This window comes from Homarus americanus, unplaced genomic scaffold (genome assembly GCF_018991925.1).
Source record: "Homarus americanus isolate GMGI-L3 unplaced genomic scaffold, GMGI_Hamer_2.0 scaffold39155, whole genome shotgun sequence".
Classification (NCBI taxonomy): Eukaryota; Metazoa; Arthropoda; class Malacostraca; order Decapoda; family Nephropidae; genus Homarus; species Homarus americanus.
Window position 1 is genome coordinate 4,152,670 of NW_024737042.1, and position 72,089 is coordinate 4,224,758.

Genomic DNA, 72,089 nt, shown 5'->3' on the forward strand with positions numbered 1-72,089 from the left:
TTTAAGTTCACTAGGTGTAATTCAAGATTATTTTCTTTAAATCAACACTGCACTGCACTATATATTGTCAATATGTAAAATGAATTTCAGAATGACCAATAATTGTACTGTAAAAACGTAAAAATAGTTTATGTTCAAGAGTCTCAAGCAAGATGTTGCCTCTACTGACCAGAGATACAAACTGACGCCTGTTTGGTGAGTTTAGTGGCTGTTTGGCACACTAAAAACTAGTCCCTGTACTTCAATTATGTTAAATAATTGTTAAAATGACTAAAAATTTTAATATAAAACTTGGAAAATTATTGAATAGTACAACCTTCTTGATATTTACTCAAATGGGAACGAATTTAAGCCCTAGAACCGATAACTGTATTGGCGGACTAATATTCCAGCTGGTGAGCAAGCAAAAACATGTTGAGAGGAATTCGTTAACCTAATTTTTTCGTTAACCGAATTGAATATTCTTATGGAAGGTAATTCGTTAACCGAAATTTTGTTAACCGAGGCGTTCGTTAACCAAGGGACCACTGTACTGTACCTCGTTAACCATGCCAGGTATTAAGCAATAAAACTTTTGCCAAAATTGCAACTTATGCTCTAGATGAGATATTTACAATATTTTTTGCATTATTGATCAACTAATCTAAACCTTGCCTGTTCTTAAAATAATTGAAATCATCTTTTCTGGTGATTATTTCATTACTGTGATATCCCTGTTAGCCAAAATAATTGGTGTAGAGCTCTTTTGGGGATGAGACATTTCCTTGTATTTAGACGACTCTCAAACCTGGAATAATCCCACATCCCCGGAAATTTTCTGGGTAATGGGAAAAGTTTTCGAGAATCCAAACCTTATTTCATCCTCAGAATTTGCTTCCAGAACCAGAAAAAAAAAATTGGAGACTTTCTGGTATTATCCAGAATTACTCATTATTTCATTCCTCGAATTTACTCCCAGACCCAGATAAAATTGAGTTTTCAGATTTTTCCACAATTACTGTACACATTATTTCATCCTCGGAATTTGCTCCCAGACCCGGGGGAAAAATATTTGGGAGAGATTTTCTGGTGTTTTCTCATAAAATGTGCCTGATTTTCAACCTCGGAAACTCATTCACAGACCCAAATTAATGGAATTTTTCTGGAAAAATTCAGACCCAATTTCAATTCTGGGTATTGGAGAGTTCCAACTAACAGACATATTATTGTATTTTGTAAAAGTAAGTTGTAAGAAGTGTACAGTATCATCTTTTGTTGTCAGAGTCGGAGAGGAGTGAAGAAGAAGATTAGTTGGCGATACATCTGGAAGACATATTGGCTATGCTATAATGGGGAAAAACTGACTGATGATAATTCCAAGTTGCTAGAATTTGAGATTAGGAACAAATCAGTGTTAACATTTGTAAAGAAATACAGAGAACGACAGCAAATTGGAAAGAGAAACAAGTAATTAAAATTAATTGATTGTTAATAATGTAGCTGTATAATACAGAAATCCCATTTTATAAGTATTAGTAGACAGCTGCTTATCATAATCTGTACATATATTAATTGTGCATACTGTATCTTATTCTGATTTTTGTAATATTAATACATAAAGTTTTCACAGTGTGATTTACTCCAAGGGTAGGTAGACGTCATTAAAAAAATTGAAATTCAGTGTATAGATAAAAACATTTTATTTATTCTGCTCCTTCATATCAACTATAATACACTTGAGCATGCACACTTGGAACGTGGATAAGATAAATCTCGATAAAATCACACAGGAAATGGGAAACACTGGATCATCTTAGCTTTTGTCTTTATTCAAGACATATTCAGAGGCAACTGAATTTACAGGGACAGAGAGGCTTATATGCAATGGGTGACCTACATAACATGGGATCTACTAATCCACATATCACCTCCACTGCACACGAAAGTAGAGCTTATAAAAAATGAGACAAAAAGTAAGGTCAAGCCAGGACAAGAACTTGAGACCCACTAATCATCTACCTCAAATGCTTTCAAGGCATTTTTAACCTTGGGCCAATGACAAATAAATTTATGTAAAATTATCAGTTTTGTACTGACCATCACCAAGGTTTATAGAATTAATTTCCCTAATCAGACTTGTTTCAACCAGAAGTCTTTCTGTGACACATGTTGATTTAAACACTTCTGTACTGTTTTCCCAATCCATGGGATGATTATTGTTCCTTGTATGAACAGAAAGTGCACTGCTTTCAGATGATGTTCCAATATTATACTAATGTTGTTTTATTCTAAGTTGTAATGCTTTCCCAGTCTGACCTACATAATTTCCATTACAATTGCTACATGGAATACAGTAAACACTTCCATTTACATTCAAGGTTGGGCTGTTCTTAATTAACATACAGTACTAGTAATAGTTGAGTCATACTTAAAAACAACATTAATATTTAGTAATTTAAGGGATTGAACTAACAAGACAAATTCATTGTGATAAAGTAGAGTAAAAATATTCTTAAATGTTGGAACTTGTCTAGTATGAGTACAATAAAGGGATTTTTTTATCCCTTTTAAGACAAAGATCATCAAACATGAAGGGGAGCCAAGTTCTTGTGCAATGAACTCAATGCATTGCAGTTCTTCTTCAATAAATAAAGTCACAAATTCACAAACATTTAAAAAACTGACATTTTGGTAGATTCATGGTAACTCGATAAAATATGTATGAAACTGTCTACCTGCATAGGCTTTCTGTACACCTTAAATTTATAATTGTGATCACGTCTCATTAAAAGCATATCAAGAAATGGAAGGGATCCATTTGCTTCTCTTTCATTTTGAAGGTAATACTAGGGACAAGATCTTAAAGGTTGTCCAAAAATTCCAGTGGGTCACTGTTTCTAGGCAATAGACATAGAACATCAACAACATATCTGTACCATGGAGGAATAACATCACCATTGTTATTATAGTAATCTAGCTTAAAAAAATTCCATGTAAATACAGGCTAAAGGACCAGAAAGACAATTACCTATGCTCATTCCAAATATTTGTTTGGAAAACTTTCCATTTGCCCTAAAAACATTGTCAGTAATGCATAACTATCAATTTGAGAAATTTCATGTTCAATAGTCAAATCAAACAGATGCAATTTACCTTTAAGGAATGAAAGTAGGTCATTCACTGGTGCCCTCGTGAAAAGTGAATGTCCATCAAAACTTATTAATTCACATGGTTCATTGCGTTTCTTGAGTTTATCAATTAAATCACTGCTGTTGTGTATATGTGAATTAAATATCTGGCCTGTAAGAGGGGATAGCATCTTAACCAACCACTTGGATAATTTGTAAGTAACAGAGTAGTGGATACTCTCCCCTACAACTGCCGATTGGTTACTTGCCGTCCGCTTACCAGCCAACCGCGGTGAGTTCCACAAATCAGCCCTCGTGTTCGAACTGCGCGGTGATTGGTCAGCTGCCGCCTTCATCTTAGCCAATCATCATCATTTCTCATCTTTACATTTTGATTCTTGATCCGGCAGAATTATATAAATACCCCCCTGCCTCACCGTGAGCACCAGACAACACCACTCTCTTAAGCAGAGAAGACCTCCCCTTAAGAAACTCCTCAACAGCAACTCCTCTACCAAGCAGCAACTTCCCAGCATCAGACTGTTATATATATATATATATATATATATATATATATATATATATATATATATATATATATATATATATATATATATATATATATATATATATATATATATATATATATATATATATATATATAGATATATATATAAATCGCCATTGTGAGTTTCCTTTCTCACCTCCATCCTTAGTGCGAGATCTCCTACATGTATGTATGTGAGCCTAACAAAGAGAAAATAGACAAATGCAAAGAGAAATTGGACAACTGGCCACATACACTACAACATAACCCACAGAAGTCACAATAGGACATAACAGATTGTTAGGCTTAATGTGTTTTGATCAATCCCTACATATAAGGTACTGTATAGTGGGATTGATTTGTGAGAGGTGTTTAATGAAATTTTTTTTCTTCAATAACTCCTTCATTTTAGACTTAGATACTGTATTAACATTTTCCAGGGGATTTTTCTAAGCTCACAGTAAATGCTTTCATCACTTAGTAAGGATTCATCTTATACAGTAATTATAATCGTTTTTATCCAAAATTACAATAGCAATGGATTTATCAGCCTTAGTAATACGGATATTCGCATTACTTTTCAAGTTTTTCAATGCCGTTTCAAATTTGTCAGTGACCCAAGGTTAAAAATGCTCTGAAAGCATTTGGGGTAGATGATTAGTGGGTCTCAAGTTTTTGACTTTACTCGTTACATCGCTCATTTTTTATAAGCTCTTCTTTCTTGAACGGTGGAGGTGATGGGTGGATTAATGGCTCCCATGTTATTGACCAGACCTGATGTTATGTAGGTCACCATTTGTATATAAACCTCTCTCAGTCCCTGGAAATTCAGTTGCTTTGAAAGATGAATAAAGATGAAAGCTAAGGTGCTCCAGTGTCAACCTTTTCCTGTGTGGATATATATATATATATATATATATATATATATATTTCATGTAAATCCACAATGAAAACGTGGATAAGACAAATCTTGATAAAATCACACGGGAAAATGGAAACAACGGAGCACCTTAGCTTTCGTCTTTATTCAAGACATCTTCAGAGGCAACTGGACTACATGGACAGAGAGAGGCTTAAATATACAGGGTGACCTTATTAAACATGAGGTCAGGTCATAATGATGTCATCCACTAATCCCCACACCAACACACACATAGAGGAGCTTAAAAGAAAGGGGGCGACGTGACTAGTCAGGTCAGGTCAAAAATAAGGGACCCACTAAATAACTATCCTACATCTAGCTCCAAGGTTTTCAAAGCATTTTTAACCTTGGGACCACTGACAAATAAATTTATGTAACATAATATCAGTTTTGAACTGACCATCACTAAAGTTTATTGATTTTAATTCCTTAATCAAAATAGCTTCAACCAGAAGTCTTTCTGTGACACAAAATGATTTGAATACTTCTAAGCTTTTTTCCCAAGCAATGGAATGATTATTATTCCTAACATGAACGAACAGGGCACTGCTTTCAGATGCTGTTCTGATATTGTACACATGTTGTTTGATTCTGAGCTGCAATGTTTTTCCTGTCTGTCCTACATAATTACCATTACATTTGCTACATGGAATACAATAAACACTTCCATTTACATTCAAACTTGGGCTATTTTTGATTAACATATTAACATACTTGAAAACAACATTAATATTTAGTAATTTAAGGGACCAAACTAACGGGACAAATTCATTGCAATAGGGCAGTCAAAATATTCTTAAGTGTAGGAATTTGCCTGGTTTGAGTGTTTAGTGTATTCCATGTAGCAATGCTTTTTGTGTCCTGGTGACCCAGAGGTAACGTTCCCCAGTCACAATCATAAGATCGTGGGTTCGAATCCTGGCGGGGTGAGGTGTTGATTATATGTAGAAGTCCATATATATATATATATATATATATATATATATATATATATATATATATATATATATATATATATATATATATATATATATATATACTGTATATATATATCCCTGCCACGCTATAAACTGATGAAATGTATTTTATCATTCTCTCACTTTATGTAACTTTACAAAACGTATGACCCTTCAGGCTTTTATATATCATAAAGGCAAGTATGAACTTTGCATACTTCCCAGATAAACGCTTACCTACAGGATGTAAGGAATAAACTAGCCCCTCTGAATATGTTACGATGCAAAGTGAGTTTTTACCCCGCCCCTCCCATAACCAATTCCTTAACCTGTTTAATAAGGAAAATTACCTTAAAAGTTCAAACTTACTATTTATTTACAAAAGTATAACCAAAGCTGATGAGGGAACTTTATACTAAATATATACAGTACAAAAGAAATCAGAAAACTCACAAGTAATAATAAATGAACATTAAATCCTAACCATCACACTACAGGTTGACAATCCCTTATCCGAAATCCTTTGAGCCAGATGCATTTCGGATTTCAGAATATTTTGGAAATCAGAATGGTTAGGTTAGGTTTTTTTTTTTTTTTACAGGGCTCAGCCCACCCAGGCACAGGTCACTGACCCGTATTGGGACCTGGAGGGCTAAAATATAATAATTATAATAATAGCAATAATAATAATTCATTTGTATAGGTCGTGTTTCTCACTTGATCTTTTTTACATTTTTGTATTTCTTTATTATTATTATTTTTTTTTTTTATTACAGTATTATTGCTATTATTATTAATTTTATTATTATTATAACATTATTATTTTATTTTTGTGTATTTTTCATTATAAATTTTATTTACTATGAATAAGTTATATTATAATTCTTAATTATTATTACATTTTCGCCCCCCAGGCCCCGATGTGAGTCAGTGACCTGTGCCCGGGTGGGCTGATCCCTGTATAATAAAAAAATTGCTCTACGAAAAAACTTTAGATTTTCAGAGGTTTTCTGTTTTCGGAAATGGGGTTGTCAACCTGTATAATATATAATAACTGGAGTCTGGAGCAATAAGAGTACACTAACACTCCATACTTACGGTTTAGGAGACAGAAGACCAAATGTCCACTCCTCTGCCTCTACTCTATAACTGACTCTAGTCTGGAGCCCACCAGATATTCCACCTCCAGACCAGGACCAATCACGGGGCTCCACTTACTATTGCTGTGAGTTGTTTAGACTGACTAATGACCAGCGCCATCTTGTGACCAGAATCTTCCCTAAATAAACTGATGAAGTAGTTCATCAAAACAATATCTATATAGTACTGTATCCTGGATAATATTCATAGTTTTCAAAGGTCATTTACTTTACTGAAATTCTGAAGTAATCTGATCATATATATATATATATATATATATATATATATATATATATATATATATATATATATATATATATATATATATATATATATATATATATATATATATATATATATATATATATATATATATATATATATATATATATATATATATATATATATATATATATATATATATATATATATATATATATATATATATATATATATTATAATGTAGTATCTCCAGAAATTAATATATTTATGGCCACAGTTAATACTGTATACTATACAGTACTGAATTTTGAAAATCATTTTTTTTCCTGAGGCTATATTTGTATGTCACAGTGCAAATTTTATTCCAGAAAATCACAATTATAAAGCAAAAATAAAAGTGCTTTTGATTGGTGCTTGCAGTTCCTCAAACAATAATAAGCCCCATTATAATATGAGACGTGAAGCTTGAAGATGGTAGTTACTCAGATTCTGACCAGGATAAAGCTGAGGCATTGAACAGCTTCTTTTCCTCAGTGTTCACAACAGAGGATGCGATTAACCTTCCTGCATTTGAGGACAGACGGTTCGATACAGCACTGACCCACATTGTGTTAACAGAAGAGGGCATAAGAACTGTCAAAGTTAAAGGTCCATAAGAGTCCAGGCCCTGATATGGTGCATCCTATAGTGCTAAGAGAGCTGTGCAATGAGCTTGCCAAGCCCCTGAAGTTTCTGTTCTGTAAATTGCCTGGAAGAACAAAAGGTCCCCAGAGACTGGAAAATGGCTTATGCGAGTCCCATCTTTAAGAAGGGCGATCGTCACTCCACGAACAGCTATAGACCGGTGAGCCTGACCAGCATAGTACTGTATGCAAAGTACTTGAGAGTATTATCAGAGATGCTGCGATGGAATATCTACTATGAAACAACCTTGTAAAGGATTGCCAACACGGTTTTATGTCGGGGAGCTCCTGCTTAACACAATTGCTCAAGGTATTGGATATTTGGACCCATATTCTGGAATGGGGTGGTAATATCGACAATACATATATACCTAGATTTTGCCAAGGCTTTTGACAGTATACCCCACGAAAGGCTGAAAATCAAACTGTAATGGTACGGAATTCGGGGAAATGTCCTATCGTGGATAAAAGACTTTCTGCATGACCGCAAGCAGTGTGTGGTGGTTAATGGCACGAAATCATCATCAGGATCTGCCCGCTGTTTTGTTTGTTTCATAAACGACATGCCTGACGTTGTACACTCCTCCAAACGAATGTTTGTGGCCAAATTCTTTCGAGAAATCAAGAACCAAGCGGACTGTGAAGAGCTGCAGAAGGATCTCTGTGAGCTTCAAGAATGATCGAGGAAATGGCTGCTAAGATTTAATGTCACGAAGTGTAAGAGGATGCACCTGGGGTGTACCAACGGTAAGGAGGCGTATCATATGTCCCAACGGGATGAAGAAACTGTAATATTTGAGACTGAACATAAGGACCTAGGTGTGTATGTTGACAATGATCTGAAATTCTCGGGCCATTGCGAGAAGAAGGAAAATCAGGCAAATAAATTATTAGGTCTTATAAGAAGGTAGATCAGATATCTAGATAGTCCATCCCTCGTAACGATCTTAAAGAGTGAAGTGTTTCCCCATCTGGAGTACTGTCACCCCATCTGGTCCCCAAGATATGCTAGGGACTGTCAGTTGGTTGAAAATGTTCAAGAGAGGGCCACCAGACTGGTGTTTGCACTTTGGTACCTCAGCTACCCTGAGAGATTGGAGTACCTGAAATTGCCTAGCTTATACTACAGATGGGCAAGGGACGACCTAATTGAGGTGTATCTCAGGGGGCACTACTCAGTCGGGTGTCCTTACCTGGAGCTGGCGGATGCTCGCCCCACAAGGGGTCACAGCTAAAGGCTTTAAAAGCCCGGAGGTCCTGAAAACTGTGAGGGTAAACTTTTTCAGAGTTAAAGTTGTGAACTCTTGGAACAATCTGCCAGAAAAAGTTGTGATGGCACCGAGTGTGAATTCTTTCAAGACCAGACTTGACCAAGACTGGTAGCCGGTGCATACAGTGATATCCCTATTAGCTGGAACAATTGGGGCAGAGCATTTCCGGGAAAGAGAGATTTCCAGGTAACGCGATGACTCTCTCAAAGCCGGAAAAAATCTCTCTTCCCCGGAATTTTCCGGGTAACAGAAAAATTTTCTCGAAAGTTCCAGAAATTGCCCACTACATCATTTCTCGAACCCGGAAAAAAATCCCTCATCCCCGGAATTTTCCGGGTAAGGGAAAAAGTTTCTCTGAATTTTCAGAAAATGCACCAGATTTTCATCAATCAAACCTGGAAAAAAGCTCCTCCATCCTCAGAATTTTCCGGGTATTGGAAAAATTTTGGTGGAATATTCCAGAAAATGTGCCCCTCAGAAAATTTTTCCCAAAACCGGAATTTTCCAGAAAATTAAAGCTTTTGGAACAATTTTCCGAGAAAATTTAAAGTCTGGCTATCGGAGGTGTTCAGGGTTTGAGAGATTCCGGCTAACGGAGATATTACTGTACTTGCCAACAGTGCGTAAAAGAGAGGTTACCGATTGCCCAAGCGGCTAACGAGCCGATCAGCGGTGAAGAGGATAAAAGTAAAAGCAATCATGTACAGTATTGTAATCCAATACTGTACACTCATTTTAATGCATTTTAAAACTCCCAAATATATTTTCAAGTTTCTATTTGGGGAAACAGGTTATGTAATTGTCTTTCATATTATGTTACAAAAGACGTGTGGATTATTTTTTTTGTAATACAGTATATATATATATATATATATATATATATATATATATATATATATATATATATATATATATATATATATATATATATATATATATATATATATATATATATATATATATATATATAATATATATATATAACCCTTTGTAAAATTCCATGAACACACACCCAGCAGTAGCAGGTGATTACAAGTAAATTAATCTTATAGTTTGTGGAAGAAATGAAAAGGTGAATTACATTTTTCCATGCGACAGTTTTTCAGCCAGAAAGTAGAGTAATAATCAGTCATTGAAGCTCATTACAGTAATGTATTATAGTCTGTTCACTCAAACCTTGCAACCGAGGCCCAGAGTCAGTTTGTAGCCAGGCAGCTGATTGTTTGGCCAATGGACACCCAAAGCATCTCTACAATTCTTCAGTACAGTATTTAATATATCATATTTATATTCTGATATTGTAAGGGATAATAACTATTTTGTTGGTATCTGACAGTTTCTGCTGAAGCAATAATTAGCATGTGAGACATTCTGGTAACATGAATACAGTACTATGTATATACCTCATAGGTAAAAACTAATGTTATTCAAGACATTCAGATCATAAAACCCACTAATCCCCCACCCAACATATGGTGACCTGATGTTACATCAGCTCAGGTTAGTAACGTGACCCAATAATCTCCCACCTAACCTTCATCGCAAGTGTTAAGACATGATTAGTTATGTATTACAGTCAGTTGAGTCAAGTGTGTAACAGAGACGTAACCGATTGCCCAAGCGACTAACGAGCCAATCAGTGAAGATAAAAGAAACAGTTTTGTTCAGGCCCGTATCATGTAAAGCCTTTGTTTTTTAAAATATAATTATTTAACCAAACTTTTAGATACAGTATTCAGGATTATTTTTATATAAAAAATGGCGTGTCTAACAAACTTAGAACTGATTCTAGTATCAACATTTCTTACGCCTTTTTTTTTTTAAGAATGGGATTCCCATCACTGTATCATATACGTAGTAGAAATATTTTGTTTAAGGATATCTTATTGGAAATGTTTCGTAGATAATTTATTAAGGATCATTATGGTATCAAATTCATCTCCCTATTACAATTAGCCATGCTTGAGTGGGAAGGGGGGGGAGGGGGTGGTGATCACGTGACACTCCCCCGTCACCTCCCAAAAAGGTTCAACCCCCATACTCTTCAGCCAAACATTACTCACAAACTACTGTAGTATGATCACATACACACTCCAACAACCAGCCACACACCCCAACATCACACCCACACAAACTCCAACACCACTCACTCGGTCTCCAGCCTTCATAGGATGAGGACGTCGGCGCTGCCCATGGTCTCTTGACCAACAGTACAGTGCAAAGATTAACGATCAACTCACAAGTGATATACAAAAGTGACAATTTCAAATCGAAAGAAACAACTGTTAGTGACAATCAGTACTTAGTGGTCAATGTAGACCTGACTGGACCTGGCACACCCAGGGTCCGCCGTACACTCACCACCACCAACACTGGATGAGAAGCCAAGAAAGACTCTAAACTACATCAGGAAAGAAATGAGGACTCCCCACTCCACCCAGGTGAGGAACTATGAATTCCTAACTACATCACATGAGGAACAAGAACCATCTCCAACACCCTGTGTGAACTGAAGGACCTACCCGGACAACGTGGTGCATCTGCAGCTGTAGCGAGGTAACGGATTAGCGGCCAGGTATAACGCAACGGCCAACCAGTGAGGCCACAAGAATGTTTACAAGACCAGCTCCCACAGTACCAGGTCTATAGTTAATCTATATGTTGACTATGTTTCTTATGTGTTTGTATAGAAAGATTTTGTCAATCAGGTGTCCCACTCCCCAATTTCATCATATGTAACTTATCATCTCTGTTCATTGTATAATTTCAGCCTTCGTGCTGCCATGTTATCTTAATAAACAGTTAATTATTATTATTATTATTATTAACAAGGGAATTAAGACAGCAGACATAAGGAGTGAGGGTCTTATTGTGATAAATTTGCGTGTGTGACTGCGAGTTAAATATCAGCTGTTGAGGAGTGCTTGGCAACACTAAATTCCACTCCAACTCTCTAATTACCTACACCTTTCTGCTTTATCACTCCATTTATACTTATAATTATCACAATCTCTCTAAAAATACTTTAGGTCTCGTGTTTATTCAAGACATCTTCAGGTCATGAGACCCACTAATCCCCCGGCCAAGAAAGGGTGACCTGACATTCCATCAGAAGGTCAGCAATATGAGACCACTAATCCCCCATCCTACCTCCACCTGACATTGTATCAGGTCAGGTACACAAGACCCACTAATCCCTCACAGCTCCATGGGAGTGGAAAATACCAGTCTTTGCTGTAACATACAGTTTCATTCATGCCCATATCATATAGATTTTTAATTTTCAAATATATTTATTTTACCAAACTTTTAGATAAACTATTTTGGATATTTATAGTAAAGAAATGGAGTTTCTAACCTAATTAGAACCACATTTATGGACTACAGTAGTTCAGACTCAAGGAAAACATCCCCAACACCCAGAAACATTCTGGGGAAGTGGGCTAGTATCTGTGTGTGCAAGATATCTAGTTTAGACACACTGAAACTTTTCCCAGTAAACGGAAAATATTCCGGGGACAAGGAATTTTTCTGGATTTGAGAGTCGTCTGGTTAGCCGGAAATCTCTCATCCCCGGGAGTGCTCTGCACCAATTGTTCTGGCTAACGGGGATATCACTGTATCTTGAAGAGAATAAAAATAAAAAAGTAAAAAAAAATTCAGTGACATCCTCCAACACGCAGCGTGATGTCATATGGCAAAGAGGAGCTTATATCCCAGAATATGTTCGTCATGTTCGTGTTCTCTTTTTGATACAGTATTCATGTTACCAGTGCATTCCATATGCTATTTTTTGCTTCCCCAACTGCAGATATTACCAGAGATCAATACACTTTAATTATTATCCCTTAAAATATCAGAAGATAAATACTCTAGGTTAAATACTGAAGAACTTTTGTTACTCTTTGGGTGACCGTCCGCCAAACAATCAGCTGTCTTGCTACCTTGCTACACTAACCCTATAGTATAAGGTTCAAGTAAACAGATTACAGTTTGACTATGATGACCGTGATATACTATACACATTTTGTACACTGGTATGTATAATTGGCATCTAAATTGGAAGTTTAATATCAAATTTGGGTTTAGATGTTGTTCATGAAGTGTATTAAACATTAGCCACAAATTTTTGTCTCTACCTATACACTGGCATGCATAGTGTCAAGAAGTACAGCTGGATGCTCAAGATCACACTTAGGTCTTGAATTTGCAAAATATATAAACTTATTATCAATTGAACTTGGTCTTGGTCTGTCAAAATCCAGTTTGGCATTTTGCAGGATTTAACAGGTTGGTTCATGCAGAGTTTTCCATATTAACACAACAAAAAAAAAGGGAAGAAAAAAGTTTGCTCAAATAACAAAATATAATTATTTTTTTGTTTCTTGGTCACTATTTTGAGGTATGTTAATGTTTTGTAACTGGGAAATTATAGGATGTATATTACCAAGTGACCTACCAGTACTGAATATTTTTTGCACTAAACTGAAATTGGATTTTTTGAAAATTAATGGAGTTTTGGAATTATCTGCATATCAATATACATCACCTTAAATGTAAAAAAACAATTAAACAACACTGATCTTGTCCCATATTCACATGAAAAGCAGTTTGTATAACTCAAGATCTTACATCTTTTCCACAGTTTAAAAAATATAAAAAATTATGGTGATATGGCAAAGAGGGTGTACAGTTGTCAGATGAAGGGATTTAAGTGAAGAACAGATTAATGAGAAGATACTGGCACAATTAAAATCTAAATATATTACATGAGCAAATTTTAATGAAATGGACAGTAAAGTAATGAAAGCACAGACTAAAATAATACAGTACGTACATAAAATACACAACTGACCCGCAAAAGTTTGGTAAAACAATTGGTAAAGTTAAAAAAAAAAAATTGTAAAATGCATGAGACTGGTCAGCAAAAAATAATTTAATAGCTTCTCAAAAGAAATTTGAATACATACACACACCAACCTCCTAAATTCATCATGTTTGCTTGATGCTGTTAAAGCTATCTAATGTACAGTAGTGTAGGTGGTTGGTCATTAAAATATTTGAGAAAAGTTTGCATGTGTAATGCTTCCTTGAAAATATTTTACCAATTTGTTATGGCTAGATTTGGTGTCTTACTAATCAACAGACACAAACTAAGAAGCAATATGTAATACTGTACTTCATTATACTGCAACAGCTTTCCTGTTCAACTGAAAATGTATCTACTAAAAAAACTAAATATTAGTAAATATGAAAACTAAGACATACAGTAGTACTTCTCTAGCTCAAACAACATACACCTTGTGACCTCCATTGGCTGCAGTGGAGAAAACACAACTAAATTTTCCAAGCCATGAATAACTTGAACACAATGTAAGTGTACCTGGATACTATTATACAGGGTGTGGGACCAGCTAATACAGGAGCCCTTTTTAAGTTGATCTTGGTTGTTCTTTACCCTAACAACACAGGAGTCTCATCCCATAATGTCACCAATGTTGTTCACATGTAATTAGAGTTGTTAAATGCCTCAATCCATTCATAATTACAGGTATGTAATTAAAAAACAAATAAGATATGGTGAGCTTATTAAATATTTTCTATGTACAGTATATATTGAATATTAAACATATTATGCATGTATACCTGCACTGTATATAAATTGAGCTAACATGCAGAATTAGAATATGAAGTATTACGTACACACACACACACACACACACACACAAAAATATTCCATCTACCTACAGACACCAAATACCTCCCTCCACAACACACATACAGTACTCACCCCACCTCCCCCTTCACACACACACTCCATTTCTCCATTTGCATTCCATCATCGTAACACATACTGTACAACGTTTGGACAGTCATATTCACCCTCCTAACTCCTACAAATGTATACAGTACTGTACAGCATTTGCATTCTGTGGATTTGCTCTTGAGGCAAGATCTGCTCAAGGATTCACAGGCTGGCAAAAAAGAAAATGTCCAGTAGATCCTGCTGAGCATAGTGTTGGTAGGGCATGGAAGAATATGGACACCATTTTCTTTCTGGTTTGAGATCACAGCATACAGCTATAACAAAGAATGCAATGAAACATATAACAGCTATGATAAGTTGCACTAACAAAGATAAATGCAGGTTGAGTCCGCAGAACAGAAGGTCGGGCCAGTCAGATGATTTGGCTGCTTATGTCCACACATTTTATCCCAAATTTACCAAACCTAACCTGTAACACAAACTTCTGTGTTCACATTAATGACAGCAAAGTTTTTAGCTACTATTTTAAAAACATTTCAAGCAAAATCATGTTTACTGTAAAAATGTCCTAAAGTATATAAACACAACAAAACCAGCAACAACTCCAGTATATACGGTGAAAAGCAGAGGTACAGTATTAGTTAGTGAATATCACCGCCTAAAATTTACTCAAAGTTTTATCTATACTGTAGTGCTGCATCACTGGATCAAACCAAACATTATGAAAACCTAAAGTTTAAAGAATACTGAGGCAAAATCATCTTTACTGTAAAAATATCCTAATTTATACTGTACTCAGTACAGTACTTTGAAAATGTAAATTTTTTTAAATGCAAATAAGTCTTATGACATTTTGCATTATCCTAAAAGTTCTTTTATATGTTTTTACTCCTATTGCATTTCATTACATGTAAAGAATGCAAAATAAAATAAATCAATCTATCTACAACAGGCCTAATATAATTACTTTACTCCGAGAAAAAAAAAAAATGTTTAGGGTATAGTTTTGAAGAAATGGGTAACAAGTTTTAAAGTTGAGGTTCCCTACCCTATTCTCCCCATCACCCTAAAGTCTGCACTTTGTAGATTTACGGTTCACAGTGATTTTCATGAACGCAACCCCTACTAACAGCAAGGCACTGGTGCAACTTAATATGCTGGAGTGACCGTGATAAAAATTGTTAGTCATAACTTTATTTCTGTGTGTATCTTCACACATTTGTTTAAGCAGATACTACACACTATGTCAGAATGTGGCACAACTGGATATACATTGGATTCATATGCCCTTGACACCACCTATGCATCCCCAGTTCCCTTCATCAATTGTTCCTATTACTGGGTAAGTGCTTGGTTTAGATTACAGGAGTTGCCTTATTTTCCATTTTTTGAAATCTTGTACACTGTAAATTGAAAAATGTCTTGAGTAGCACTCCATTTTTATTTTATTTTTTATGTATGAAGATTTAGATTTTTGGGGGGTCTGGGGTGGGCTTTCCATCTATGCCTAAAAATCCACTATACAGTACAGTACTGTACCTTCATCTGGTTGTTTCTATAATCAATCTGACAAGAGAGAGAGAGAGACACTACTGTATGTCTGCAATAAAATATTTTCAAATACATGTACAGTAATTATATTACTGATTAAAATTGCTTTAGAATATAAAGTTAGAGTGTAGGTTATTACAATTTAGTCATTATAATAAATGCTACAGCCAACCTATTAAACTATTTCTCACTGAGTGAACCTGCAATCTCCTCGACATGGATCTGTTAGTGAGAATATATAAATCATATTTAAAAATAACCAAAGAAAAATGTATATTCTGAACATACAGGTATGTTTGACGTATTTATGATGACAAATCATATAATTTTGAAATGCATTTACCAGGTATTCATGCCTCTAGTATAAACTAACACTTCTACAGAAAGAAGCTAAGGTAGGTATTATTCTCCAAAGGATAACATTAAATACTTTCTTTGGTTTTACAGTAATACCAATGTTGGTCTTATGTATATTATAAAAAAATCATACAATACAATTCTTACTTTAACTTTTTGGGTCCTGAAATTAATGACTGTACAGCAAAAGGAAGCTTAAAGACACAGTACAGTACAGTAGTTGGCTCCAGGGTGTACCTTAAGAACATGGTCGAAGGGAAGCTTCCCACTCGGTCTTCACTCTTAAAAGCTGTAATAAATCATTCATAAAAGACACTCAAACTTCAGTGTCCTGCCGTCCTTTTATATCATCCATACAAAACAGCAGTACAAGAATCAATTATGTTATTAATGACAAGTCAAATTAAAGCTTTTTTAAACCAAACGTGCTTTGTAAACTCAAATACAAAAACTTGCAGGTCTTACAGTTTCCTAGTTTCCTTCTATACATCTGCCATTTTTATGTATCATACACAGTACAGTATATAAACAGATTAAATGGTCATATAAAAAAACCACATACCCGGGGCCCTAATAAATTTTGCTAGGTGAAACCGAGTTGCATTTAAATATTTTCATTTCATGGCTACAAATACCTGTGGTTCATTTTTAAGTCTCTCCCCTGAAATTTAATTCTGGACCCAAAGAGTTAAAAGATAACTGGAATGAGGCTGGACCATTAGTTACACTAATGGTAATTAAAAAATGACAGAAGAAAGTTTAATACTTTTAGCATTAACTGAAAGCTAAATACCTGTATGCATGCTCAGTTAGTATAAAAATTCATGGGAAAAATCAAAACAGGAATCATTAATCCCTGGTAGACATATCCTAATTTAAAATGTCCATGTTTTATATTTGCTGAGCATTTTAGTGGAGGCTTCTGGCAACTGCTCTAAGGCAGTGTAGGTGTCTTCCCCAATTAGCAATGGATGGACCATGGCCGAGTCAAGACCTACCACACCTGTGTGGCACCCCATGCAAGAATATGCCGGCTGTAGTAAGGCAACTTCCACAAGCCACATGTCTACCCCTGAGGCTCCATGGGATTGGTAATATTTTCCGGAAATTCAGGGAATCATATGTGTATGTATATATATATATATATATATATATATATATATATATATATATATATATATATATATATATATATATATATATATATATATATATATATATATATATATATATATATATATATATACACACACACACACGATTCCCTGAATTTCCGGAAAATGCCTGATTTTCATTTCTCAAACCCGGAATAAAAAATCCCCCATCCCTAGATTTTTCCAGAAAATGTGCCCTTCAGAAAATTTCAGTTCCGGCTATCGGAGAGTTCCGGTTAACGGAGATATTACTTATAGTACTGAATATACAGTCCCTTTATATCATTTCCATCCAATAGGTAATGACCATGACTTGCCATCACTGTCCTCAAAGGGTTTATGATAGAAACCTGGCTTACATATGCATGCAAAAATGCAGTGAAAAAAAAGTAAATGTAACAAAATCATCCAGCCTGCTTCCATTGTCACAATACATGTGACAGTATGGTATATAACATGACAGTACATTTGAAGAAAAAAAATGCACTGAAATTCTGCTGACCTGTTGTTACCAAGAGGTAGTAAATGTTCACTGTTCAAATAATTTTAGATAAACTAAAGTGTTAACGTCAAATGCAAGAACAGTCATGATATAATATAATGTAGAAAAATTAACATGTTCAGTAGAAACTGATGTAAACTCAATAAACCTTACAAGTTATTTAATACAAGATGTTTGAGTAACAGGAAAAATGAAATTGTTGTACAGGTATTATTCCTCATGAATCATATTTACATCAGTCTATAAAAATATAGTGATAGGTTACATTTCCTTCTTTTTACTTTGTAAGATCTATTTTATTAAAAAAAGGCTTCGCAAAACATATGTGACTTTAATATATGACTTACATTGGTATAATATTAATGCCACATTATGTAACCTATTTCAAGTGGTTAGATTAAGTGATTACTAGGGGGTCTAGGTAAAGTTGTATGATGCTGTTCTATCTCAGTACAGTACCCTAAGAATATTTTATAACTAACATCAAAATTGACTGTTTGAGGAACATTCTGGTAACAAACTCCCATGTGAGTTTCCAGAGTTTATGTGAAACACATAAAGTTTCTTTTATACAATCATTACTCACCTCCCACTTTGATACTGGATATTTTTTTAAAGTAACTATACAAGGGGAATCTCAATGAGATTATAATGAAGTGAACTTCTTCTTTTCTAGTAATTTGTATGAACATTCGCAGGATTTTCCGAGGTGTTAGAAATAGCTGAGCTTCATGCAACCTCTTTCAAACCACCCTAATGCCTCCTAACCAAGTGGAACAAGTTAGACTAGATATCACTTATTATTTTTGTTTAGACTGAAGGTGACAAGTTTGTTTCATAATTACACATACTGGTAAATAAGTCTCCAATATTGCATTCCAGAAAAATTAAATAAGTATGAGTAATAAAGGTTTTCTAATACTTTCCAAAACAATTATGATGCTGTTCTTTCATTTACCCCAATATAAAAGAGAGGGCACACCTGGCTATGTTTGTCATTATATGGCCCCTAAAAAGATGTGTTTCCAGCATAGGGTAGCTGACTGAGAAAAGATTTGGTAGGTTGGAATTTTTTGCTGCTATACATATGTGTTTATATTGCATCTTAACTATTCTCTGCTACAATTTGAAGAATATGTACATATAGTGTACGTATATCTATTTATCTTTTATCCTCTTCAGCGTAAGTATTGAGTGAATCAAGGGGCACAGAAGCTTTAAAAAGAATGGGGAAAATATGAGTAGATAGGTGATGCAAGGTAAATACTGTATAGACAGCAACAAGAGAGGACTGGAACAAGTAGAAATGAAGTGTCCCACATCGTAAGGTGCTGCTTTCAGACCATACAGGCAAAACCCGTTTTTTTTTTTTTTGGAAAGCACTATTTTCGACTTGCTCTATGTGATGGGAGTTGATAAGATATCCTTACTACACTGTAAATACGGTTGAAAGCCCTTTGAAAATAAGGTAGAACATTGACTTGTGGCAGACAGGAAATTATGGACTTGGCTTTAGCATCGTAAGGTGCTCTCATCCCGTCGGTGAGTGCGTGAGAGGAGCAGGCAGCCAACCACAGTGGCCAACCTACAGCCTCCTCCCCCGTCTCGGCCAATGACAGTGAGCGTCTGCTATCTATGTCACGGCCCGTCCAGCGGGCGAGATCTACACTCTGATATCGATTAAAGTAAAAAAAAGTCATAAGCGGGTGAGAGTTTTGTTGCTTCAAGTCAACATTGCAACAACCCAGTACACTACTTCATGATGCAATACCTACCATCTGCAAATACAGTCCTTTAGCTTCAAAATGCATAAAAAGTGAATGCAGTATCTCATAAAACAACAAAGTTATGCATGTTTGAAATTGGAAAAACTTTAAACGCAGTTTTGTATGTTTCAAATTTTGGCGTGAATAACCCATACGATGCGGGGCACCTCAAATATACTTGCTCATCTCCTCAGCTTGTATTCATAGAATATAAAGGAATCCCCAAAGTTAAATTTCAAGAATATTGCATGGCTGAAGATACAAACTTCATTGATTACTTTCTCTGGGATTTTGGTAAGGCAATTTTTATTTTATTTTTTAAATAATGTAGTACCTGTACCATTTCAGTAGCCTTAGTGAAAAGTGAATTTGCGTGTATAAAAATTTACTGTACCACATTAACATGGTATGTATGTATGTTAACATCATTTCTCCAAAAAATAAAAAATAAAATAAAATCAATACAATCTGGGTACCCGGTACTATGGGGGAATTTTGCAATACAGGTATAGGACTTACACATTTAAATTTCAAGGAATAAATGAATTGAGTCCATTACTGTACTGTATTATATACAGATAATTATCACATTGCTGAAGATGCAGGTACAGTATACTGAATAACTCTATGATGACTGTACTGTACTTAAAGATGAGAATATAATTTTAAACTGGGAATTCCAAACTCACTATCAGATGAGTATGTTACTAACACTAACCATAGTATGTGTATATTATACATCAGAACACAGGGGTTGGGAGTAAATGTTATAAGAAGATAAGAAGAATGCCATAATAAAATGATTAAAACTACAAAAATATAAATGTAGTTATTTATCTTATGATAGTGAATTGTACCAGTACAGTATATGTATATAATATATGAATGAGACATTTTAAGAAATGCAATTACAGTAACTGCAGTAATTAACATACTGTAAATTTTTAAATACAGTATATTTTGACTTACATTTCTCTTTTAAAGTGGGTAAAATATTTGAGGTTAAAGGACACTCACAAGTTGTCCTACTGGAAACACATATTTTCAGTCTCATAGACAGGTAAGCCCTTTCACAATACAAAAGCTCAATATTCTGTTTATGTCAATGATCTAGAAAATAAATTGCCACAGACCAATATGTACAAGTCAAGAAAATTACCATCAAAAGTGAGTTCTCTTGGCCAATTCATCTACAGAATATTCAACTTAGAATAATAGGGTAATCAAGGAAATATTTGCACTCTTCCAATTTTCAAAATATTTCTGCATAAAAAAAAAATCAATAGCAAGACTTAGTTATAGATAAAGCTCAGATCAAAAGCAAGAAAAATTCTTACTTTTCTAACAAGTAATTCTATTTCTTGTAAAACAGAGACAAATTTTTCTCTCCTTCACTATTTACTTCACGGTTTGTTTTGAAGTAAGACATTGCCAATCCGGCGACGAAGTAAAGCATACTTGTCTTGAATCTGACATCGGTACTCCTCTTCTTCTCTATCCAGGATACGCAGAAAATTACTTAGTTCTGGTAAGCTGAAGGCTTCCCACTGAAAAAAAATTTGATGAATATTAAAAGGAGGCAGATTGTTCCAACATCAGGGTGGAGAGATGGAGAGAATTAGTAAACAGGGACATATAATCTCAGTTTGGAGAGACTTTCTTTTTTTATTAGGCTTTTTCATATTATGAACTGAAGAACAGTAAGTACTGTATTGTTAATGATTTTTTTATTTATTTATACCTCTAATGCTGTATTACAAAAGTGACTACTGTAATTGTTATAGATAGAAAATGAACACTGATAAAGCAGCCAGGGATAATTTTTTAGCTACAGCGACAGCATTACAATACTATTATCTGCCAATTATAAATTATTCTCATAGTTTTGAGAGGCCATCAGTTTAGCAACTGTAGTGATCTTTCAAGCTAATTGATTCTATAAAGGAGGAGAAGCACCTTTCCCCTGTTAATATCAAGGGCCTGTATCCATTTGCAAGAAGGTATTACTCTTGGTTACAACCCTGCACCTGTTGTAATAACAGCCTCCCTAAGCTATACTATGGTGTTTAGGCCTAGTTCTGCCAGGTGCAAATGGTGTAGTGCAACAGTATTCACGTGGAGCTTCAGCTGATGCATTTACAGTATATCCTAAACCTTCAGTTTCAGCAAGGAAAAATTTAGTCACCTACTCCCTGTATATGATTATTCGTAAAAAAATTAAAGTTAATGGTTACCATTTTTTTATTAGATTACCTCCAAACCCTCAACAATAACTATAGCTTCTGATCTCCTCTTTTAAGGTCAATGATTGTGATGGGAGAGTTGTGCTAATTGTTTAGTTAGTGCCAGCTGTAAATATTTTTCCATTTGCCATTCCAAAGCTCTGGGGTTAGCTTTTTTAATCTATCTGCATCATGATATTCTATCTTCAGCATCCTTCATCATTTTCATCCTGATATTCAGCAAGTTTCTTAACAACTAAGATAATGATGGCTGACATACAGTAATCATTTGTTATACTGTACTTGAGGACTTAATTAATTAAATACATGTAAACTTTATTGAGCAAAATACTGAAAATGAAATATGTATCATAAAGTGCAAGTACCTGTACTACATTAATATGTGTAATGTACAGTACCTGTATATCTGCTGTATCATTTTCTTGTAGGACAAGTCGTTTGTTGGTGAGTCCACCTGCACTCCAATTAAGAGCCAAGACTAGGGGGCACTCTGAGTCACCCAGTCGTCGAAGTTTTGCTGTTTATACACAAACAAGAGGTATTAGAAAAATATTATCATACTTTGCAATGTATCAATACACAAACTATAATACAAGTTGGGTATCCCTTATCCGAAATTCCCAAGTCCGAAATACTCTGAAATCCGAAAGTCTATTTCATTATATTTATGGTAGATAATACACTGAACATGGCATATATCATAATTCTTACTAGGGTAAGTATGTATGTGTAATGAATAAAGGTAAGAAACAGGTTGTTTAGCGCCTCAGAGTCAGACATCCTGGCGATGCCAGACAGACGGTAGTGAGTGCTTACCTTACTGGGTCTTTAGTGTACATACCTGTATTATTAGTGTATCTTATACCTAAAATGATTAAATTATATTTCATAAAACTACCTGCAGAATACTGTGTATGCATCCATATGCTGGGTGAGCTACCCCATTATACAGGTTCGGAATACAGGATATGCGTAGGTATTCCAAAATCCGAAATACGAGACCCTTAAGGCCCCAAGCATTTTGGACACAGGATACCCAAACTGTCTACAGTACAGGGTGTGTTGTGATTAAAAAGTTTATAATATACATACAGTAATACCCCGTTTTACGCGATCAATTGAACCCACGGAGTACCGTGTAAAACGAGAAACGCGTAAATGGAATAACAGAACATATGGGATTAATTGAAATAGAGACTGGGCCGACTCCCAAACTCCACTTTTTCAGACACAATACCTACGTTGTAGTAAAAATAACATCTTAATTTTATGATGGTATGCACACATAATTAATAATTAAGAGAAATATCAATAATATTAGGTTTTTTAACACTTACATTAGTTGAAAAGATGGCTGGGCACACGGGGATGGAGGGTTGGTTCCGAGGCAGAGGGCAGATTATTGGCCCTCACCTGTATCAATTGTATCACTATCCACCACAGAGGCTTGCAGGGCCTCTTTGTCAAACCCCTCAAAGTCCATATAAGACCATATCCTCACTATCACTGACTTGGGCTAGCTGTGGTGGGTGGCGGGTGAAGAACTCTGTAATGTTTTGATGACTGGGCGACCTTGTGCGCACCCTGCCCGCGCCGCTTCCCGCGTATATGAGTAGATGCACTGCGTAAAGTGGGAATCCGGTTCTGGCGGGGTACCGCGTAAACGTAGAAACGCGTAAACGAGAACCACGTAAAACGGGGTATTACTGTATACAGTGGTCCCTCGGTTAATGAGCACAATTCGTTCTAGAAGGTTGCACGTTAACCGAAAAACTCGTTAACCGAAACCATTGTTTCAATGGGTTTTTGGGTAATTGGTTCCAGCTCACCGAAAATTGCCTAAGTTCAACAAAAAAGGTAGAAAAGTACACATACTTTGAGGTGTGTATGACGAAGGCTCCTGGATGATGATGATGATGGGAATTAGAATGGGGGTGGAGGAGAAGGGAGAAGAGAAGGCATTGGGGTGGAAGAGAAGTCACCCCATGGTGCCATTTCACCCATAAAATTTTAGTTCACTTGGTGTAATTCAAGATTATTTTCTTTAAATCAACACTGCACTGCATTATATATTGTCAATATGTAAAATATATTTCAAAATGACCAATAATTTGCTTGGAAACACAGAAAAAAAGCGTTTAGTTGAAGAGAGTCTCAAGCAAGATGTTACCTCCAGTGAAAACAGAGAGAGACTAACTCCTGTTTGCTGTGTTAAGATGCTGGATGCCGAGCATTAAACTAGTCACTTTATCTTCAATTATGTTCAATAATTGTTAAAATGGCTAAAAAATTGAATATTAAACTTTTAAAATTATTGAATAGTATAAACTTCTTGATATTTACTAAAATAGTAAGGAATTTAAGCCCTAGAACCGATTAATGTATTGGCGGACTGATACTAAAGCTGGTTGCCCGGTCAATGCAAGCGAAAACATGTTGAGGTCGGTTCGTAAGAACTTCGTTAACCAAATTTTTTTTCGTTAACCGAATTGAAGATCCTTATGGAAGGCAGTTCGTTAATCGAAATTACGTTAACCAAGGTGTTCGTTAAAATATATATATATATATATATATATATATATATATATATATATATATATATATATATATATATATATATATATATATATATATATATATATATATATATATATATATATATATATATATATATATATATATATATATTCTTTGAAAATTTCCTAATGGGTAGTTCTAAATCTGTTCACAAAACAATGACTCCACAGTTGTCTCCTGCAACATCCATGAATACACAAAATTAATATCTTATTATTGAAGACAATAAGACATCAATAGAATGTTAATAAAAATTAAAATTCAGTTCTTTTCATAACTGATAATTCAATGGTCCCTCGGTTAACGAACGGTTCAATTAACGAAATTTCGGTAAACGAATTACCTCCCATAAGGATCTTCAATTCGGTTAACGAACAAAACTTTGATTAACGAAATCCTTACAACAAACACATTTTGTTGTGAGTGGGCAAGTCTGCCATTTCAGTAATCTGTTCTATGTTTACATTCGTTTACAGTGGAGTAAATATCAAGAAAGTTGTGCTCCTTAATATTTGTGCATTTTTTATATTAAAATTAATAGTCATTTTAAAATTTAGTTAACATATTGATAATATATGCAGTACAGGGAACTAGTTTTTCGTGCGCCCATCAGCCGCTTGACTCACCCACCAGGCGTCAGTGTGGTTTTGTTTACAGTGGAGTGAACATCAATTTTGTTGGTGTCTTGAATATTTTTGCATTTTTACATTAAAATTATTGGTCATTCTGAAATTTAGTTAACATATTGATAATATATAGCGCAGTGCAATGTTGATTTAAAGAAAATAATCTTGAATTACACCTAGAGAACTTAAAATTTTATTGGTGAAATTACCCCATCAAGCATGGGTCCCCTGAAAGGTGATTTCTCCTCCACCCTCACTTCCTTCTCTTCTCCCTTCTCCTCCTCCACCCCCCACTTCTAATTAGAATCACCATCAACCAGGAACCTTCTACACACACACCTCAAAGTAAGTGTACTTCACTGCATTTTGTTGATACTTTGCATGTACTTTTCTGTGAGTTGGAACCAATTACCCAATATCCCATTGAAATAATGGATTCGGTTAACGAAATTTTCGGTTAACGAACGAGGGACCACTTTACATACATCCAAAGTATTAAGAACCAATTATTAGATAATGTAGCTATAGAAAAGGATGAAAAGAGAAAAGTCTGGATTTTTTTTTTTTTACACCATATTACAGTATACTGTACTGTGCTATAGTCTCTGCTGATAATCCTTAAGTTGTTATGTTAAGAGAAAAGATGCATTGATTAAACATGTGAAACAATATTAACACATCAGTTACAGGAACATTTACTGTGGCTTTCATTTTAGAAGGGGATAACAGTACTACATCTTAATGTTATCTAACCTCACTATTGCACAACATATGCAAGTAAAATTTCTGGTAATTAGGAGAACAGATTATGAGAATAGTTAAGATTTTTATTACCTTTTACTGACTGTGCTGTATCATACGTCCTCTCATACAAGGCAAACTTTTGTGGGTTGTCAACAACTTTAAATTTTCTGAGCAAGGCAATGATGACCTCTCTTGTGGTTGTTTTGCTGAAATATGAAGAAAATACAAAATATAATCCCTTGTTAGCACAATACTATACAGTAATCCCTTAATTTGGACATACAGTTGTGGTAAAAAGGTTTCATTTAAAACTGAATAATAAATAAGGTATAATAGGGTTAATATTGTGGGATCAGTCTCAAATGTCTGTAAGTTGAATTTACCATGTCACTGAAGCTGGATTGAAGCACGTAACTACAACACTAGTACTACATGTTCACTACAATGCAACACTAGTACTACATGTTCACTACAACACTAGTGCTACATGCTCACTACAACACTAATACGACATGTTCACTACAACACTAGTACTACATGTTCACTACAACTCAACACTAATACTTCATGTTCACTACAACACTAATACTACATGTTTACTACGAAACTAGTACTACATGTTCTCTACAACACTAGTACTTCATGTCCAAATTCCAAGTTAACTTTGAAATTTTCACAAATCTTTCTTTTTGATGTGCAGTCTACCAACATGTTTGTCCAAAAAAAAATCAAAATGGTTAATCAACACGTTGAAGTGTTTGGCGGCAACGTCAGTTTGCCCGAAAATAAACGGCGTCCAACCCACCTTTGGGTTGAATTGTATCAACCCAGAATGTGTGGGTTATACAATAAGAGAAAAATACTTTTGCATTGCCAGATTAAGAAGGATGGTTGGGTGTACATCGGTGACGGGCGGGTGGAAGGTTCGTACATTGTTCCGTCTGTAGCGGTTATCCCTCTGGAGGGCATAAGGACAAACGAATCTTCGGTGTCCTTTAAGTGGCGTAGAGCCAAAAGTACTATTTACAAAAACCGAATGAATATGTCTACTTTCCTTGCCCACGTCTGCACTGAGACTCCTCTTCGGGTTCCGGACAGGGGTAATAAACTCCATTCAACAATTTGTTTTGCTAAGCAAGGGAGCAAATCACTCTCCCTTGTTGTGGAGGAGAAGCAGGCGTTGGAACACAAGGTGGAGGAGAAATAGACGGTAGGACAAATAGATTACACGAGGGAGATCATTTTGTTTGAGGAGGATTACGTGATTTTCGATTTGCTTCGAGAAGACAAGTATGAAAAAATTGGGGGCTAATTTTTGTTCATAACCGCCGCCATGGTAATGATCTACGCCTTTTGGTTCTGGTTGGTGAAAGAGGAGGAGGAAGAGGAGAGGGAAGAGTAGACAAGGTGATGGAGGAGGGGGAGCCACATAAGGTGATGGAGGCCTTTGCGTTGTTATGTTCTACTTGGGTTTGGCTGCTAAAACAGGGTTAAAAGGCTTGGCCCAAAAATGTACAAAAAAATATATAAATAAAAGTTGTAAAATAGCAGTATATTTTATTTTATTACACCTATACAGTACAGTACCGGTATTCATCAGCTTCCACCTGTTCTATACATTTATAGTTATGGGATGTCAGGGCTATACTACAGCTTGTCACCTATGGACTGAGCCGGTGAGATGTCAGGCAATCACATCTACTAGTCACTTTGTACTAGCTGGTGTTCCCTCCAACTGGTACAGTCTCACCCAGAAGTTCGTTAACTCTCCCAGCCAGCTATTGCTGCACTGCCTGCTTCAGATGGATGAACTTGAGTCTGTTACTTCAAACCTTTAGATTCATTCATATCGGTTTCATGTTCTGGTTGGTACTGAGACAGTTTCAAACATCTGAAGCAGGCAGTGCGGTAATAGGTGGCTGGGAGAGTTAACCAACTTTTGGGTGAGACTGTACATCACCTTGTAACTCTTTGTAGTTACTTCGCATTTGTTTAATAGTATTAATGTTCTCATAAACGCTATTTGGCTTTTCTATTATTCTCCCAAAATATAGCCCACTCAATGGTTATTAATAACGAAGTAACCGATAATAGCAATCGTCTATTTACGTTAGAATGTATGAGGTGATTTACAGTGCTCCTTCAGCACGTCTGTTGTGTGTGTGAGCTACAGGGGTTAAGTCCTCTCAGGCACTTGGTGCTCACCTCTTCGTGGAGGACTTAGGAATGTCATCTAACACGTGAGAAGGTTGTGATAAGGTATGCTCAGTTGCTGATTATCTAGTAAATTCGGGAAGTGAACATTATACATTTGATACATGTCCCCCGGAGTGTGTCGAAGGTCCACGAGGTTAAGAAAAATCATACCTGGCGCTCGACTAATGATTACGTTCTGAGAGCTTCTTTGGGTGTAGGTGTGGAGGGGAGTAAGGAGGGTGAGGAAGGGTTTTGTGTTTAGCAGACTCCGTATCAGTTGTATGGAGCTGAAATTTTCTACAAAGTTGCACGTATATCGAGCAGTGGTCATCCCCACCCTGCTATATGACAGCGAGACATGGGTCACATACTGGAGGCACCTCAAGGCACTTGAAAACTTTCACCAATGTAGTCTACGTTCCATCAACTTTCACCAACGTAGTCTACGTTCCATCAACTTTCACCAACTTAGTCTACGTCCCATCCTCTGCCTTCGCTGGGAAGACAAGAGAGGAAATGCCAATATTCTTGCTGACACCAACTGTAGGAGCATCTAGACGATCGTTATCCATGAACAACTACGTTGGCTGGCCATGTTATCCGCATGGACGAGAGTAGACTGCCAAAGCAGCTTCCTTACAGTCACATAACGAATAGTAAACGCAACACTAGCGGGCAACTGAAAAGGTATAAGGATAGCCTTAAGACAAACCTGAATAAGTGCCAAATCGACTCCCTCACCTGGGAGACGATTGCTCCACACCGTAACGCTTGGAGGAGCTCCACACAAGAAGGTGTCAAATACTTTTGAGTCAGCCCTAATGCTTACCGAGGAAGACAAGCGCCAAAGCCAGAAAGATGCTTCCGCCGCTCCTCCTGCACTAAAAGTAGCCCTCCACTCTGCCGGTCCCGTATCGGCCTCTCTAGTCACCTCAGAGCTTACCAACGAAGGTGACATCCTCAATAACTCATATTATTTTATCATAGCTGGATGATTATCATACTCGATTCCGAGTGACAGCAAAGTAAAAGTAATAGTAGTAGCAGTAGTAGTGAGTGTGTGTGTGTGTGTGTGTGTGTGTGTGTGTGTGTGAATATCATTTTAGGTATTTTTTCCGATGGAGTTTCATTTGAGCGGTCAGGATCTTGTATGGCTTAATGACTTATCTCAAAAACCAAAACATTAAAACTCACGACGGCATTGAACTTAAAAAATATATATATATACATACAATATATATATATATATATATATATACATACAATATATATATATATATATATATATATATATATATATATATATATATATATATATATATATATATATATATATATATATATATATATATATATATATATATATATATATATATATATATATATATATATATATATATATATATACACAGTTAACCCTCACTTTACGCGGTTAATGTAACCCGGAGGGTCCCGCGTAAAGTGAGAAACGCGTAAAGTGAATAACATAACATATGGGATTAATTGAAATGGAGTCCGGGCCGATCCCCAAACTCCACTTTTTGACGACACACAACTATGTTGTAGTAAAAATATTATCTTAACTTTATGATGGTATGCACACACAATTAATAATTAAGAGAAATATCAATAATATTAGGTTTTTTAACACTTACATTAGTAGAAAAAATGGCTGGGCACACGGGGATGGGCGGTTGGTTCCGAGGCAGAGGGCAGATTATTGGCCCTCACCTGTATCAATTGTATCACTATCCACCACAGAGGCTTGCAGGGCCTCTTTGTCAAACTCCCCAAAGTCCATATCCTCACCATAATTATCACTATCACTGACTTGGGCCGGCTGTGGTGGGTGGCGGGTGAAGAACTGGTAATGTTTTGATGACTGGGCGACCTTGTGCGCACCATCTTCGCGCAGCTTACACAACATGGCGGATGGCGGGAGGTTTGGATCCAAAAATGGTGCGGCTCGCCAGCCGCTCTCCGCGTAAAGGGGTACACGCCGCAGAATGTGAGCATCCTGGGTTCCGGCAGGGCACCGCGTAAACGTGGAAACGCGGAATGTGGGACCGCGTAAAGTGAGGGTTAACTGTATATATATATATATATTTCACTTTTAGTCCATATAACACGCAGACTCTGAACATATAATCAACGACCTCACCAGCCAGGACTCGAACCCTGGACCTAATGCATGGGACCAGGGAACGCTACCGACCATACAACAAGAGCACTAAAAGCAGTTCTAGACTATGTGATATTGCACACAAAGCCTGTTCATCAAGCTGATGGTGCCGTGAACCTCTCATTGGGAATTGCCCATGCTGCTTATGTGGATGTCAGTTGCATTTTACCGAATCCAGCTGGTATGAAACACGAGGTACCATGTATACTTCATTTTTAGTCCATATAACACGCAAACTTTGAACATATAATCAACGACCTCACCAGCCAGCAAAGTATACTTTTTTAGCATTAAACTGCTATTATTTAATTGTCTAATCATCACTACATAAAACCTCATCCATCATCACTACATATAACACCATCCATCATCACTAAATATAACACCATCCATCATCACTACATATAACACCACCCATCATCACTACATATAACACCATCCATCATCATTACATATTACACCACCCATCATTACTACATATAACAACATCCATCATCACTACATATAACACCATCCATCATCATACATATACACCATCCATCATACACCACCCATCATTACTACATATAACAACATCCATCATCACTACATATAACAACATCCATCGTCACTACATATAACATCATCCATCATCACTACATATAACATCATCCATCATCACTACATATAACACCATCCATCATCACTACATATAACACCATCCATCATCACTACATATAACACCATCCATCATCATCACATACATATAACACCATCCCATCATCACTACATATAACACCATCCATCATCATTACATATTACACCACCCATCATTACTACATATAACACCATCCATCATCACTACATATAACACCATCCATCATCACTAAATATAACACCATCCATCATCACTACATATAACACCATCCATCATCACTACATATAACATCATCCATCATCACTACATATAACACCATCATTACCATATAACAACATCCATCATCACTACATAAACCTCATCCATCATCACTACATATAACACCATCCATCATCACTAAATATAACACCATCCATCATCACTACATATAACACCATACATCATCATTACATATAACATCATCCATCATCACTACATATAACACCATCCATCATCACTACATATAACACCATCCATCATCACTACATATAACACCATATCATCATCATCATCACATACATATCCATCATCACTACATATAACACCATCATCACTAAATCATCATCCATCATCACTACATATAACACCACCCATCATCACTACATATAACACCATCCATCATCATTACATATACACACCCATCATTACTACATAACAACATCCATCATCACCATATAACATCATCCATCATCACTACATATAACACCATCCATCATCACTAAATATAACACCATCCATCATCACTACATATAACACCACCCATCATCACTACATATAACACCATCCATCATCATTACATATTACACCACCCATCATTACTACATATAACAACATCCATCATCACTACATATTACACCATCCATCATCACTACATATAACACCATCCATCATCACTAAATATAACACCATCCATCATCACTACATATAACACCACCCATCATCACTACATATAACACCATCCATCATCATTACATATTACACCACCCATCATCACTACATATAACAACATCCATCATCACTACATATAACATCATCCATCATCACTACATATAACATCATCCATCATCACTACATATAACACCATTCATCATCACTACATATAACACCATCCATCATCACTACATATAACAACATCCATCATCACTACTGTACATATAACAACATCCATCATCACTACATATAACATCATCCATCATCACTACATATAACAACATCCATCATCATTACACATCGGTAAAGTGGTTTCCGAGATTCTCGTGCGGACACACACACAAATATACAAACAGACTTCTTTGTTTTATATATGGAAAATGGCCATAAAGTATATATATAAATATATATATATATATATATATATATATATATATATGTATGTATGTATGTATGTATGTATGTATGTATGTATGTATGTATGTATGTATGTATGTATGTATGTATGTATGTATGTATGTATGTATGTATGTATGTATGTATGTATGTATGTATGTATGTATGTATGTATGTATGTATGTATGTATGTATGTATGTATGTATGTATGTATGTATGTATGTATGTATGTATGTATGTATGTATGTATGTATGTATGTATGTATGTATGTATGTATGTATGTATGTATGTATGTATGTATGTATGTATGTATATGTATGTATGTATGTATGTATGTATGTATGTATGTATGTATATATATGTATATATATATATATATATATATATATATATATATATATATATATATATATATATATATATATATACATATATATGCATGCTTTATGGCCATTTTCCATGCTTGAGTAGGTTAGTAATACAGTAATTAGCTGAAGCCAACAAAAAAATTGAGGTAAGTTACACAGCTGGATGCCCTCCCTATCATCAATCCAATTTTACAGAATGGAAATTGGGTACAGTATAGTATGCAGTATACACGAAATCCAAGCATCCACCTAGATCGCAAGGCAGGGTCACTTTTTCTGAGACAAGGTTATGGTATGCAATTTAAATGTTTGGGGATATAAAGGTAAAAATAAAGGTAAATGATGAATTCTGACTACAAGTATGAACTTTTGGGGACACCCTGTTCAATAGTCAACTAATATTAAACTTCAGGCTACTGTGTATACAGCAAGTAGATAATAACTTAAAATGCCCAAGAATTTTTTTTAATATTTAGTACTGTACTGAATAAATCATAGTACTGTACTGTATTTAAATATTTTACCTTGTTATATGGATAGCTTTCACTGCATCTCTGGGCATATAAAATGATGTTAGGGTTTTCTCCATCGTTCTGTCTTCTTGAAGGATATCATAGATAGAAGGGGGTCTTGTGCCTGCCACAATATTGATAGGACGGGTGAGATTAAGATGGACACGGATACATCCCCGGAAACTGCCATCATCTTCCTGTGAAAAAGAAAAAAGAAAAAAATTAAACACAATACATAAAAAATAAATAAATAAATAAAAAATGCTCAGAGGAAGGTTAAAATTCAGCACAGATTTATCATCAAATACCTTGTAAATAAAGTACTGAAGGACTGCCTGTACTGGAATTTTAAAATTTTGTAGGAAAGACACTGAAGGAATACAGTGCAGTGCAGTACAGTACAGTACAGTACACACACACACACAAACAAATACTGTATATATATCATGTAGATCCACAATGGATATGTGGACAAGATAAATCTTGATAAATCCAAACAGGAAAATGGAAACAATGGAGCACCTTAGCTTTACTGAATTTACAGGGACAGAGAGAGGCTTATATATAAAGGGTGACCTACATTATATCAGGTCAGGTCAATAACATTGGATCCACTAATCAACACATCACCTTCACCGTTCACGAAAGAAGAACTTATAAAAAATGCAACGTAACAAGTAAGGTCAAGTCAAAAACTTGAGACCCACTAATCATCTACCCTATATCTACCTCAAATGCTTTCAAGGCAATTTTAACCTTGGGCCACTTACAAATAAATTTATGAACCATTATCAGTTTTGTACTGACCCTCACTAAAGTTTATAGAATTCATTTCCCTAATCAGACTTGTTTCAACCAGAAGTCTTTCTGTGACACATGTTGATTTAAACACTTCTATACTGTTTTCCCAATCCATGGGATGATTATTGATTCTTATATGAACAGAAAGTGCACAGCTTTCAGATGATGTTCCAATATTATAATAATGTTGTTTTATTCTAAGTTGTAATGCTTTCCCAGTCTGACTGACATGATTTCCATTACAATTGCTACATGGAATATAGTAAACACTTCCATTTACATTCAAGGTTGGGCTGTTCTTAACTAACATACTAGTAATAGTTGAGTCATACTTAAAAACAACATCAATATTTAGTAATTTAAGAGATTGAACTAACGGGACAAATTCATTGTGATAAAGTAGAGTAAAAACATTCTTAAATGTAGGAACTTGTCTAGTATGCGATTAACCTTTCTGTGTTCCATACAGCACTGACCACATTGTGTTCACAGAAGAGGGTATTAGAAATAAACTGTCAAAGCTAAAGGTCCATAAGAGTCCCGGCCCAGACATGGTGCATCCCAGACTGCTAAGAGAGTAGTGCAACGTGCTTGTCAAGCCCCTGAAGAGCCTCTTTTGTAAATGCCTGGATGAACTAAAGGTCCCCAGTGAATGGAAAGTGGCCTATGTGAGTCCTATCTTCAAAAAGAGGTGATCGTCACTCCACGAACAACTATAGACCGGTGAGCCTGACCAGCATAATATGTAAAGTACATGAGAGTGTTATCAGAGATGCCGCGATGGAACATCTACTACGAAACAACCTTGCAAAGGATTGCCAACACTGTTTTATGCCGGGGCGCTCCTGCTTAACACAATTGCTCAAGGTATTGGATATTTGGACCCATATTCTGGAACGGGGTGGTAATATCGACAATATATACCTAGATTTTGCCAAGGCTTTCGACAGTGTACCCCACGAAAAGCTGAAAATCAAACTGGAAGGGTACGGAATTTGGGGAAATGTCCTAGAGTGGATAAAAACCTTTCTACATGACCGCAAGCAGTGTGTGGTGATTAATGGCACGAAATCATCATCCGTACCTGTCACAAGCGGAGTACCACAGGGCAGTGTATTGGGCCTGCTGTTGTTTGTTTGTTTGTTTCATAAATGACATGCCTGACGTTGTACACTCCTCCATACAAATGTTTGCCGATGACGCCAAGTTATTTCAGGAAATCAAGAACCAAGCGGACTGTGAAGAGCTGCAGAAGGACCTCTGTGGGTTCCAAGAATGGTCGAAGAAATGGCTGCCGAGATTCAATGTCACGAAGTGTAAGAGGATGCACCTGGGGCGTACCAACGGTAAGGAGGCGTATCATATGTCCCAACGGGATAAAGAAACTGCACTATTTGAGACTGAATGTGAGAAGGACCTAAGTGTGTATGTTGACAATGAGCTGAAGTTCTCGGGCCATTGCGAGAAGAAGGTAAATCAGGCATATAAATTATTGGGTCTTATAAGAAGGTCGTTCAGATATCTAGACGGTCCATCCCTCATAACAATCTTCAACAGTGAGGTGCTTCCCCATCTGGAGTACTGTCACCCCGTCTAGTCCCCAAGATATGCTAGGGACTGTCAGTTGATTGAAAATGTTCAAAGGAGGGCCACCAGACTGGTGCCTGCACTTCGGTACCTCAACTACCCTGAGAGATTGGTGCGCCTGAACTTGCCTAGCTTATCCTACAGACGGGCAAGGGGCGACCTAATTGAGGTGTATAAGCATCTCAAGGGGCACTACTCAGTTGAGTGTCCTTACTTGGAGCTGGCAGGCGCTCGCTCCAAGAGGGTCACAACTGAAGATTGAAGAAGCCACAGGTCCAGAAAACTGTGTGGGCAAACTATATCGGAGTGAGAGTTGTGAACTCTTGGAACAATCTACCCGAGATTGTTGTGACGGCACCAAGTGTGAGCTCTTTCAAGACCAGACTTGACCAACACTGGAGCAGTTTCAGGTACATTCAGGAGCTGGTGCATGCCCAGTACTTGCCAACAGTGCATAACAGAGACGTGACCGATCGCCCAAGCGGCTAAAGAGCCGATCATTTGGTGAAGAGGATAAAAGAAAAAGAAAAGTGACAGAAACGTGACCAATCGCCCAAGCGGCTAACAAGCTGATCAGTAGTGAAGAGGATAAAACATGAGTACTGTACAATAAAGGGATTTTTTAGCCCTTTTAAGCCAGCAATCAACAAACAATGAAGGGTAGCCAAGTTCTTGTGCAATGAACTGAATATGTTGCAGTTCTTCTTCAATAAATACAGAGTCACAAATTTGCAAACATCTCAAAAACATAGCAAATAAAACTGAGATTTTGGTAGACTCATGGTGACTCGATAAAATATGTATGAAACTGTCTACCTGTGTAGGATTTCTGTACACCTTAAATTTATAATTGTGATCACTTCTCATTAAAAGCATATCAAGAAATGGAAGGGATCCATTTGTTTCTCTTTCATTTTGAAGGTTGTCCAAAAAATTCCAGTGGGTCCCTGTTTCGAGGCAATAGACAAATAACATCAACTACACATCTATACCATGAAGGAATAAAATCACCAATGTTGGGTAGTAATTTAGCTGCAAAAAACTCCATGTACATACAGGCTAAAGGAGCAGAAAGACCTGATGTTATGTAGGTCACTATATATATATATATATATATATATATATATATATATATATATATATATATATATATATATATATATATATATATATATATATATATATATATATATATATATATACATACATACATACATACATACATACATACATACATACATACATACATACATACATACATACATACATACATACATACATACATATATATATATATATATATATATATATATATATATATATATATATATATATATATATATATATATATATATATATATATATATATATATATATATATATATATATATATATATATATATATATATATATATATATATATATATACAGTCAACCCTTGCTTTACGCGGTCCCACATACCACGTTTCCACGTTTACGCGGTACCCTGCCGAAACCGGAATGCTCACATTCCGCAGTGCGTGTACCCCTTTACGCAGAGAGCGGCTGGCGGTCCTCTCACACCGCGCAATTTTTGGATCCAAACCTCCCGCCATCCGCCATGTTGTGTAAGCGGCGCGAGTAGGTTGCGCAGTGTGTGTCTCTGTTGCATTATCAGTGACGTCATATGACGTATCGGACTGTAATTGGGCCATGCATCCTTACCTCCCTCCGCTGCTAGCTGTGATTGGTTTAAAGTAATATGACGTGTCCACCTGCGGGAGGGAGGGAGGAAAGGCGACGCTTGACCTAGCCGCGGCAGTTTCATCCCTCCAGGCCACCGTGTAAACGTGCATCCATTGTTCTGTAAAATGGCTTCCGCCAGACAACCGCCCCCAGAGAGAAACCTTTCCTTACCTTACCAATAGAGACTGGCCTGACCCCCAAACTCCACTTTTTCCGACATAATACCTATGTTGTAGTAAAAATAACATCATAACTTTACGCGTTCCTCACTTTCCGCGGGACCCTGCGGGTTACATTAACCGCGTAAAGTGAGGGTTGACTGTATATGTATATGTATATATATATATATATATATATATATATATATATATATATATATATATATATATATATATATATATATATATATATATATATATATATATATATATATATATATATATATATATATTATAATTGTGTGTGTATATTTTATAAAATTAAAATGGTTGGTTGGTAAAATGTGAATTTGAAACTCTTGGTTTCAAAATTGCTGTTATGTAGAAATTATATAGCTCAAAATTTTCTTTACTGAAAAACTAATTTCCATCAGAGGTATTAAAAATTAAAATTATCCACCATGATTCCTCTAGACATTTAAAAAAAAATCAAAATTTATTCATTTCATAGCCAGTGGAATAGTACAGGTTGTACCTCTCTAGTCCGGCAACCTCGGGACCTGACCGGTGCCGGACCATGGAAATTCACCCTTTTCCTGGATAGATAGTAACTTGTGCTTATGCTTGGAAGCACTAGCACCACTTTCTCTGCATCATGGTCTCTTTGAAGACATATTGAAGGGTTTAATGTCGTATAGTAGCTTCTCAAATTTCGCGAGTTTTTAATTCTTAACGTATTTTATTGGAACACACAAAAAAATAAATAAATAAAAATTTTGACGGCGGAAACTTGAATTTCGACGGGTTTGAACGACCCGCCAACGTGCAGACGACGTGCATAATCGTGTAAACAGCGTCATTTCTCTTATGTACAAAAGATTCATTATCGTTTATTACTACACTGTACAGTACTGTACGTATATTAATGTATCCAAATATAAAATTAATTCAAGGCTTTGTTCCTGAAAAAGCCTTGTGATGTGTGAAACAAATTTTCATAATGAAACAATGTATTCGGGGATGTTTTCCTGGTCATAATTTTGGAGGTACTGTACTTGGGATGAATTTTTCTTACAGAAACATTTATAAATCAATAAAAAACAAAAAACAGGAAATACCGTACTACATACACATACGTATGAAAAACTCTGTATGTACTGCCCAGTATAAAATAAAATATAACTGAGAGGTGTGGGTGTGTGTTCTCCCTCTCACACAGGTTCATCAACTGTGATTCCTTCACCACGCCCCTTTTTAATAACATTCAATTTCACCTCTAAAGTGACTATCTTTTGCTGTTTCTTGAAATAAGATGTGTTTAGTGAAGCACTGGTGGGTCTTGTTGCACTCATTATACAAAATTTGGGGCAAATCCTAGAGAAAATATTGTGTTCATATAAACAACTTTTACTACACACTCCCCCTGTTGACCAATTTTTTTTCTTCCTGGAACATAACCCCTTATAATACATGGGTTAAATCACTTGATACATGGTTCCTTTCATTCTCTGGGTTTTATCATTAGATTAGCTGGTGCATTTTTTCACTTTATAAATGGATTTACAGGAACCTAACCCTTTCATATATTGGGGGATACTGTACTGTATATACAAAAACTCTATTAAAAAACCCATTGGATATTCTGTAATTAGAGGGATGAGGAATCAAAATATATGCTTATACTGTATGTCCATTACAATGACATTATAACAGCTAAAAGCATTATGTACAGCATATAGTGCCAATTCAAGAGTACAGTACAGGAGTGCTTTGATTTACAAAAAGCGATACTTTCCAAAAAAAAACTTTCATAAATCGAAGCCATTTTTCCTATTATGTACAGTATATAAAGGAAGATACTCTCCAAAAAAAAAAAAAGTCCCCAAATGTAAAAATACAGTACTGTAATATACAAATCTTTAAGCAATTATCATTATCATTGGGTGTGACATCACTGTCAGATTCCTCCTCCTGTTGTGTTGACCCTATGAAAAAACAATTACTGTACAGCAATTGGTGGCACACCCATGGTCATAATCAAGATAATTGGGTGCATCTCCTTCATAATCAAATTCCTCCTACTATTGCGTGGAGCTTAACACAAATTAGCGGAGCCTTCTTTGTGCGTATTTACAGCTGATTCGCCAGGCAAGAAGAAGATGGTAGCAATGCGTGTGATGGAAGGTGCGGGAGGGGGTTTTGAGAATTGCAATTAAATGCCAGGTAGCGACGTGTCCTCCTAAAATTACGTACTAAGTAATTATTAGATGTTTTAATTGCCTGTATGTTGGCCTGGCGAGTTATTGCTAGGCATCAACATACCTAGGTATAAAGCTACCGATAGACGTCGCATTCTGGATTGAACAAAAATACTGTAATTTATATTTTTTTTGTAAAAAAGGTGTTTTTGTTGTACACCGAAGCATTGGATTTTTTTTTTGTATTTGTAATTTTTCATAAATCTAAGAACTCCTGTATAATGCCTTACCAACTATGCTGATACAATTTGAGAACTGGACAAAATATTCTCTAATACACTGATATGCCTTTCCTCTCATTTCCAATATATTCCATCAAAACCTAGGGCAATGGTCTATACAGAGACAAGGAAGTTTATACTTTCCAATATCTTAGTACAGTAGTAACTGTCATATTATCTATAAAATTTCTAACATATCAAGATCTTGATAGTTTATCTAGAATTAGAAATTATGACTTGTATAATTAACATTTACTTTTATCCCCTTTGCCACTGGTTGGCTTGTTAGCCACTTGGACAGTCAGTCATGACTCTGTTACGCACTGTTGGCAAATACTGTGCATGAAATGGCTCCTGAATGTATCTGAACCTGCTCCAGTGTTGGTCAAATCTGGCCTTGAAAGAGCTTACACTCGGTGCCATCACAACACTCTCTGGCAGATTGTTCCAAGAATTCACAATTCTCATTCCGAAAAAGTTTGCCCTCACTGTTTTCTGGTTTTGTGGCTTCTTCAACCTTGAGCTGTGACCCCTTGTGGGGTGGATGTCCGACAGCTCCAGGTATGTACTGTACATCTGACCGAGTAGTGTCCTCTGAAATGTCTATACACTTCTATTAGGTCGCCCCTTGCCCTTCCGTAGTATAAGCCAGGCAGTTGCAGGTGTTCTTATCTCTCTGGGTAGCTGAGGTTCCATAGAGCAGACATCTGGGTAGCTGAGGTTTCCTGAGAGCAGACACCAATCTGGTGGCCCTCCTTTGGACATTTTCAATCAATTGGCAGTCTCAGCATATCTCAGGAACCAGATAGGGTGAGAGTACTCCAGACGGAGAAACACCTCACTCCTGAAGATCGTAACGAGGGACAGCCCAAATAGATATCTGAACAACATTCTTATAAGACCTACTAGTTTTGTTGCTTGATTCACCTTCTTCTCACAATGACCCAAGAACTTCAGTTCCTTGTTGACATGCACACCTAGGTCCTTTTCACATTTAGTCTCAATTAATACAGTTTTGTCATCCTGTAGGGACATGTTTATATGCCTCCTTATTGTTGGTGTGATCTTGCACTTCATGACATTGAATTTTAGCAGCCATTTCTTTGGTCATTCTTGAAGTTGACAGTGACCTTTCTGTAGCTCTTCACAGCCTGTTTAGTTTTTAATTTCCCTGAATAACTTGGCATTGTCTGCAAACATTTGTATGGAAAAGTGTATAGCCTCAGGCATGTCATTTATGAAACAACAACAGGCCCAATACACTGCCCAGTGGTACCTCGCTTGTCAGAGGTACATATGACGATTTCGTGCCATTACTCACCACACACTGCTTGTGTTCGTGAAGAAAGTCTCCGATCCAAGCTTGGACATTTCCCTGAATCTCGTATCCCTCCAGTTTAATTCTCAGCCTTTCATGGGGTACGCTGTCAAAAGCCTTGGTAAAATCTAGGTATATATCGTCGATATTACCGCCTTGTTGTAGTATTTGAGTCCAAACATCCAGGACCTTGAGTAATTGTGTTAAGCAGGAAGGGGTAATACTATATATAGGCATCCCCTGCGATATGGAATCCCGGGTTAGGGAAATTCGCCCTTTTGGAATTTTGAAATTACTGTATGACCAAAAAATTCACGATACGGACAAAAAACTTCCCCTTATGAAATTTGGGGAAATTTAAAAATGTTTTCAAACACAATTGCAATATATAGTGCTGTATAACAAAAAAGTTCACCCAAATTATAACAATTCTTTCATGTGGATTCTTGGTGGTAGCTCTTAGATGGTTGGAAGGCAGCTCATTTCCCCAGCAGCCACCACAAAAATACTGCTCCTTAGTTTGAATTCTTTCCCCAGCTTGTGTTCAGGATTGTATTTACCTTTATGGAATTTGGGTAAATTTATTAAGATTTTCAAAACAAAAATATGGCGATACTGTATAGAAAAAAAAAAAAATCACCAAAATTATAAAATTGATTTCGTGTGGATTCTGTGGGTAGCTACAAGACAGTTGGGGGGCTGCTCATCTCCCCAGCTGCTAGCAGCCACCACAACAATAGTGCTGCTCAGTTTGAATTCTTTCCCTAGTTTGTGATCAGTTATGTGTCTGTGTTATTGTGTACTACCCTTATTCAAGATGAGTGAAAAAAGGCCATCAAGTTCAAGTGAATGCAGTGGTGATAAGAGATTCTATAAAGGAATTGTGTTGGACATTAAACATGATGTTTTAAGGGGGTAACTCCCAGTAACTCCGATCGCACCACCTCACCTCACCGCCTCCTGCATCACTCAACATCGTTTGAATCATTCTATGTGTTTAAAACTGTCTACTTTCATTCATATATGTGCTTGTGTATATTTGCTTGTCTGTCATAAGGATGATAGAATGACAAAACCTTTATAAAGAAACAAAAGTCTTACAAAGAAAGGTCCCTTGTACCTTAACTTATATAAATCAGTCCAGTGTAGTTCTTACCTCTTGCACTCTGTCTATTACAATACTATCAGACTCAATAGGCTCAGCTGGCTGTAGAGTCATGGCAATCGTGGCAGTGTACATCTGTTGTGGTTCTAACATGTTGCAGCAATGTTATTTACCACTAAGTAATCTTAAATAATCCAATCTCTTTCTACTCTGTATTTTCAGACAATGAATATCATCAAAATGTAAACAGATTTCAGTTTATATTCTTCAGGATCAACACAACACGTATGTAGAACAGTACCATCCTTCGTCTTAGGAGCGACAACTAGGTGCTGTCCGACTCCAGGTTTCAAGATATAGTATCAGTTGGCACAGGATATGGATTTCCTGTGTTGTAACAGATAATGTATGTTGGAACCCAAAGTTTACATTAAGACAGAAACAAGCTGATGTTTTAATACTAGTTTTGCATTACAATGAAAACAAAGCTATGTTACTGTATTATATAATATATTTTTTCTTTATATTCATTTGATTTTAAGATGCAGCTGTTACTGCATTAGTTACTTAGTAGATAAGTTCCATACAAAATGTCATACAAAGTTCTTAAACATCCGTTTTGAGTTTATATATTACACAGATATGAGAATTATACCTAGATATAATAACAAAAGTGCATTTTATATTTATAGTTGGTTTCTGTACCTTATCACCAGTGATGCACTTGTCAGCTAAATTCTTATTACAGTACATATTCAACTTTAAAAATGCAATTTGTAAAGAATAATCCTTAGCAAACTAATGACGTTAACACATCTCTACATTCACCCACATTTCAGTAAACTCATTACATCTATCTTTATATTTATCTCTTGATTAAAAGCAGTTCGAAACTCCTACTCCTGACTTTTAATTTTCACCCTTGATAATGAAAACAGTCTTTGTACTGTATATCTAAATATGTCTTAGTACCTTTGCTTCTAACTTTCATTTCTGAACTTTATAGCTGTACTATGTACTGTATGTATATTGTACCATCAGTAATGCAAGTTTTGTTGCTATATCCACTTCTTTCCTATAAAATATATACAGTCAACCCTCGCTTTACGCGGTCCCACTTTACGCGGTACCCTGCCGAACACAGAATGCTCACTTTCCGCGGTGCGTGTACCCCTTTACGCGGAGAGCGGCTGGCGGTCCTCTCGCGCCGCGCCATTTTTGGATTCAAACCTCCCGCCATCCGCCATGTTGTGTAAGCGGTGCGAGTAGGTTGCGCAGTGTATGCCTTTGTTGCATTATCGGTGACGTCATATGACGCAGCGTACTGTGATTGGGCAAAGCATCCTTACCTCCCTCCCTCCCTCCCTGCTAGCTGTGATTGGTTTAATGTAGTACTATGACGTGCCCCGCCACGGGAGCGTTCAAGCCCATTGACCTACCACGTCAGTTACACCCCTCCCGGCTACATCGTGTATATCGGTATCCATTGTTCCATAAGAATGGCTTCCACCGGACCACCACCACCACCACCACCACCACCACAAAGAAACCTTGCATTACCTGGACCCAGCCGCTCTAAGCCAAAGAAGATACGACGTTCCTTAAGCTACGAAATAAAATATAAGATCATACAAGAGTTGGAGAAAGGAACAAGACAGGTTGATCTCGCGCGCCAGCATGGTGTTAACGAATCAACTATCAGGACAATTAAGAAGGATGCAGCCAAGATAAAGGAGCACATGAACATCACAAGGTCTACAGGTGTTTCTATGATCAAGTATTTCCACAACCAGGTGCTTCTCAAGACGGAAAAATTACTTGTGAGCTACTTGGTGCGTCAGGCGCGACGGAACATGGCGGTGGACACGCGCTCAGTTAAGGAGTACGCACGTGAACTGTATGCTGCAGTGTCACGAAAGATGGCAATTACAGAGCCCAAACCTTTTAATGCTTCCTCTGGGTGGTTACAGAGGTTTAAGAAGAGTAACAAGATCACCAATATCAACATTGGTGGTGAAGAAGCTAGTGCTGACCGTGTTGCGGCTAGGGAATTTCCTCCGTTTTTACGTGAGATAATGGAGGAAGGACAGTACACCGATGACCAGGTGTTTAACATGGACGAATCTGGTCTTTTTTGGAAAAAGCTACCTTCCAAGACCTTCGTTGTGAAGAATGCCAGCAAGTGTTGGGGCCAGAAGTTGCAGAAGGAGCGCATCACCGTCCTGTTTACCACCAATGCCTCCGGTACCTGTAAGCTCAAGTTATCGGTGATCCACACAGCACGCAAGCCGCACGCCTACAAGAGCATGGACATGATCAAGCTAAATGTCCACTGGCTGACTGCATGTAAGGCGTGGATGTTCTCTACACTGTCCCTCTCCTGGTTTGATGACTGTTTCGTTCCCGATGTGAAGAAATTCTGTGAGCAACAGAATGTGCCATTCAAGATTTTGTTGCTGTTTGACAACGCACCAGGACACTCGCCCCTACTGTTAGATCGTCACCCCAACATAAAAGTGGTCTTCCTTCCTCCCAACACTACGTCTATAATACAGCCCATGGACCAAGAATTGATCTGTAATGTAAAAGCTGCATTCTCTGCTAAAAAATTCAACCTCCTGAATGACTACACCAACACCAAGGAAGAGTTGCGTAACCTGAGTGACACCAACACTGATAGCAAGAGCGAAGACGACGAGGATCAAAAGTTGGCAGAGCAAGAAGTACTTTTGAAACAATTCTGGAGAACATTCAACGTCAAGAAAGCTGTGGACTTCTTGGTGGAGGCATGGGATCAGCTGTCTGTAGTAACTGTTCGTCACACATGGAGACATGTGTTGCAAGGCATTCCGGGTGTTAGGCAGAGTAAATCTGTGACTGGTGAGGTTCAGACTGTTGCAGTAGCAGTGGACCTTGCCAGAGAAGCTGCACAGAGTGTTACAGCTGCAGGCTTCTCCGAGACCACCAATGACGACATCCTGGAGATGATAAGGGATCCTGATGTAACTACCGACGAGATGGTAGATGATGATGACGTCAGTGAAGAGGCAGGTGGTGCGTCATCCCAAGAAGAACGACGCTTATCCCATAGTAATGTAAGGGATGCCATCGAGTGTATTGAGAAAGTCAAGCTCCTCCTATTCGACGACCCTGACGCAAACAGGTATGAAATCTTCACTACCCAGCTGTTGCAGACTATGGAGCCCTACATCAAGGTTTATCATGACAACATAAACACCAGCCGTCAGCAAAGCATAACAGAGTTCTTCGCCCGCAACCCACCACAGCCAGCCCAAGCCAGTGATAGTGACAGAGGCAGAGACAGTGATGATAACTTTGAGGGATTTGTCAGGGAGGCACTAGTAAGTGTGGATGACACCAATGAAGACTCACCTGAGGGCCAGTAGCCTGCCCTCTGCCTCAGAACCAGCCTCCATTCCCCTACGCCAACCCATCTCTTCTACTAACGTAAGTGTTAACCCCAAACTTGTTTTTTTCTAACCTAACCTTCAGTTTATTATTCTCTTATTGATTGTACCCTTCTATATTATGTGTGTGAATACCATCATAAAGTTAAGATGTTATTTTTAGTAAAACGTACGTATTGTGTCGGGAAAAGGTGGAGTTTGGGGGTCGGCACAGTCTCTATTTCAATTAATCCCATATGTTATGTTGTTTACTTTACGCGTTTCTCACTTCACACGGGCCGCCGTGGGTTCAATTAACTGCGTAAAGAGAGGGTCCATTGTATAAATGTGATTACCCTTACTCCAAACTGAAGATTTGTAAAACATGAAGCACATTTGTATCAACCATTGTTACTGTTCTATTTGTGATTACTGTATACAGGTAATTTATGTTTGATGATAAAAGTATTGTAGTGTTAAACTTCCTGTACACTGGTATTAAACTTACTTCATTATTAACATTTTTATCATCATTTCAGTCATTTTCCATGCCTGTATGTGTTAGTTAAGATGATACTGTAATTTATATTCTGGACTATAGTTTTCATGACTGAAGGAAAATTTGCATAGGTAAAATGCCCTGATATAATGTATGTATATTGTTACATTTGCATGAAGTAATTTGGAAATAAAATTAAATAAAGGCTTACTCATTCGACTTACAAAAACTAGAAATTTTAGGTAATTATACAGTCATCAGAGTTTGTAAGCATATTTTTTTTCCAGGAGTGAGATTTAGTAGCACCAATTTCCAATTTCTCTTCATGAGCCAAATTTCTTTCTCTTTCTGTTTAAATATCTGGCAACATGTACAGCTACTCCCCGACTTACGACGGGATTAGGGACTGACATCCAGGTTGTAAGTCAAAATGGTCGTAAGTCGGAAATGCTTAAATAACACATAGAAAATCGAAAATGGGTGTCTCTTTTTCTTCTCAGTACCACAAAACACCTACTTTTACGCTTGCCAGCCATTTTAAAGTGAATTACAGATGAAAATTTTGTCTGTGTACTGACTTTGGGACACAAAAATACATAATTTGATCAAATTTTGGTACGACTGAGAAGGTCGTAAGTGCGGGTGGACGTAAGTCGAGTAGGTCGTAAGTCGGGGAGGAACTGTATATAGATCTAAAACTCTTTACGACCCAATATTTACTTTACTGTACAGTACTTTATCTTCTTTGCCAATGGTCAGCATTCTAGCCAGTCAAGCAGTAGGTCACATCTCTGTTATAATCTGTTGGTAAGTATTAGGCATGTACTGGCTCTAGAAAGTACCTGAACATGCACCAGTGTTGGTTAAGTCTGGTCATGAATGAGGTTACACTCAGTGCCATCACAAAACCCTGACAGATTATTACCAAGATTCAAAAAAGTTTGCTATGAAACTTACCTGCATCTGTGGCTTCTTAAACTTGAAGCAGTGACCTCCAGAGGCACAGGCAACCACTAGCTCCAGATATGAACACTAAACAGAGTATTGTCCACTGACGTGCTTTTATATATGTTAAATCACCCTTGCCCATCTATAGTATAAGCTAGGGCAACTGCAGATGTTCTAATCTCTCTTGGTACCTAAGGTGCTGGAATGCAGACACCAGTCTAGTAACCCTCTTTTGAACCTTTTCAATCATCTGACAGTCTCTAGCATATCTTGGGGATCACACACAATGACAGTACTCCAAATGGGGAAGCAATTAATTTTTAAGAATTTTACGAAGGGCAAACCATCTAAGTATGTGAACAACGTTCTTTTAAGTCCTACTAAGGTAGTTTTATTTGTTTAATTTACCTTCTCACAATGGTCTGAGAACCTCAACTCATTGTAACATATACACCCAGATCCTTTTCACTTGTGGTCTCAGTTATTGATGTTCCTCCATCACACTGGGACATGATACTTCTCCTTACTACTGTATTGATATGACCTAAGTGTATTATTCTACACTTAAAATTGTTGATTTTAATGATGAATTCTAGCTTAATTTTCTTTGGGAACTAAACTTTATGGTATTTATGCACTGAATTTATTTACAAGAGAACCACAAAAACTCAAACTCTAAGGAACACAAAACATTAAATATTCCAAAAGACAAACAATAAAGGTATAGCAGTTTCCTACCTTTGATATTTGCAATCCCTGAGCTGTGGCATTGTATCTTTCCACCCAGGCCTCCAATGTTTCATTGTCTACTAAATGACTCTGCAACCTATTGACAGTCTTCCTTAAGGTTGATACTTCCTGAAAACACAAACAATAATACTACAGTATGGTGTATTGCAACTATTCCAATGTTTCCTTAAGTTATTTAGAAAATCTGAAAAATGATGAACATGGTATATTTTTTCTGCCTAAATTGGATGAGGTATTTTGTAGAGTATACTGTATGAAAAGATGAGAAGGATTGGTGGAAAGAAGAGAAAAGGTTAAAAAAAAATGGGAAGATTATTTTACGATAATGATATCTAAACAGGATTTTTTTTATTATACTGTACTAAAATGAATACAATATAGTACTGATGAACATTGCCAAATAGAGGTATTTACAGTTTATAGTGTTGCTAAAACTGAGCAAACAAATCATCATTACCATCATCATTATCATAATTTTTCAGCCATTTCCCATACTTACATGAGTCAGGCAGGTAAAGATGACCAAATGTGAGAAAGAAAAAAGAAAAAAATTGAGATATAGATCAATAGATGGACACATCATCATTCCACAATATAAGAACAGAGATAGCACCTGGAATGCATAGAATATTGGCAAAGTTACAGTACTAAAAGTTGATGATGCAATCACAGATGGAAAGTGGTACTGTACTGTATATTCCAAACCACTTTTGTTTTTTGATATCTACCATGAGATGACATCACGAGGGTCACCACGTCAAAGTTCAACTTTGCACCCAAAATGGAGGAAGGGGCAGTGAAATGGATCAATCCATCATTTATAAACATACACTAGGATTGTATCAATACTGTACACTACAAGTGCTGCGCTCATTTTGCACCCCCAAAGAGAGAAATTCTTCGACTCTGATATACAGTATACTGTACTGTATTTAGGCAAGTCTACTGTAAGAGAGAAAGGAACAAACCATAAACTCCCCATGGCCAAATGCCCTGAGGTGCTGACTGAAGTAGCATCTAACTAGGTTTTCTCTTTACTAAAACTGCCATTTTTCATTTCTTAGGAGACCACATTGTCCTGAACGCCTTGAATGTGCTGACCAAGTTAAAATATCATCTCAATGTTATTGTAGGCAAGGCTGGAACCATATGAGAATGTTAATAAAAAGACATGGTTCTTGCTGATTAGCCTGTTTGATAGTTTCTTTATTGAAAGGTATAAAAAAGCTGATAAATGAAGAAAATGAAGCAAAATGCTAGAAAAAAGCTTATGGTAAAAATGTATACCTGTACTGTAACAATGCAATTGAAGGTACGTACATATAGTATATCAATCCTTTAAACTATATGACAACTTGTTTAAAAATTATTAATGCTAACTGGCCAAATATAATAACTGCTTTACAATTTGTGAGTGCAATGATGAAATCTTTAAACAAAAATACCTATTAAACACAAACCTCAAACTTCTTATAAGACTCCTCTTTCATCTCCTTTTCTTGCTGTTCCTCTTCATGTTTTTCTTCTTGTTCTTCCAGGCAATCTTCTAAATCTTCATCCATTTCCTCCTCCTCATCTTGAGTGCTATTGTCATCAAGTTCAGGATCCTCAACACTCTCTATGTAGAGGTCGTCTTGGCTGGTGTGAGAGTCTGGAGTGAGTTCTGCCTTACAGTCTAAGGTCACAAGGTCCTGGCACTGCTCATGACAAGTGTAGCTGCAGTCTGAAAAGTAGAAATTATTTTACTTTAGTCCGTTTGGTCAAACAGTCATAGTCAATTCACAGTCAATCACCCAACAGCCTCTAGTCTCATTATTGTTAATGAGTCACATTCAACCACACACTTACATAGACAACAGTGCACTAACCTCAGACAAAAACATGACAGAGTGATGACCAACCCCACAAACTATTTGTAACAGCCAACAGAGAGCACATGATTTTATATATCTTTTGATTTAATATGTTCAGTAGAGAGCAAATATTTTATACTATACATGTGTAAATGATTCTGTAATCTTTTGATTTTAATAACATAATAACACTGTGAAAGGTGGGGGAATTCCTTACCATTGATTTTAAACATTCAAAAGCTGCCATCGAAAATGAGCCAATTATAAATAAAATCCGAGCTGCTATTAACATAACAACACCACCAACACTACAGCTACTATCACCATGATAACTACCACCAACATGACAGCTGACACCAACAGGGCAGCTGCCACCAACACAACGGCTACCAACATGATAGCTGCCAGCCTGCCACTCCAAGCCCTAAACAGCGCCTTGATGAAGTTTTCTCCTTGTTGACAATGAATCTCCTTGTATTTCCTCTATACTGTGCAGTACAGTATTCAGAGAGTAATGTTAACCCATAATACACAGTCAAATACCACTTAGAGTTACTGTATACAGTATTTAACTTTCTAAATGTGTATGTACAGCTTTCTTGTTCATAATTACATCTTGCCTAAGTGCATAAACTGTAATACACAAATACTGTATATATTTTTTTTAGTCTAACAACAACAAAAAGTAAAAAAAATCAGCCTCTGTTATGTCCACTGGACACCGTTTTGTATTGACTTACTTTTACTTTTATCCTCTTCACCACTGATCGGCTCGTTAGCCGCTTGGGTGATCGGTCACGTCTTTGTTACTTTTCTTTTTCTTTTGTCCTCTTCACCAAATGTACAAATGTTGCCCCACAACATAGAACTGAGTGAGCCAAGTTGTGGCAAAAATTTAAAAGGGTATTCTAGGCGCCTGTACTCTGATCCATAATGATCTTTTGCCTGTGTTCATACTCACACCATCATTTGAAGCAAAGGTTCACTGTACTGTAATTATCTCTTTTTACTATTCGGTAAGTACAGTACAGTATACTGTATTATTAATGGCCGATCTGTCTTCACAAATAATATCAGTTTGATTCTGATACACAATCTACATTCCTATTTGAAAGGTTACGAAAGGTCAGGTAATGTTTTCTGAAGTTTTTATTTCATTTTAAACACACATTTTCCCTCTATTTCAAAGCTCTGCCCACTTTGAACAACTAAAATGACTGATAATGGGGGGGGGGGGGTGTCATATTAGCTGAAATATTCTCCCTATATAAGACTAGGTTAGGTTAGTTTTGATATCCAAATACAGGGATGATCAAAACGGTAATTTTCGATAACTGACCCGTCTCCGATTTTTTATAGAGAGCGAATTTAAAAATGCTGCAATTTCACTGTGTTTTATAGCAATATGTTAAAAAAAATTTATTTCTAAATTAAAGCAAGCCTAACCTTAGCTGATAAGAAAAACATAAGGCAGAAACATTGTTAGAAGACCTCATCAACGTAACTGAAGAAACCTACCTAACCTTACCTAACTTTCTAGCCATGCGGATCTGCCCCTCAGCATATTAAACGGAAAGAATTTAATATACGGTGTAACTTTATTTTTTTTTTTGTAGACATGAGAGCAACCACCCAGACAATGTGGCTCATAACACTGGAGACTGGCATTGATTGGAGGTGATTGGCTGTGTACTGCTGCATCACTGCCGAGAAAGACAAGTACTGTAGTGTGTGCCTAGTCACCTAATGATCTACCAAAGGAAGCAATTTAAAAAAGATGATTATCATATCAGAAATCACTGATGAAAATATGGTAAGGATGTAAACATCAAAACAAATACACGTAACACGTCGGCGGGTTAGTCGTCAATTTTAACTGCCCTCTACTATATTAACTGGCAGCGACCGGGCGACAGTAGGGATGAAAAGATAAACAAATCCAGTAGTACCAATCTTCCAACAAGCATATCAAGAAGTACCAATCCTAAACAAATCAGTAATACAAACCCCCCAACATAGACACTTGGGTAATATTTTCCTCCAGACACCCAGTGATACCAACCTGTCTCTTCCCACCCTAGTACCAACTTGTCTCTCCTCAGTAATATAAAGAACTTTCCAATAAAAAATTAGTAACAAAATGTTTTTCCTCAGCATCACTATCCTCCTTCCCCTACCCTAAGCAGGTGCTAGCCGCTAGGCGGGGTGGGAAATGTTAACCGCAATAGACACAGCCAGCGCCAGTCCTTCTCCACTGACACACACACAAACACTCTTGTCATTACACACACTGGTCAAGTCGAGGCTGACAATTATCACTGGCACACATGCTACCAAGTGATGACATAAACCATTGATTCTCCAGGCTTCTATGCCCTTGACTCTTCAGGCTTTTACGCCCTTAACTCATGAGATATAAAGGCAAGCATGAACTTAGCATGCTTCCCTGTTGGGCACTGTAAACCTTTCTGCGCTTCACCTTGCACAAGGCTGTAGGGGAGTGCCCAATAAAAAAAAAAAAAAAAAAATGCTACCAAGTGCCCGTATCGCCCACACCACTTCCGTACAAAATAGGTAATTTTGTTAGCAGAAGTTTTTTTTCTTCCCTTTTCCGGACTTCTGATTCTTTATATTTCTATAACACGAAGCTGATTTTTTTAAAGTCTTTTGATATTTTGTAGCTTGCAACAAGTTAGTACAATATATTACCTACTAAATCACAAGAGCAAAGAGAGAGCTCCCAGATAGTATAACTTGTTATAAAAACCTATCATTCTAGCTTGGTTGCACGTGGAAACTGTACTGTAACAAACATTTATTAACTAGAAGACCCCAAAATCTCATGAAAATTAGGAATCCCAGCTTATTTCACCTGATAATTAAACAACCTAACCTAACACCCACATTTAATATTAGGGTGTTTAATAATCATCAGGTAAAATTAATGGGAGGTTCCCAATCTTCACGAAATCTGACAATAAATATGAAATGTATAAAATCATCCCTTTTACCTCCGAGCTTCTATGCGGAACTTTGTTCACGACTCATAAAACAAGACTTGTTAAGCTTGTAAAGCGACAACTTCCTCTGCTGAATATTTATCGTGCTAGCTGTATAATAAACGTAACTAGCAATGTATTTTAAATATTTAACAGTAATAGCCGAATACTGAACATAACAAGTGGTAATTGACGCACCAAAGCACACACTCAAGACTTGCTTACGAACAACCTACTTGTTTCCTTCATCATACAGTGATGGATTGTTCCTGATATTTTAACTATATTATATTCCCTGGTGTTCTTATTTGGTACACAACTCGGGCGGATCCAAGAATATCAAAAGGGGAGGGTCCAAGAAGTAGAGGGGGGGTGCTCACATGGCGAGCACAGCCAGCCTCTCAGCTTTGGGGGTGGGGGGGAAGGGGAGGTCTGTTAGCCTGTCCCATTTTATTTATTTTTTAATCTGACCAATGTTATGAGCATACTGAGGCCATTTTCAAGCCATGTGCACTTGATATTACGAGGTCAATAGTAATTACTTTTTACAAAAGCCTCAGAGTAAAAGACTGCATTAAATAAGAAGTATTGTACTGGAATTTTCTGATGAAAAGGGGGGGGGGGGTTGGGCCCAGACCACTGGCTCCGTCCCCTGCAACTGCTATACTTCACCCTGACCATTGATAAAAAATCCTATTTTTTAAAGTACCTGTCCTTAGTGAAGTGAAACACGATTCATAAAGACAGAATACTCTCAGTGAAACAACATTTAATACTACAATAACATGGAAAACAAGTCATTTGCCTATGACATATCCCCTGGCCGAGTTACACAACACTGGTTAATAAAATCATAACTGCCGAAAATGATCGAGGAGACATTTTGGAACTTACACATCACCCATCCATATACTGTACACCACTTGTGCCACGCTTCGTAAAAATCCGTTGAAAATTACTGGATGAGTCAACTTTAAAACTAAAGATTGCAAAAAGGCAACCTTTAACTATAAGACAACTCATAATTATATACGTATTTATTGACTGTTATATCACCCACCTTCGTTGAGGAGAATGAAATAATATTTCTTAAACACACACACACCTCTGATAACACAACAACACGTCAACACCCAGCTACGGTATAACATTTCTCTCAGTAGAAAAGGGGCTGAATTTCGACCTGAAGGTAATGCCACATTCCTATTAACAATGCCTGCAATAATAATCTCTCTAATCCAATTTTGGCCTCTAGAAGCCCTAGGGAGATACCGCTGCAAAGGCAGTCACATCCACTGTCAAAACTATCATCTCCCTGGTGTCGGCTCGATTTCATTGTGACTTTAAAAATTTAAGCAACACACACACACACTTGTTCCTCTTTTTATTCGAATTATCAGCTGACAACTCCAGTAACAAGCAAGGTAACGTGCGTAGTTTGATCGTGTCACAACCGCTCTGCTGGATAACATTCACAATCCTGAAACTGGATACACCAAGCCACTGTTCTTCTCACGATGGTCACACAAGAAATAGTGAAAAAAAAGTAATTTCGACCCTTTTAAATCAATCGTAAATAACTTTCAAATTTTATACGAATTTAAAGATTAAAAATACTACAAAAATGGTGTAGCTTTGTGCGTACTGAATTTAATATATATATATATATATATATATATATATATATATATATATATATATATATATATATATATATATATAAACTGTGATTTGTTAGATATTTAAGACTCTGGCAGTAGAAGCAGCTATATCTAAAACAACAACAAACATACACATAGAGGAAACGCAGAATATACTGAACATTAAATACAATAATAAATTATAAAATATTCGAACAAAAACTACATCTCGAAGGTTAGTACAATCACCAGGGGACAGCTGACAACAGGACAGGTATGGGCGACACACTGGGAGAGGGAGCTTAAATGAATTACCAAGGATGAAATTAATTAGTAAGTCACCAGCCCTGAGTCTTAATACCGCTGGGAATGGCAATGATAATTCTGATCATACAACACTTTACTGATCCTATACTTGAGGAGTGTAATCCTGGAACTTGACAATCTTTTATATTCATCTACAAATGCTGCCTCAGTTAATACAACAATACTTACATTCACTTTATCTTATAGAGTATTGGTATATAAATGCAACAGAGTTAATTCCTTTGGTCTCCTGCATCACAACACAAAATTAATGCGTGATTTATAACTCTACGTTGACAGTCCACAAGAAATATTTAAACAATATGAACACTTCACATCATTATATTATGTTACATGAAAATATTGAAATCAAAACAATGCGCTAAGAATCATAAGCATCACAAAAAAATAATAAATAAATAAATAAATAAAAGTTACCAAAAAAACACAGAGCCACTATATTATAATAAAAGTTAAAGATATCTGCTTATGGCTTACTTGCATAATAATGAAAGCTCTGAACCTCACTTGGCCAGCACCACCAGGCGCCCACTAAGGAATATCTCACGTTCAGATTCCACGAAAATTCGCCCTCCATCGTAAAGAATAAAGATATTAATAGGGAAATATAATACAGCGAGCTGAAACACACACACGAACAATGAATTAGAGATTTAGTAGAAGGCGGTGTAAGCTGTCGTCAACGTTTACTTATAGCAACGAACAGACGCTATAACCGAGGCAAATACGCGCATAAAAAGTTAATAAACAAACTCAACCTAAGCACTAGTGTTATAAACCTTTACGCCGAATTTTATTTAAATCCGATTTATCATTACCTAGTTACTGATCGAAAACCAGATGTGTTTGACGCAATGACGGACGGACGGACGTGATAAATATGGAGTCACAGAAAATGTAAGATGCAGTATATCCAACGACACATTTATGGCATAGTCAGCTCCCACTCGACATTTTTCTGCCAATTTTCTGTTACAAATTCCCGTGAACACTTTCCCTGTCAGCATAACACAGAAACTATAAACATGAACAGTAACACCAGAGTAACACAGCTGGTCCAATAAACACGGGAGTCAATACACTTGTAGAGGTAAAATATAAACATGGAGACACACCAAGTCAGTAGGATAGGTGGTGTGTTTCATTAAACCTCGGCTGTAATGTATTGTAATGCGATGCAAACGTATTTTGTGAGTGGCGGTGTAAGAGGAGGAGGAGGAAGAGGTTGGGGGACTCCGTATAAACAACAGTGGTTCTCTCATCCTCACACCACCGCCGCCATCACCACCACAACAGCACCAGTCCACGTTCACAACCTATACCCCCACCAACCACCATTAACCCCAATACTCCCCATTACCCCAGACATAAACTTCCCAATATATTATGCAACTCCTACTAAGTTAAGAGCAAGATTATCGGCACATATCAGTATATTATTGGGTCGTAAAATACATCATAAATCACAAGGCCGATGTTAACAGGTTCCAAAACCGAGTTAAAACGCCAACATGAGACGCACGACCTTGATTATCTAATCACTTGTACCGTCTCCCTCACAACACACCGAGCGGGAGGTAGTGTTAGGTCTTGGTTAACTTGAACCACTCCCTCACAACACACCGGGTGGGAGGTGGTGTTAATGGCACTCGGAAACTCAACTTCACCTCACTTCCGAGAGACAAAGTAGTTGCTACTAACTCTACGGCCACCCCACTCCCCCTCTCCCAAGGGTGTATTCAAATCACCGTAATCTCATAAGTTATCTGCAATGCAAAACAAATCCCCAGTGAGTAGCTTAAGTGGATCTACCTTGCTTCAATCCCCGAGTGGACAAACTACCAAACCGCGCTAGTGATTATATTACACATTTTATAACCAAGAACGTATAAGGCAAAACAGGAGACGTGCTGAGTGGCTGATTTAATATTAAATTCCATTTTTGTGGCGGGTCACTTGGCTCAGTGGACCCTTATAGCTTACTTACTATAGAAAACTGCGCCAGTCATTATAGTTTACGATTTAAGACAAAGTACGTGGAAAAAATCGTGGGACGCGTTGATTGGCCGTTTTGGTGTTCAATTACGTTTTTTGAAGGTAATCGATGAAAGTAATCGATGATCAGGTTGGTCCCGGTTACACATTCCGAGGGTTCGTGTCTGTGGCCACGGGAGAGAGGAGCCTGAGAGTGGACGGCACACACTAGGAAACACGAGAAGAGGAAGACCAGGGGAGGGGAAGTGGTGGAGGAGGAGGTGAGGGGCAGTCAAGGAGCTGGAGAGAGAAAGAGGGGACAGGGAGCATTGCACTAGTTGACTAGTTGAAAGAAGAATCCTTTATTAGAATAACAAAAAGAGGAGAGAACTGATTAGAAGACGAAAGGAAGGATCCGGAGAGGCGAGAGGTGTGGGAGCCGTCTGGGGAGGAAGAGAGACGCCAGTGTGGAGTTATCCATCGGAGGCCGAAAACTGATTTAAAGACGAATAGGAAAAAAACAGACCAGACGGAGAACACGGTACCCGGTAAGTAGTAGACAGGTGGAAATCAAACTTGAATTAAATATCTGATAAGGCAAAATACGGTGAAAAAAGAGGAGGATGCAGAAGTTGTGTTATTGAAAGGCTGGCGACAGGCCTGTCCTTTAGGGGGGCGAATAGGGGCGACTGGTTAATCTGACCTGACGGCTTACGCCACCATCGCAACAGTGACCTTACCATCCATAGCGACAGTCCCATTCTCTGTCTCTGTCCATGCCAATTGAGAAGGGCTCGTGATGAGCCGAAACTGTATTGGTGTTTAAAATAAACTTTAAGTCTCCATGAAGTGTTTTTTTTACCTTCATATATATATATATATATATATATATATATATATATATATATATATATATATAATTTTTTTTTCTGGGGCCCCGCAGTGGCTGAGTTGCCCCGGGCCCCGCACCCTCCAAGGGACAGTCCTGGCTGGCGACACAATTGAGGAATATTCGTCAGAAGATTCAAGTAAGAGAGGCCGTACCCAGCAGCCATCCTCCGCTACTCCCATAACAAACACAAGGACAACATTCACAGCAACATTCAAAGAAAATAAAAACTACATTTCCACACATTTTTGCTCGCGACACCGCTCACTCACTCGTCCATTACACTTCATATTTGTTTCACACACCATTTTATCAAGCAGAGACAAACGCTGACATGTTTGTCACTGGAAGTGTAATTCCTAAACTGTTAAATTCAATAAATATCTGAAGTATAAAAGAGGATGCTTTATTAACGTGAAACAGAGTTACGTGATGCTAACTCGACATAAAAATGACACTTTAGTAGTGAACGAAAACACCCGTCTCGGAGTGCAGTATGTCAGTGTGTTAATTACAAATTACTGGGGAGCCGCGGGAAAGTCACGACGTGAAGGTTACATTATCTGGCACTTGAGACGGCGTGAGCCAGCACACGAGGGTCATCAATAGTGAGGGTGGCGGCCTCCTGCCTCACCAATCACCGCACGAGTGCCACCACACTCTCTGCTACTGCGACAGGTCACGGTGAGGTTGGGGAAGGGCTATGATGGAGGGGGAGAGAAACAAAGGATATGAAGACGAGAAAGAGTGAGTGAGAGTCAGCAGTTGTGTGGGTGAAGGTATGCGTATAACACTCAGATGTTTGTACACCACGATCGTTGGCAAGAAAATGCGTAAAGCGTTTTACCTTACTTTGTTCTCGTGTAAGATTTATGTTATGCGCGTGTTTATGCATATCTGCATCTTTGTGTGTATATATATATATATATATATATATATATATATATATATATATATATATATATATATATATATATATATATATATATATATATATATATATATATATATATATATATATATATATATATATATATATATATATATAGAGAGAGAGAGAGAGAGAGAGAGAGAGAGATAGATAAAATCACACAGGAAAAAAGGGAAACAATGCAGCCCTTAGCTTTCGTCTTTATTCAAGACATCTTCAGAGGCAACTGAATTACAAGGACTGAGAAAGGCTTATGTACACAGGGTGACCTTGCAAAACATGAGGTCAGGTCATAAACATGACATCCACTAATCCACACACCACCACCACAGAAAACATAACATGAGCTTAAAAGAAAGGGCAATGTAACTAGTGATGGTAAGTCAGGTAAAAGATATGAGACCCACTAATTATCTATCCTACATTTACCCCGAATGCTTTTTAAGCATTTTTAACCTTGGGCCAGAGACAAATAAATTTGTGTAACATATTATCAGTTTTTTACTGACCATCACTTAGGTTTATAAAATTCAATTCTCCAATCAAACTTGCTTCAACCAGAAATCTTTCTGTGACACATGGTGATTGATACAGTCCTTGTAATTCAGTTGCCTCTGAAGATGTGTTCAATAAAGACGAAAGCTAAGGTGCTCCATTGTTTCCTTTATATATATATATATATATATATATATATATATATATATATATATATATATATATATATATATATATATAGAAGTATGTCTGTTTGTGTGTGTGTATGAGTGTCCGCACGAGAATCTCAGAAAGTACTTTACCGATCTGTAGTGATGATGGATGATGTTATATGTAGTGATGATGGATGTTGTTATATGTAGTGATGATGGGTGGTGTTATATGTAGTGATGATGGGTGATGTTATATGTAGTGATGATGGATGTTGTTATATGTAGTGATGATGGGTGGTGTTATATGTAGTGATGATGGGTGATGTTATATGTAGTGATGATGGATGATGTGTTATGATGTAGTGTATGATGATGGGTGATGTTATATGTAGTGATGATGGATGTTGTTATATGTAGTGATGATGGGTGATGTTATATGTAGTGATGATGGATGTTGTTATATGTAGTGATGATGGATGGTGTTATATGTAGTGATGATGGATGATGTTATATGTAGTCATGATGGATGTTGTTATATGTAGTGGTGATGGGTGGTGTTATATGTAGTGATGATGGATGATGTTATATGTAGTCATGATGGATGTTGTTATATGTAGTGGTGATGGGTGGTGTTATATGTAGTGATGATGGATAATGTTATAAGTAGTGATGATGGGTGGTGTTATAATTATGTAGAGATGATTAGACAAAAAATAATAATAGTTTAATGCAAAAAAAAAATACTGTGCTGTACCGTTGTAGTGGAAAACATGGTGGAACTTACATACACCGTAAATGAACTATTGATGGAAGAAGAAATTTTGGGGACTGAACAGTGAGGCAATCTGGAGCCTCCCGGAGGGTGGCGTCCTACCGTGGCCTAACGAATGAGCCGGCCAGAGGGCGGCGTTTCTGCTAGTGTGTGTGTATATATATATATATATATATTAAGTTCAATGCCGTCGTGAGTTTTAATGTTTTGGTTTTTGAGATAAGTCCTTAAGCCATACAAGATCCTGACCGCTTAAATGAAACTCCATCGGAAAAAATACCTAAAATGATATTCACACACACACACACACACACACACACACACACACACACACACACACACACACACACACACACACACACACACACACACACACTCACTACTACTGCTACTACTATTACTTTTACTTTGCTGTCACTCGGAATCGAGTATGATAATCATCCAGCTATGATAAAATAATATGAGTTATTGAGGATGTCACCTTCGTTGGTAAGCTCTGAGGTGACTAGAGAGGCCGATACGGGACCGGCAGAGTGGAGGGCTACTTTTAGTGCAGGAGGAGCGGCGGAAGCATCTTTCCGGCTTTGGCGCTTGTCTTCCTCGGTAAGCATTAGGGCTGACTCAAAAGTATTTGACACCTTCTTGTGTGGAACTCCTCCAAGCGTTACGGTGTGGAGTAATCGTCTCCCAAGTGAGGGAGTCGAGTTAGCACTTATTCAGGTTTGTCTTAAGGCTATCCTTATACCTTTTCAGTTGCCCGCTAGTGTTGCGTTTACTATTCGTTGTGTGATTGTAAGGAAGCTGCTTTGGCAGTCTACTGTCGTCCATGCGGATAACATGGCCAGCCAACGTAGTTGTTCATGGATAAAGATCGCCTAGATGCTCCTACAGTTGGTGTCAGCAAGAATATTGGCATTTCTTCTGTTGTCTTCCCAGCGAAGTCAGAGGATGGGACGTACTGTAGACTAAGTTGGTGAAAGTTGATGGAACGTAGACTACGTTGGTGAAAGTTGATGGAACGTAGACTACGTTGGTGAAAGTTTTCAAGTGCCTTGAGGTGCCTCCAGTATGTGACCCATGTCTCGCTGTCATATAGCAGGGTGGGGATGACCACTGCTCGATATACGTGCAACTTTGTAGAAAATTTTTGCTCCATACAACTGATACGGAGTCTGCTAAACACAAAACCCTTCCTCACCCTCCTTACTCCCCTCCACACCTAAACCCACAGAAGCTCTCAGAACGTAATCATTAGTCGAGCGCCAGGTATGATTTTTCTTAACCTCGTGGACCTTCGACACACTCCAGGGGACATGTATCAAATGTATAATGTTCACTTCCCGAATTTACTAGATAATCAGCAACTGAGCATACCTTATCACAACCTTCTCACGTGTTAGATGACATTCCTAAGTCCTCCACGAAGAGGTGAGCACCAAGTGCCTGAGAGGACTTAACCCCAGTAGCTCACACACACAACAGACGTGCTGAAGGAGCGCTGTAAATCACCTCATACATTCTAACGTAAATAGACGATTGCTATTATCGGTTACTTCGTTATTAATAACCATTGAGTGGGCTATATTTTGGGAGAATAATAGAAAAGCCAAATAGCGTTTATTTGAACATTAATACTGTTAAACAAATGCGAAGTAACTACAAAGAGTTACAAGGTGATGTACAGTCTCACCCAGAAGTTGGTTAACTCTCCCAGCCACCTATTACTGCACTGCCTGCTTCAGATGTTTGAAACTGTCTCACTACAAACCAGAACATGAAACCGATACGAATGAATCTAAAGGTTCGAACTTTTGGGTGAGACTGTACCAGTTGGAGGGAACACCAGCTAGTACAAAGTGACTAGTAGATGTGATTGCCTGACATCTCACCGGCTCAGTCCATAGGTGACAAGCTGTAGTATAGCCCTGACATCCCCTAACTATAAATGTTTAGAACAGGTGGAAGCTGATGAATACCGGTACTGTACTGTATAGGTGTAATAAAATAAAATATACTGCTATTTTACAACTTTTATTTATATATTTTTTTGTACATTTTTGGACCAAGCCTTTTAACCCTGTTTTAGCAGCCAAACCCAAGTAGAACATAACAACGCAAAGGCCTCCATCACCTTATGTGGCTCCCCCTCCTCCATCACCTTATGTGGCTCCCCCTCCTCCATCACCTTATCTGGCTCCCCCTCCTCCATCACCTTATCTGGCTCCCCCTCCTCCATCACCTTATCTGGCTCCCCCTCCTCCATCACCTTATCTACTCTTCCCTCTCCTCTTCCTCCTCCTCTTTCACCAACCAGAACCAAAAGGCGTAGATCATTACCATGGCGGCGGTTATGAATAAAAATTAACCCCCAATTTTTTCATACTTATCTTCTCGAGGCAAACCGAAAATCACGTAATCCTCCTCAAACAAAATGATCTCCCACGTGTAATCTATTTGTCCTACCGTCTATTTCTCCTCCACCTTGTGTTCCAACGCCTGCTTCTCCTCCACAACAAGGGAGAGTGATTTGCTCCCTTGCTTAGCAAAACAAATTGTTGAATGGAGTTTATTACTCCTGTCCGGAACCCGAAGAGGAGTCTCAGTGCAGACGTGGGCGAGGAAAGTAGACATATCCATTCGGTTTTTGTAAAGAGTACTTTTGGCGCTACGCCACTTAAAGGACACCGAAGATTCGTTTGTCCTTATGCCCTCCAGAGGGATAACCGCTACAGACGGAACAATGTACGAACCTTCCACCCGCCCGTCACCGATGTACACCCAACCATCCTTCTTAATCTGACAATGCAAAAGTATTTTTCTCTTATTGTATAACCCACACATTCTGGGTTGATACAATTCAACCCAAAGGTGAGTTGGACGCCGTTTATTTTCGGGCAAACTGACGTTGCCGCCAAACACTTCAACGTGTTGATTAACCATTTTGATTTTGTTTAAGACAAACATATGTTGGTAGACTGCACATCAAAAAAAAAGATTTGTGAAAATTTCAAAGTTAACTTGGAATTTGGACATGTAGTACTCGTGTTGTAGTAAACATGTAGTACTAGTGTTGTAGTGAACACGTAGTACTAGTGTTGTAGTGAACATGTACTAGTACTAGTGTTGTAGTGAACCTGTAGTACTAGTGTTGTAGTGAACATGTAGTACTAGTGTTGTAGTGAACATGTAGTACTAGTGTTGTAGTGAACATGTAGTACTAGTGTTGTAGTGAACATGTACTAGTACTAGTGTTGTAGTGAACATATAGTACTAGTATTGTAGTGAACATGTAGTACTAGTGTTGTAGTGAACATGTAGTACTAGTGTTGTAGTGAACATGTAGTACTAGTGTTGTAGTGAACATGTACTACTGTTGTAGTGAACACGTAGTACTAGTTGTAGTGAACATGTAGTACTAGTGTTGTAGTGAACATGTAGTACTAGTGTTGTAGTGAACATGTAGTACTAGTGTTGTAGTGAACATGTAGTACTAGTGTTGTAGTGAACATGTAGTACTAGTGTTGTAGTGAACATGTAGTACTAGTGTTGTAGTGAACATGTAGTACTAGTGTTGTAGTGAACATGTAGTACTAGTGTTGTAGTAAACATGTAGTACTAGTGTTGTAGTGAACATGTAGTACTAGTGTTGTAGTGAGCATGTAGTACTAGTGTTGTAGTGAACACGTAGTACTAGTGTTGTAGTGAACATGTAGTACTAGTGTTGTAGTAAACATGTAGTACTAGTGTTGTAGTGAACACGTAGTACTACTGTTGTAGTAAACATGTAGTACTAGTGTTGTAGTGAACACGTAGTACTACTGTTGTAGTGAACATGTAGTACTAGTGTTGTAGTAAACATGTAGTACTAGTGTTGTAGTGAACACGTGGTACTACTGTTGTAGTGAACATGTAGTACTAGTGTTGTAGTAAACATGTAGTACTAGTGTTGTAGTGAACACGTAGTACTACTGTTGTAGTGAACATGTAGTACTAGTGTTGTAGTAAACATGTAGTACTAGTGTTGTAGTGAACACGTAGTACTACTGTTGTAGTGAACATGTAGTACTAGTGTTGTAGTAAACATGTAGTACTACTGTTGTAGTGAACATGTAGTACTAGTGTTGTAGTAAACATGTAGTACTACTGTTGTAGTGAACATGTAGTACTAGTGTTGTAGTGAACATGTAGTACTAGTGTTGTAGTAAACATGTAGTACTAGTGTTGTAGTGAACATGTAGTACTAGTGTTGTAGTAAACATGTAGTACTAGTGTTGTAGTGAACACGTAGTACTACTGTTGTAGTGAACATGTAGCACTAGTGTGTAGTGAACATGTAGTACTAGTGTTGTAGTGAACATGTAGCACTTGTGTTGTAGTGAACATGTAGTACTAGTGTGTGTAGTGAACATGTAGTACTAGTGTTGTAATGAACATGTAGTACTAGTGTTGTAGAACATGTAGTAATTACTGTTGTAGTGGAATGTAGCACTAGTGTTGTAGAGGAACAGTAGTACTAGTGTTGTGTGCGAACATGTAGTACTAGGTGTTAGTGAACATGTAGTACTACTGTTGTAGTGAACATAGTAATTAGTGTTGTAGTGAAATATGTAGTACTAGTGTTGTAGTGAACATGTAGTACTAGTAGTTGTATGAACGTGTAGTACTAGTGTTGTGAAAGTGAACATGTAGTACTAGTGTTGTAGGTGAACATGTAGTAATTAGTGTTGTAGTAAACATGTAGTACTAGTGTTAGTGAACACGTAGTACTACTAAGCGTGAACATAGTACTAGTGTTGTAGTAAAAACATGGTAGTACTAGTGTTGTGAACATGTAGTACTAGTGTAGGTGGGAGTTATATATAGTAATTAGTGCCAGTGAACAGTGCTCAGTGTTGTAGTGAACATGTAGTACTAGGCGTTGTAGTAAACATGCAGTAATTAGTAGCTAGAAGAACACGTAGTACTACTGTTGTAGTGAAATTATGTAGTACTAGTGTTAGTAAACATGTAGTAATTAGTGTTGTGTGAACACGTGGTACTGTTGTAGTGAACATGGTAATTAGTGTTGTAGTAAAACATGTAGTACTAGTAAAGTTGTAGTGAACACGTAGTACTACTTGTTGTAGTGAACATGTAGTAGCAATTAGTGTTAGGTGTTAATGTAGTACTAGTGTTGTAGTGAACACGTAGTAATTACTGTTAGTGAACATGTAGTACTAGGTGTTGTAGTAAACATGTAGTACTACTACAGGGTGAACATGTAGTACTAGTAATAGTAAAACATGTAGTAATTAGTGCTAGTAGAACATGTAGTGCACTACTGTTGTGAAAGAAATATGTAGCAATTAGTGTTGTAGGAACATGCAGTACTAGTGTTGTAGTAAAACATGTAGTACTAGGCTAGAAGGTGAAATATGTAGTACTAGCAGTTGTAGTAAAACATGTAGTAATTAGTAGCTAGAGGAAATGTAGTACTAGCAAGTTGTAGTGAACATGTAGTAATTAGTGTTGTAGTGAAACACGTAGGACTACTGTTAGAAAGTAATTGTAGTACTAGTGTTGTAAACACGTAGTACTTACCGGGTTAGAAAGTGAACATGTAGTAATTAGCGTTGTAGTGAACATGTAGTAATTAGGGGTGTTGTAGCAGTATGTAGTACCAGTAGCTAGAAACATGCACTACTGGTTGTAGTGAACATGTAGTACCAGGTTGTAGTGAACATGTAGTACTAGTGTTGTAGTGAACATGTAGTACTAGTGTTGTAGTGAACATGTAGCACTCACTGTTGTAGTGAACATGTAAAGTGCCTAGTGCTGTAGCACATGTAGTACTGCAGCCAGGTGAACATGTAGTACTAGTGTTGTAGTAAACATGTAGTACTAGTATGTAGTGAACAGTACTAGTGTTGTAGTAAACATGTAGTACTAGTAGCTAGTGAACATGTAGTACTAGTGTTGTAGCAAACATGTAGTAATTAGTAAGCTAGAAGTGAACATGTAGCAATTAGTGTTGCAGTGAATATGTAGCACTATTGTTGTTGTGTTGTAGTGAACATGTAGGGTACCATTGTTAGGTTGTAGTGAACATGTACTCACTAGTGAGTTGTAGTGAAGATGTAGTATTAGTGTTGTAGTGAACATGTAGTACTAGTGTTAGGTGAACATGTAGTACTAGTGTTGTGGTGAACATGTGTACTAGTGTTGTGGTGAACATGTAGTACTAGTGTTGTGTTGTAGTGAACATGTAGTACTAGGTAAGCTAGTTGTAGTGAACATGTAGTACTAGTGTGGTAGGTTAAAGAACATGTAGTACTAGTTTTAAAGCTTTGTAGTGAACATGTAGTGCCAAGTGTTGTAGTGAACATGTAGTACTAGGTGTTAGGTTGTACTGAACATGTTATACTAGTGTTGTGTTGTAGTAAACATGTAGTAATTAGTGTTAGGGAAAGGAAGATGTAGTACTTGTGTTGTGTTGTAGTGAACATGTAAGTACCAGTGTTGAGGCTGTAGTGAAGATGTAGTATTAGTGTTGTAGTGAACATGTAGTACTAGTGTTGTGGTGAACATGTAGTACTAGAGCTGTGTTGGTAGTGAACATGTAGTACTAGTGTTGTAGTAAACATGGAGCAATTAGTGTTGTGTTGGTAGTGAACATGTAGTACTAGTATGGAGTTGTAGTGAAGATGTAGTATTAGTGTTGTGGTGAACATGTAGTACTAGTGTTGTGTTGTAGAACATGTAGTACTAGTGTTGGGAGTATGATGTAGTACTAGTGTTAGAAAAATATGTGAAAATTATTGTTGTAAAGTGGAACATGTAGTACTAGTATAGTGAAATGTAGTACTAGTGTTGTGAACATGTAGTACTAGGCGTGTTGTAGTGAACATGGGGCAATTAGTGTTGTAGTGAACATGTAGTACTAGTGTTGTAGTGAACATGTAGGACTAGTGTTGTGTTGTAGTGAACATGTAGTATTAGTGTTGTAAAGGGAACATGCAGTACTAGTGTTGTGTTGTATTAAACATGTAGTACTAGTGTTTTAGTGAACACACACACACTATGCCGGAAACATTCCTTTTACTGTCATTGTTTCCCATGAGACAAACAATAAACAAAGTCCTTTAATAGAAATCTATGCAAACTTAAATGAGCCTTTTTGATTGCTACTTAAGTATAAAATACACACAACCTTCTTATGCTATTATTCTTGTGAGCGATTAGGACCAACCCATTCCCTCTACTCCAACCCTGACCCTGTGGCCCCTGACAGCGACTGACTGGTAAAACTCTCCAGGTGGGTGGATAGTGAGGAACAGGGTGGGTGAGCCAAAATGAATTCAGAAATAATTTTTATTTCGTTTTAGTGCGAGAACCGACAGTCAACACGCCGTCAATGTACCCAACCTCACACTAGAATTTGTTGACCCAGAGAAATGTAAAGAAACATGATTTTAATTTAAATCATAATTCATACACTACATAGCATACAAGATCTTTTGTCCGTGAAATATTAACACTTCAGAAGACGTGTTACTGAGGGTGACCACATCCCGCCAACGAGAGAACTCCCAAAGCAAGGATTCAAATTAAGGAACATCAGATACCCAAGACCGTGTTATTATACACTGTAATGTACATACCATATTAGAATAAAATATATTTATATCTGTTCTAGTTTTTGTGTTGAGTACACAAGCACAGCTACACACAGATACACTTACACCAGACACACGCCCGTACAAACACGACCACACTGACACACGTACACAGACACAAACACACATGGACCCGCACCGTCTCTATATCCCCTTCCAAGAGAGTGGCGAGGAATAACACTGGTTAAACTTGGTTAAATGTACTAAAGTTTTCTGTAGTGCTCAAAGTAGTGGTCTGGGAGGGAGGGAGGAGAGCAATGTCCTACACCTGGTGGTGGTGGTAGGTATACATAAGAACATAAGAAAATAAGGAGTCTGCAATAGGCCGGTTGGCCTGTGCATGGCAGCTCCTGTAGAGAATTACTACCACTCTATCATCCATGAATCTATCTAGCCTCATTTTAAAACTTTCCAGAGTTCCCACTTACTACAAAGTTGCTAAGCTTGTTCCACTCGTCCACCAATCTATTTGTGAACCAGTTCCTTCCTATCTCCTAAACCTAAACTTATCCAACTTAAATCCGTTGCTCCGGAGTCCATCCTGCTCGGATATTATAAGAACTCTATATCTCCTGTAATGATTTCTTTCACCCACTTAAATACTTCTATCATATCTTCGCGCACTCTTTTCTGTCTTTCTAGGGAATACAAGTTTAGTTTCTTTAATCTATCTTGATATGGAAGGTTCCTAAGTCCCGGAATCATTTTCGTCATTCTTCGCTGCACCGACTCCAGTGAATTGATACTATCCTATAATAAGGGCACCAAAACTGAACCGTATAATCGAGGTGCGGCCTGACTAGCGCAAGATATAGTTGCAATAAGACCTCTGCACTCTTATTACTTTCACTTATAGATATAAAACCCAATACTTTGTTTGCCTTATTTCGAACATTAACGCTCTGTTTTCCAGGCCGTAGGTCCGGGCTTACAAGTACTCCCAACTCTCTTTCACACACTTCTCTAGGTTGTGGTGGTGATGGTGGTGGTGGTGGTGTGTAGTGGTAGTGGTGGTGGTAGTGGTGGTGTTAGTGGTGGTGGTGATGGTGTTAATGGTGGTGATGGTGGTGGTGTTATTGGTGAAGGTGGAGGTGTTTGTGGTGCTGGTGGTGGTGGTGGTGGTGGTGGTAGTAGTGGTGGTGGTCGTGGTGGTGGTGGCTACAAGTTTACAACACTCACAACAACTCACTGCACTAACTTACACAGACCTTTAAAACAGTCGACTCCTGGTCTTCTCTGAAGCTATGGCGTGTTTCACCTTCAATATTTCTCGTTCAGTTATACATTCCTTTTTCATGTGTCGACAAGGTGGGTGAGGCGAAAGGTACATGAGGGAAGGCAAGAGGGTGATCAGGTAGGGGTTGGAGAGAGGGAGGGAAGGAGGGAGGGACCATAGGATGATAAGTAAAAGGATGGAGGTGTCTTGTTAGGTGAGTGAGGGAGAGGGGGCGGAGACAAGGGTTGGTGAGGGACAAGAAATAAGTCCCATCGTAATGAACCCAACAGCCAGAGTGAGGTTCTCCTTCATTAATACTAACAGTCACTCACGAGAGAGGGAGGCGTGGTACTGACCCTGGCACCCTTCATTTGCCTGTCCTTGTTGTGAGGGGGAGGGGAGGGAGAAGAAGGAGGAGGTAAGGGGAAGAGAGGAGGTGAGGGAAGGAAGACGGGAGAAGGTAAGGGAGGGAAAGAGGAAGAAGAAGGGAGAAGGTAAGGGAGGGAAAGAGGAAGAAGAAGGAGGAGGTACGGGAAGAGAGGAGGTGGAGGGAAGGAGGAAGAAGGGAGAAGGTGAGTGAGAAAGGAGAAGGGAAGGAAGAAGAGAAGGGAGAGGAAGGAAGGAAGAAGGTAAGGGGAGGGAGGGAGGAGAGGGAGAGTAGGGGAGGGAGAGGGAGGAGGGAGAGGGGAGAAGGTAGGGGGAGGGAAGGAGGGAGGGAGAAGGCGGAGGAAGGGAAGGAAGGAAGAAGGGAGAAGGCGAGGAAGGGAAGGAAGGAAGAAGGTAAGGAAGGGAGGTAGAGAGGGAGGGAGGGAGGGACTACTTCATTTGTAAGGTTAATACCATAGAGAGGGGAGTTATTGGTGTGTAGGGGATTGCTGATGCTAGACGAGGTGTTATTACCCCAAAGAGAGAGAGCATGAAGGGGGCAGTTTTTGACGCTTATCCAGGTAAAGTCGACACACACACACCGTATCAAGAGGGCCAATTATGTGTTACTAAAAGGATAAAAGGAGACATTAACAACACAGGAGGGAGGTAATGCTGTAAAGGAAAATGGATGGCTGGCTGGCTGGTTGTGGAGAAGCATCAGAGAGTGGAAGGGGAAGTACTGGGACACGTGGTGGTATGGTGTGTAGTGAGTGGTCCAGAGTGCTCCATATAATGACTCGGTTCCCTGTCGGACTCCACTTTATAACACACGGAATAAACAGCTGCAACGATTTATAGTTTAAGTAACGTCTATGGACAGTTGTTTTTAGTAAAGTATAAGTATATCGTGTTTTATATTTCTAAGTCTTTATTCATATGGATTTTTTTTAGTTAGTTTTGTCTCGCATGAGGTGTTAAGTGAAAATATTTGGTGATGGCCGGAGTCTCAGTGAAAATAATACATCACGTTAGAAGTTATTTTGTGTGATTTAACCCAAGCCAGACCGAGCGAGGTGCGTTTCTACAACTCATTAGGCGGATAATATAACGTAAGGAACATTTGAGAATCTAGGGGGCGCTGGTCCCTACTGGCAAATTAATGCTCATAACGACATAATTAAGCGGACAGGTGTTATATCACAGAGACAGGTAATCACTTTCCAATGGTCTGCACATTATATCAAATGGCGTCACCTAATGAGACGATTTGTTTCTAAAGGCGCGCCATTAAGCCGACCTTAAAACTATGGTTCTTTATAGCAATCTTGACCTCTTAGTTGTTGAACGCCGGTTATTTCACACATCGCTAAGTGAGGAGAAATGGGGTGGGGGAGAGGGGAGTGGGGGAGAGGAGGGTGTGGGGAGAGGAGGGGTGTAGGAGAGAATGTGTAGGGGAGAGAGGGGTGTAGGGGAGAGAGGGAGGGGGAGGGATGTAGGGGAGAGGAGGTGGAAGAGAGTGGGGTGGGAAAAGAGTGGGGGAGAGGAGTGGGTGTAGGGGAGAGGAGGGGTGGGAGAGGAGGGTGGGGGAGAGGAGGGGTGTAAGGGAGAGGAGGGGTGTAGGGGAGAGGAGGTGTAGGGGAGAGGAGTGGGTAAGGGAGAGGAGTGGGGTAAGGGGAGAGAGGGTGAGAGGAGGGTGTAGGGGAGAGGAGGGTGGGGAGAGAGAGGGTAAAGAAAATATGGCCATATAGATTACAGATGGAAAAGATGTGGGCGTGAGGGAGGAAGTGAAGTGTGGGCGGGGAGTGAGGGTGAAGGAGATGAAAATAAGTGGTGGGTGGCAGAGGTGTGGATGTAGGGTGGGGATGGGTGTAGTAGGGTGAGTTAAGTAGTGGTAGACAGTGTTGAGTGTCAGCCAGACAACGTGATCAACGACTGTCCACCACCGGAAATCAAGCCAGTTCACTCCGCCAGGTCACTCAGCCAGTTCACCTGCCAGGTCACTCAGCCAGGTCACTCCTGACAGGTCACTCCACACACTCCATCACCATCTACACTCTTCACTCCTTCCCAAATATACACCCTCCTCCCCTCCCTGCTCACACAGTTTCTCAGTCGCTTTACAATCTTACCACTCCACCCTCGGCTACTACCTCTCATCTTTCATCTTCCCTACTTTCCTGGGTTGTAAATTGTCTAAGCTGAGGGTAAAACGAAGGAGGTAAAAATCAAATCAGTAAGGGGAAAGAGGAGAGGAGGTGGGGGAGGAGGGGAACTCTGAATTCCATCTAATTTAACTTTGTCTAGACTTAACCCGGTAATGAGCACAACCTCACCCCGAACTGTAATGTTGGTGAGGGTGGGGGAGGTATAGCAGGTGAAGGAAGTTTGATCCATTTATCAGAATAGTTAAGGATGGTGAGCTACCACCATCACAACAGCAATATCACTACCAACCACCACCATATAATAGCAAGATCACTACCACCACCACCAACACCACCAATTAATTAACTAATTCACTACCAACAGGTGATACTCTTCACTTGGTCAACAACACCTCGTGGCCTGTCATCATCATCATCTTATCTCCGAACAAACCCTAGAAATAGTATTTAAAGAAACATACACAAGTCTCCCTTCCTA

The 72,089-nt window shown here is 37.8% G+C and overlaps 2 protein-coding genes across 2 annotated transcripts in view; one reads left to right on the forward strand and one right to left on the reverse strand.

Annotated features, from left to right (window-relative positions):
- LOC121872601 (U11/U12 small nuclear ribonucleoprotein 25 kDa protein-like) overlaps positions 1-1,659 on the forward strand; it is a 19,190-nt gene extending 17,531 nt beyond the window's left edge. The window contains exon 3 of the mRNA XM_042375454.1: positions 1,262-1,659. Coding sequence (XP_042231388.1) covers positions 1,262-1,450 — 189 coding nt within the window. The 3' untranslated portion in view covers positions 1,451-1,659. The remainder of the gene's footprint in view (positions 1-1,261) is intronic.
- Positions 1,660-20,763: 19,104 nt separating this feature from the next.
- Positions 20,764-49,900, reverse strand: LOC121872602 (ras association domain-containing protein 1 homolog). Its single transcript, XM_042375459.1, has 6 exons — positions 49,635-49,900; positions 48,163-48,282; positions 33,410-33,594; positions 26,226-26,341; positions 22,587-22,705; positions 20,764-21,492 (listed from the first exon to the last, which is right to left on the reverse strand). Exons 1-6 carry the CDS (start codon positions 49,734-49,736, stop codon positions 21,349-21,351), a joined length of 786 nt encoding a protein of 261 aa, XP_042231393.1. The 5' UTR covers positions 49,737-49,900; the 3' UTR covers positions 20,764-21,348.
- Between the last annotated feature and the right edge of the window lie 22,189 nt (positions 49,901-72,089).

Coding starts and splice junctions, on each gene's coding strand:
- LOC121872602 (XM_042375459.1), bottom strand. CDS start 49,736: ATGGATGAAGATTTAGAAGATTGCCTGGAAGAACAAGAAGAAAAACAT. Junction 48,283..49,634: donor AGTCTTATAAGAAGTTTGAG/GTTTGTGTTTAA, acceptor TTGTGTTTTCAG/GAAGTATCAACCTTAAGGAA. Junction 21,493..22,586: donor ATGATACAGCAGATATACAG/GTACTGTACATT, acceptor ATTTTTTTTCAG/TGGGAAGCCTTCAGCTTACC.